Consider the following 59,241-nt stretch of genomic DNA (forward strand, 5'->3'; position numbering starts at 1 on the left):
GGATTGGATCATTGGTTTCCAACTTTGAAACCTGATGCACAAGGAGAGAGCTCAGGATGGCGTTGGTTGTATGTTTTTTTTTCATAGTAGGGGTCTCAACTTGGTAATCTCTCACATAGATTCAGCTAATTGCTTCTAGCTCTCATCTTTTGAATCCCTTTGCTGAACATCTTGCTAATGTTAGTTCGTTGTCCACCCACCGACACCGATGGAAACATTATGTCAAAATATTTTATATACATATTTTTTAATTTAAAATGCTATAAATTATAGGATATATCTGTAATAGAATGTGACTATGACAATTTAGCTTATTACACCATGCCATCTCTAGAGAAGAAATAGTACCTCATAGAAATTAAGGGCCTCTAGAAGTTATTGGTCTCGTTCTATATATAGACCAAATTTACTCGTGGCATGTATAGAGTTACCACAACAGTTGTTATCATGCAAAAAAAAACATCATGGTTTCTAACAATTTAGATACACGTAACAGTGCCGCTACAATTGCCTAAGAAAACCCCTTTAAACGCTGTGATATTGCCACAGGGCCACGTGTCTTCCTCGTAGATTTAACACGTCATTAAACTATGATGTGGCAGCCCTCCATGTTGGAATCCCTTTTATCTTCTAAAGTAACCTACCTTCTGTCTCCATTGCAGGGCCCATGTTGTTCTCTTCTCTCTCTCTCCTATCGGTTTTTAACTTTGCTTCCATGCATGGATTTCTCCTCCCCCCAAAGGCCCCAACCGCACCCGTCGCCCCAACAAAACCTCCGAGCAGATCACGACCTCCGCCATCCCGCTTAACCACACCACCCTACCTTTCCTCCCCTCTTACTCCTTCAGCACTCTGCTAGCCTCAAGCTTGCTCTCGCCCTCTTTCTCCCAGATCTCCGACGCTCGACGCGCCGCGGATCCTCCTCCCGATCGCGTCCTGATGGCCTCCAGGTCGGTTTCTTGATCCCTCGATCCCGAATCAATCCCACAGCTTCTTGCTTCGTGATGGATGTCGTGGAGCTTGCTGCGGCGGCGAGGCATGGATGCAAGGTCTGCGAGAAAAGCTTCCTGTGCGGCCGGTCGCTCGGAGGACACATGAGATCGCGCATCTCGCTCGGCGAGGCGGCGTTGGAGGTTCACGCCGACGACGAGCTGAGGCGTGCTTCGCCGAACGGTGGCCGGAGCTGCAATGGAGTGGTCGGGTACGGGCTGAGGGAGAATCCCAGGAAGACTCGGCGGCTATCCGATTTCGCCAACGAGGAGGATGGCGAACATGGCGTTGGCGATGGCGATGGAGAGCAGCACAAGGCGTGCCGGGAGTGCGGGAAGCTGTTCTCGTCGTGGAGGTCTCTGTTCGGGCACATGCGGAGCCATGCGTCCGGCGGCAGGTATCGCGACGACGAGCATGATGTGGACGTGGAAGAGGAGGAATTCGTCCCAGTCCCAGAGGAGGCGGAAGCAGAGGAAACAGAGATGGTGACGCCGATAGAGGCGCCTGTGGCGGCGGCGCCGGCGGCTCTGACGGTGCTGTCCGCGCCCCCTAGGCGGAGGCGCCGAACGATGCGCGTGGCGGCTCCTGCCCCCGTGCCGCCGTCGCCGCCGATGCTGAGCGGGTTCGAGAAGGAGCCGGAAGACGTCGCGCTCTGCCTGCTGATGCTCTCGCGCGACACCGGCATGTGGAGCTCGCCGGCCAAAGAGGAGCCTTTCGAGAGCGCGGAGAAGCAGGCGGGACTCCCAAGAAGCGGCTACGCTTACAATTCCGACGACGACTCAGCTCTGCTCCAGTCCGCCGACGCCAAGATCAAGGGCCGCGTCGCCAAGAGGAGGAAGCGAGGCTCCCCGAAGCAGCGACGCGATCTCGTGGCGCCGAAGCGGACCCGGTACGAGTGCCCGGGGTGCGGCAAAGTGTTCAGCTCGTACCAGGCGCTCGGCGGCCACCGCGCGAGCCACAAGCGGATCAACGCCAGCTGCAGCTCCCCCAAGGTCACCCCCGCCGCCGCGTCCTCCACGCCGGAGCCAAGCACCGAGACGTACGCGTCGTTCAACACACTGTCCCCCTCCGTGTCGCCGGACTCGGTGGCCATCGGCTTTGGCAAGCCCAAGGACGAAGCGGTGGGCGACGCGAAGTTCGAGTGCGCGGTCTGCTTCAGGGTGTTCGCGTCGGGGCAGGCTCTCGGCTGGCACAAGCGATCGCATCTGATGCCCTCCGAGTCCGACGACGTCGAGCTGTACTACGTTAACGGCGCCGGCGCGGACCACCAGGAGCAGCATTCAGCAGCCGCGGACGGGTTCCTTGATCTCAACTTCCCACCGGCTGCACCGGAGGAGGCTTGAAGCTCGGCTGCGATGGCTGTACTGAACCAAGCTTGATCCGCAAGCGATCAATGGGGGCTCTGTACAGATTGATTCAATTCAATTCATTTTTTCCAAGCTTAAGGGAATCTTGGAGGAGGAGGAAGATTAAGAAGAAGAGTTCGAGTTTTCTCCCAGGTTACTTAATTTTTTTTTCCTTTAGCATTTCTGTTCTTCAGGGCACTAGATCAATAAGCCTGCCTTTGATGATATTCTGAGCTCGAGTAGCCGAGTTGGTTCAGTTTAGCGGATGCTAAGATTAGCTCGAAAGCTATCCATCTTCTTACTCGGTCAGTTTGTTATTTTTAACTTTACCATCTGCTTGCTCAAGTCCATTAGCAATTCCCCGTGAATTTCTGAGTCAATGCTAGCCTTTGCTCTGCTCCTACTTTTGCTCACCAACCTGAGGTAATTGTTGCCTCAAAGTAACCAATTGCTTCAGCCGCTGCATGCTCAGTGTACTAAGGTACTGTCATGCTACTGGTTGGTGGCTTTGCATGCTAGTGCTACGGTTCACTTCATACCAGAGAGAGAAGCAAGCAACAAGAGTACAGTACTGCACCTCTCTCTGACAGACAGCAAAGCAACGCAAATTGTGCATAAAGATTAGAAGGCATTGTGTTGTGCAAGCTAGATCAATGGAGGTATCGAGTATGTGAGCCAAGCGAAACAGCAGGGGAGCAGCAACTTCAAGCAAGGGATGGGCCGACGAGTACAGTGATAGAAGCTCAGGAGCTGCAAACTAAGTCTTAGTGACAAAATGATTGGTTAGGACAGTGGAACAGCAAATCTTTATGCAACAATAGGTACTGCTGAAGAAAGAGATTTGGCATGCATGTGTATGATGGTATGTGGGATCAGTCAGTGCAGTGTGCAGAGGGGTTGTTCACTTGTCCACCAGAACACTGGACAAATCTTCTCACTCACCGTTCCTTTCTCTCTCTGTTTCATCCCCACTCTTGCTTTAGCAAGCCTGCTCCGAGATAGTTTATAAGCCGGCTTATAACACTGGACAAGCCTCTAAAGAGTACTGCTGAAGACAGCTCACGCGATTGTTGTGTTGCTCATGTCTCTTTCTTGCCGGCTTCGTTGAACTAGTTTTGCTTTAGGAGGCACACAGGACACTTGCTCATTGCTGCAACTCCTGCCGGCTGCCGAAATTCTATAGTCCACAATTCCAGAGCACAGAGTTCGCATGCATCCAGCAGGAGTTTAATCCTTCTCTTGTTTGGACCGGAGGTGTTACCAGCTGTGCTCATCGCGCGCGTTTGTTCAGGTCACATCTGTGTAGTAGGCTAGTAGCACATTCCTTGCTTCAGTTCAGTAAACTAGCACATCAGAGATTCAGAGAACAATGTTCCATAGGTACATTGTGCAGAAGCGCGCGTGTGTATATATACTGTATGAATACCATGCATGTTTATAATTGCTATACGATTGCCAAGATGCAAGCAGTTCTTGTGACGCTTGATGGTTACGGTTTTTTTGAGAAGCAGATGCGATGGCGATCTCCAAGCACCTCTTTTTATGGGTGCCAATAGGATGGGACCACGCACGGCCATATGCCGGTCTTCTTCCCCATCCTATCCTATTCGGTGGAGCTCTCGATGCTGCTAACCCACAAGTCGAGCAAGGCTTCTCTTTTCTTTATGGCGCGAAAGATTAGGAGATGGCCTCATTTTGACCACAGTTACTATATAGCAGAGCCAATCGGTGTGCAGTCTGTGATTGTTGGCTTTGATTCTGCATAGTGCAGACCCAAGCTGATGTGCTTCAAGCAAGAGTCTGCATTGTACTTTCTAGCAGTGGTCCATGCATGGTCATGACTGTCTTCCTGGTGCTTGCAGAAAATATATTTCAGAATACCATTGTGGATCAAAAGAGCATAAGGGCATAATTAGTCGATTTGCCAGTTAGCTTCCATTTGTCTTACAATTAGTTGTAAGAGGAGATGTTGTATATAGTTCTTGACCGAGCAATTTCTTAGTCTCCATTAGCATTGACATGAATTGGTCGCCTCCAATCAACAGGGCATTTTATATTGCACTACTTTTTACTTCCAATTTCACTCCGAAACAAACTGTAAGATCTTTGATCAGCTAATGATGTCCCTAGACATCCTTGGAATAGCAGGTGCCACAACCCACAAGCCAAAGCCTAGAAGGAAATGAGCTGTCACAAGCTCTTCTTGCATCTAGGACAAAGGCCCAGGGTCACACTCCAACTCGCGACGAGAAGGATATGCATGTATATATATACACTTGCAGAGGAATATTGATCATCTCTGGGTAATGACTTGCTTGCAGAGACAATGGGAGGAGATATATACATAATATACTCATCCATAAACAAAGCCATGAGAGGGCATTGGTGTCATAGGTGTGCAGGCAACTTCTGTTAGTGGTTCCCACAAATGTGTGCCCAACCAAACCAGACACCTCTCACCACTGCACACGGAGCCATTGCTCTGTTGCCTTGTAACCACTTAAACCAACCTTTCTTTAGCAGCCAGGACAGATCCAGATCTGCCTGCTTCAGCGGTCATTACAATGCTACTAAAATTAGACAGGCGAGAGGGGTCTCAAAGATAGGAGCTCTAATTGGGTGCTTGTGACCGGATTAGTCGGCAACCACTAGCTGCGAAGATGCCATAAATTGTGGTTAGCCATTTTGACTTTGTGGCTATGCTCTTTATTTGTTTCTTCTTCTTTTTCTTTAGGAAAAAAGTTCATATTACTCCCTCCAAGTTCAGGCTAATGTTCAAATAACCCCCCAAACTAACATTTGGTTCAATTTACTTCCCTCCAACTATTTAAGTTGGTCCAACTAACACCTTAAAGAGATTTTTCTTTTTTGTTATCCTATGTACAAATTATATTTTAGTTTCAAATTTTGTGAGGTGACAGAGGACATTGCATTTTGTGTTATGAATTTTTCATCATTATGTTTTATACGATATTGTATCTCTAGTGTTAATTTATTATTAAATTTCCTAAGCTATCAAAATAGTGGCAAAAAGTTAAGATATATTTTTCTAACATAACTTACGATGTTCTCTATCATATCACAAAAGTTGATATTAAGACTCAACTAATACGTCGAAAAACAAAAATAACAAATCATGTTAAGGGGTAAACTAGACCAACTGAAATAGTTGGAGGGAGTAAATTGAACCAAATGTAAGTTTATGGGGTAATCTGGATATATGCCAACTTGAGGGGAGTAATTTAGGACCTTTTCCTTTTCTTTAACTGCCATCAGAGGTGCTGAAGGTCGCTAATACTAACTCGTTAACTCGGCATATTATTACTAGATGATGATACTGGACTGCTGGCAGATGCAAAGTTAGTGTTCACTATATGTATGAGTGAATTCAAGACTGCAATAATTGCCCGGGTTGATTGGATAGTGAGCAAAAGATCACACCAGCCAAGCTTTGGTTGCACTCTTCAAGGAAAGGCTACTGCTTTTTTACATGCCCCGAAATGTGTGTACAAATCATGCCTCTGTGTCTCTACTCTAATACTGTAGTAGCAAATGTTGCTCTCAACGAGTATATGCTACTTGCTTTTCAGTGCACTGTCGTCAGGGTGGTTAAAGAAATATAAAGGCCCTTAAATTGGTTGGGGTTAGCATATCCAGAAGCTTGGTTACCTAATAAGAAGATAAGAGTATGTGATGAGACATACAAAAAATAATCAGTGAATATAGCTGACCAAGGTAATTAGGTACTGGTAGGGTATCCTCATTGAAAGAGGCGAAATCAGAGCCTTCAGCTTGTAGAAAAGCAACGTTTCTCCTTTCAAAAAATGTACTGGCAGGAGAAGTTGTGAAAGGCAGCTGAAATGCTCCTTTGAACAATAGCTGTTTGCTTGCAACCATCAACACAGCCACCTGATTGCATTGCATGATAGGAGCAAACAAACCGACTGAATCTCCTCATCGAACCAGTACTGCAAAAGAAGAGGGCACAAAAAACGCGATAAGATTTGACACGCAACGCCTGTTAACCAACACACTCCGTTCTAAAACTATTCAGAAAAGAAAACCTCGTTGCTTCAGCTATTCAGTAACAGAAGAAGATGGTCACTAATAAAGTGATAGAAGAGCAAAATTTGAGTGCAGGAGCCGCCTAAATACATGCTCAATCAAGCGTTAGCATTTTCATTGGGCAAAACTATTGAAAGTGGGAAAAATACAGAAATGTGAAGGAAAACATGGCTTAGCCCAAGGATTTCTCGAGTGATTTCGGCTGTAGCTTCTTGAGTAATGCTCAACTCCCTCCATCCAACAAAAGGTATCATTCTCATTTTTCGAGAAGCCAAACAATTTTAACTTTAAATAAATAAATATAATAGATTATTAATATTCTCATTGTTGTTGTTGTTGTATTAATATTATTATAATATGTACTAAGTATTATTAGATTTAATTATTGAATATATTTTATGATAAGCTTATGTAGAGTTGCTAATATTTTTTAAACAAATTTAAATTTAGGAAAGTTTGATCTCTACAGAACTTACACGACTTTTATTGAGACGAAGGGAGTCCTATGGCTCCCACGGAAGCTCGCTTGAAACATAATAATGCCATGGTGACCATCACCTAACAAAAAAAATGCATCACCTTTTGATAGGACTCGATGCCCTACCGGAGTTGCTGCGCAGGTTATAGGGGTGGAAGAGGGGAGGACGTGGTCTGTACTCTCGACGTCGGCGATGGGCCGTGGCGGCGAGAGTGCGGCGGCTGCTGCTTGCTGCCCTAGAGCTCACGTGAGGGAGAGAGGGCAGGGACGGTTGGCTCTCAAGGGAAGCCAGCAACTTAATTATTGCTTTCTGCTTAATTCCAATCATCCCAGATTACAAGTATTTATTCTTCCATATAGATGCTATAATTAAGAAACTATATCTATCTCTAAGAAAATACCAAATAAACGATAAATTGGGCCTCTAAACCCCTTAACAGACCGACCCCCTAGCCACTATTGGCCCTGCGCCTGGCATAGGGGATGTCGGTCATAACATCTCTCCCCGCCTGCGCAAACAGCTCGTCCTCGAGCTGAAGTCGGGGTAGACGTCGCAAAGATACTAGAGAGGCTCCCATGTTGCGTCCTCCGCTGGCAGGCCGCACCATTTGACAAGCACGTGCCACACGTCTCGCCGAAGTTATGCACGAAGGGCGCGCTCCGGAGCTGGCAACAGCCGGCCATCCGATGTCGGCGGCAGAGGAGCAGGAGCTGCTGAGGGATCACCTTTGTGGGGCTTCAGCAGCCCCACATGGAAGACATCATGCAGACGGTCGCCCTCCGGAAGCTGGAGGCGGTACGCCACCTAGCCGATGTGCTCCAGCACTTGGAACGAACCGGAGTAGCGAGGGCCAAGCTTTCCTTTGGCATGGGGCTCAAGGGACAGGGCAGCGCGGTGGAGCAGGCGCAACCATACCCAATCCCTTGATGGCAAACTCCCGGTCACGGTGGGATACGTCGTAGTATTTCTTAGACAACTGCTGTGCTTGGAGAAGTCCTTTCTCAGAATCTCCGCGAGCACCTCGTCGGCGCTCCTGAAGAAGGCCGTCCACCGTGTCCGTTCTGGCCGACCCGACCGTGTAGGACAAGATGGTCGGGGGTGGCCAGCCATAGACCACCTCAAAAGGTGTGGCGCGTAGTGCTGTGTGGAAGGAGGTATTGTAGCGGTACTCCACCCAGGGCAGCCAGTCCACCCATGCTCGCGGCCGGTCACCTATGACACACCGAAGATACATTGCGATGACCTTATTGATCACCTCAGACTGACCGTCTGTCTACGGGTGGAAGGTCCGTGCTCATGCGGAGCGTGACGCTGGCCATCTTGAAGAGGTCACGCCACACATGACCCGTGAAAACCGGGTCCCTGTCGCTGACGATGGAAGAAGGGAACCCATGCAAACGAACAATGCCGTTGAAGAATGCACATGCAACCGAAGTGACGGAGTATGGATGGCCGAGGGCGATGAAGTGCGCATACTTGGAGAATCTGTCGACCACCGTAAGAATGACGGATTTACCACCGACCTTGGGCAGGCCCTCGATAAAATCCATCGAGATGTCCACCCAAACCTGGGACGGGACATCGAGGGGCTGTAATAATCCGGCGGGCTATAGGGACTCCGTCTTGTTCCGCTGACACACGGTGCACGCCCGCACAAAGTCTTTGACAAGAGCACGGTCGTCGGGGATGTAGAAGTCCGAGCGCAGGCGATGGAGCATCTTTTGGACTCCCTCATGGCCCGTCGAGTGAGCCAGGAGGAGCACCTGATGACGCAGGTCATCATAAGCTGACACGAATATGCGAGCACCGTGGAGCAGGAGACCTGATTCAAATATTTCATATCTCTCCTTGTCGGGACAATTTGAGCAGAAAGCCCATATCTATTATCTATTTTTAGAATCGAATTAGTCTGTTTTTTGCTATTTCGTACTGTATAATTCCATTGTTTATGGGAGTCGTCGACGCGCCAAGGTGCGGCCAGCGCGCCTTCCTAGAGGCGCTGAAGGAGAAGCTGAGCGTCCCCGGCTGCTGTTGTAGCCACGCTTATGTCGTCAAGGATGGCGAATGTCGGCGTGGACAACAAGTGCACAACCACCCCTGAAGCAGCACCGTCCTCGACGTCGCGGCCGAACAGAGCATCCGCCACAGTGTTAAGCCGTCCGGGGCGATATTCCATGATGAAGTCGAACCCAAACAGCTTACTGGTCCATTGGTGCTGTGACACAGTGGAGAGTCGTTGGTCTAGCAGGAACTTGAGGCTATAATGATCTGTGCGGACCAAAAAGTGACGCCCCCATAGGTATGGCCGTCAGTGGTGGACAAGCCCGATCAGCTCATGTTCATAAGCAGCGAGCTTGAGATGACGTGCAGCGAACGGTCGGCTGAAGAAGACGAGCGGTCCGTCGTCCTGGTGGAGAATCGCATCGAACCAGACGCCGGACGCATCACAGTCCATGGTGAACTGCTTTGCGAAGTCGAGCATCTAGAGTACGGGGCCTATAGATAGAGCTCGCTTGAGCGCCTGGAACACCATGTCCGCCTCATCGGACCAAGCGAACGCATCCTCACGCAGGAGGCGAGTTAGTGGGGCTACGATGACGCCGAAGTCGTGGATGTACTTCTGATAGTAGCCGACAAGGCCCAGGAAGCCATGTAGGCCACGGGTGGACCGTGGGGTCGACCATGACACCACAGCGGCCACCTTGTCGGCGTCCATGGCGACACCGCCCACTGAGATCACATGGCCAAGGTACGCCACCGAGGAGGCCCCAAATGAGCATTTGGAGTGTTTGAGGTGGAGCCTGTGCACCCATAACACGTCAAGGACGATGCTGATGTGCTGCAAGTGCTCTGCCTATGAAGAGCTAAAAATGAGGATGTCGTCGAAGAACACCAGCACGAACCTACGGAGGAAGGGGCGAAGCACATCGTTCATCTAGGCCTGGAACGTTGCCGAAGCGTTGGAGAGGCCGAATGGCATCACCAGAAACTCGAAGTGCCCATGGTGTGTGCGAAACGCTGTTTTGGTGGCGTCGTCAGGATGCATCTGCACCAGATGGTAGCCCGAGCGCAAGTCGAGCTTGGTGAAAAACCTGGCGCCATGCAGTTCGTCGAGGAGCTCATCAACCACCAGGATCAGGAACTTGTCTTTAGATGTCTTGGTGTTGAGAGCGCGGTAGTCGATGCAGAAACGCCATGAGTTATCCGCCTTGCGCACCAACAGCACGGGGGCGGAGAACGGGGACATGCTCAGTCTGATGATGCCTTGGGTGAGCATGGCTGCACACTATCGTTCCAGCTCGTCCTTCTATAGATGGGGGTAGCGGTAGGGACGAACCGCGACCAGTGTTGTGCCTAGAAGCAGGTGGATGCGGTGATCATATGGTCGCGCCGATGGCAGCCCCTGTGGTTCGTTGAAGACTGGCCCAAACTAGTGGAGGAGGCGGTCCAGCAGGGGCTGTGATGGGGTAGCCATGACCGTCCCTCGTGGTTGCCTCCCAAATGTCGCCGCGGGGAGAGCCAATGCCCTTCCATAGAATACGTCGCCCGCCTGAAAGGTCCTAATGGCTAGAGGGGGGGGTGAATAGCCTAATAAAAATTTCTACAACAACACTTAACCAAATGGTTAGACAATTATGAGGCGAAGCGAGTGTTGCACTAGCCTACTTAAAATGCAAGCCACCTACCACAATTCTAGTTTAGATAGTGTCTATTCACACAATAGCAAAGACACTATCCTATGTTAGTGTGCTCTCAAAGACTAACTAAAGAGCCACACCAACCAAGCAAGCAAGCTCTCACAACTAGCTACACTAAAGAGCTTGTCAACTAGTTTGCGGTAAAGTAAAGAGAGTGGTTAGGATAGTTATACCGCCGTGTAGATGAAGAACCAATCAATCACAAAGATGAATAACAATGAAGACCAATCACCTCGGAATCAATGATGAAGACAATGATTTTTTACCGAGGTTCACTTGCTTGCCGGCAAGCTAGTCCTCGTTGTGGCGATTCACTCACTTGGAGGTTCACGCGCTAATTGGCTTCACACGCCAAACCCTCAATAGGGTGCCATACAACCAACACAAGATGAGGATCACACAAGCCACGAGCAATCCACTAGAGTACCTTTTGGCGCTCCACCGGGGAAAGGTCAAGAACCCCTCACAATCACCACGATCGGAGCCGGAGACAATCACCACCTCCACTCGACGATCCTCGCTGCTCCAAGCCGTCTAGGTGGCGGCAACCACCAAGAGTAACAAGCAAAATCCGCAGCGAAACACGATCACTAAGTGCCTCTAGATGCAATCACTCAAGCAATGCACTTGGATCACTCCCAATCTCACTATGATGATGAATCAATGATGTAGATGAGTGGGAGGGCTTTGGCTAGGCTCACAAGGTTGCTATGTCAATGAAAATGTGCAAGAGACTACCCTTGAGCCGGCCATGGGGCTATAAATAGAGCCCCCATCAAATAGAGCCGTTATACCCCTTCACTGGGCAAAACGCGCTCTGACCGGACGCTCCGGTCAAACTGACCGGACGCTGGCCCTCAGCGTCCGGTCGCCCGATGGATGCCACGTGTCATCTCCTTCAAACACTGTTCGTCAGATCCCAACGGTTATGACGCTGACCGGACGCTCCGGTCAAAACTGATCGGACGCTGAAGCCCCAGCGTCCGATCGTTTTCAGTAAGCTCCCCGAGGCATGTTTTTCCAACCGGACGCGTCCGGTCCACCTTGACCGGACGCAGACCAGCGTCCGGTGCTCAACCCTACCTACTGTGCCATCTGACAGCTCGACCGGACGCAGCCTTTCAGCGTCCGGTCGCTGAGTGACCCAGCGTCCGGTCAGTAGACCGACGCCAGCAACATTTCGACCAACTCCATTTCAACTCTAACTTCTTCACCCTTGCTCAAATGTACCAATCACCAAGAATTTTGCATCCGGCGCAATAGAAAATAAACATTTCATTTTCCCGAAAGCGCCGAATCCCGCCTCGCAAGCTCGGCAGGAGGGAGAGAGGGACCCAAACCCATCTCAACCCTACAACCACCTTGTGCACATGTGTTAGCATATTTTCACAAATATTATCAAGGGTGTTAGCACTCCACTAGATCCTAAATGCATATGCAATAAGTTAGAGCATCTAGTGGCACTTTGATAACCGCATTCCGATACGAGTTTCACCCCTCTTAATAGTATGGCTATCAAACCTAAATGTGATCACACTCTCTAAGTGTCTTGATCACCAAAACAAAATAGCTCCTATGGTTTATACCTTTGCCTTGAGCTTTTTGTTTTTCTCTTTCTTCATTTCAAGTTTAAGCCCTTGATCATCGCCATGCCATCACCATTGTCATGCTATGATCTTCATTAGCTTCTCTACTTGAAGTATGCTACCTATGTCATGATCACTTGATAAACTAGGTTAGCACTTAGGGTTTCATCAATTCACCAAAACCAAACTAGAGCTTTCAACGCCACGGGTGAATGCCATGCACAGATCCTCGAAGCCCTAGAGAATAGGACCCAAGGTGCGGAGGTACTCGACGCCGAGGATGAGATTGAACCCCTTCCCCCAAATTGATGCCGACGTAGCTGATGGTAAACTCCTCCCCACCAATAGTGAGGGCGACGTCATGGGCGACCCCTTCGTAGGGCACACGATCCCTGTTAGCCACCAGCACCTGCATGGAAGGATGGGGCACGGTGGAGAGGCGTAGGCGGCGCATGAGGTCGGCGTTGATGAAGCTGTGCGTCGAGCCCGAGTCGAGGAGCGCCACGAGACAATGGGCATGAACATGGACCGGGAGGAGCATGACATTCTCAGTCTGGATGCCAGCAATGGCATACAGGGAGACGGTGGGCTGGGCTGTGGGCTCCTGGATGGCGGCAGGAACAACCTCTTGGGGTGCGACATCCTCCTAGAAGGTTGCTACCATAGCCACCTCCGCAGGAACCTCGTCGTCAAGAAAATCCGTGGACTCCAGATAAAAGAGTCGTGGACACACATGGCCACGCACATACGACTCATTATAGTTATAGCAGAGACCCTGGCGGCGACGCTCCAATTGGTCGGCTGGAGATAGACGACGGAAAGGCCAAGCAGGGGCTGTCGACCCTGCTGTTGCTGGAACAGCAGCCGCGCTGGGAGCTACCAAAGGGGGCGCCAGGGGTCGAGGGGGCACTGGAAGACCTAGGCGCTGGGGTGGCCGGCGCCACGCTGTCATGTGGCCGACATAGTGGCGTTAGCCCGACGCTTGAACGCTCGGGCCAGATGCATGGCCGTCTGAAGGTCCTGGGGCTCCTGAAGCTCCACGTCGACTTTGATATGCTCAGGGAGGACACCCACAAACAGCTCAGCCTTCTACGGGGATGGGAGATTACGGGCATGGTAGAGCACGGCGTTGAAGCGAGCCAAGTAGTCCTGCACCGTGGAGGTGAACGGAAGGCGAGCGAGTTTGGACAGTCGGGTGTTACGAACCGCCGGCCCGAACTGCAGATTGCACAGCTCCTTGAAATGGTCCCAGGTGGGCATGCTCTCATCCTGCTCCAAGGCCTAATACCATATCTGTGTTGCACCAGTCAGATGATAGGACACGAGCCAGGTGCGATCTGAGGCGAGGGTACGCTGCCCTCGGGAAAATTGCTCATAGTGATTGAGCCAATTCAGGAGGTCCTCAGAGCTGTCGTAGGTCGTAAACTCGAGCTTGTAGAAATGCGGACGGTGAGCACCCTGAGGGGCCCCATGCGCTCCCTGGACGAAGGGCTCCAGAACACTGCCTATGGACGGGGCCGTCGGAACCCCCATAGAAAAAGCCATCGCCCTGGGGTCCCTCGTGGAAGACCACAGCGGTGGTAGTGGGCGATGGCACTACTAATGTCGTAGCCGGAGAGGTCGCCATGGTGTACACCGGGCTGGTCGAGGCTAAAGCCCATGATGGAATCGACGAAGGGGAAGGCGACATCCGGAGGAGATGGATGGGAACGCCCGTCGTGTTGGAGTAGGGCATCCCATACGGTAGCACCACTGGTAGGGTGGTTGCAGCCGGTTGCGGTGACGACGACGGCAGCGGCAGTGGCGCGCCAGCCAGGTAGGACTGGATGGTAGCCACCGAGCGAGTCAGCTCCCCGATGGCGACAACCACCTGATCCGGCGTCATCTATGCCGCATGCTTCATCTAGGCTGCGGGCGTGGAGGCAAGTGGCAGCGGCGAGGTGGTGACCTCCGCGACAGCGGAGGTGATCGGTGGCAGCGGCAGATTGTTGGTGGGATTAGGGCCTGACATCTCTGATACCAGGTTGATAGGACTCGATGCCCTATCGGAGTTGCTACGTAGGTTATAGGGGTGGAAGAGGGAAAGACGTGGTCTGTACTCTCGACGTCGGCGAGGGGCCATGGCGGCGAGAGTGCGGCGGCTGCTGCTGCAGCCCTAGAGCTCACGTGAGGGATAGAGGGTAGGGACGGCCGGCTCCCAAGGAAAGCCACCAACTTAATTGTTGCTTTCTGCTTAATTTCAATCATCCCAGATTACAAGTATTTATCCTTCCCTATAAATATTATAATTAAAGAACTATATCTATTTCAAAAAATACCAAATAAACAATAAATTAAGCCTCTAAGTCTCCTGACCGACCGATCCCTAGCCACTGTTGGGCTTGGGCCTGCGCGGGATGCCGGTAATACCTTTCTCTTCGCTAAAGTTGAAAAATGCCTCGATTTAGAATTTTATAGACGCACAAATAATCGGGCGCATGATATTTTCTCAGGAGACTTTTCCCTGTGTGCCCTTATAAAAGATCGTAATCCCCTCTGTGCCCTTGGAAAAATTCAGCGGTCTTCAGCGCCACTACTTCAACTTTTTCGGGTCCTCCATGCCACTTCCGTCAGTTCAGGCTCTAACGCCGTCAAACTACAGGTGTGAAAAGACGAAAATGCCCTTAAGTTCAAATATGTTATTAATTTTTTTTGAGCATCTTAACGACTTCAAATGAAAAAACTCAAAACTAGAAAGTTGTAGATCTCGTCGAGATCTATAATTTTCATATAAAAATTATTTTCATTTAATTCCGCAAAAAATATGATTTGATATGATTAATATATCTTAGAAAAATCATCATAGTTTTTTGCGAAATTAAATGAAAATAATTTTTATATAAAAATTATAGATCTCGACGAGATCTACAACTTTCTAGTTTTGAGTTTTTTCATTTGAAGTCGTTAAGATGCTCAAAAAAAATTGATAACATATTTGAACTTAAGGGCATTTTCGTCTTTTCACATCTACAGTTTGACGGCGTTAGAGCCTGAACTGACGGAAGTGGCCTAGAGGACCCGAAAAAGTTGTAGCAGTGGCGCTGAAGACCGCTGAATTTTTCCAGGGGCACACAGGGGATTGCGATCTTTTATAATGGCACACAGGGAAAAGTCTCTTTTCTCAGAGCCTTCGGATGCTGATCTGACGTAGCAGCTCTGGAGCTTTCCCTCGCTCCCGTCTCTCTGCGCTCTTCGCCGCCGCCATGGAGGACGACGATGACTGCCCTCCTCTCGCCGTCGAGCTCCCGCCGCGGGTGCCGTACCCTCCGGCGCAAGCTCCCTCAGACGCCTCGCCAGTTGGCGTCACCGTCATCACCGGCTACCTCGGGGCCGGCAAGTCGACGGTGAGATTTTGTTCCGTACCCTAACGGCGTAACCGCCGCCTCTCCCCCACTACTGTGTTTGGTGAAATAGGCGCGTCAGCATACATGAGCTGCATACAATCAGAGGCAAATTGTTGGGTACCCAATATTCGCTCTACGAAGTCTCGCTGATAAAGTGATACATACCTTTAATCTCACGAAACTGAATCCTGGTTTGATATATTTTGTGTCCTATCATGATTACAAACTATAGAATTACTAGTTCATCACAAAAAGCCCCCCTGAAAGTTGTCATCCTCGGTTCAGTGTTTTCTGCTACTTGATTCTTAGGTGTAGCTCACCTTATGTTTTCTCATGGTAGCACTTATGTAGTTATGTACTACCTATTAATGCAGTGTTATGTTAAGTTTCTTAGCCAGTTTTTCGATTAGCTGGTTAATGACTTGACTTGACAGTTTCTATTTGGACTTGGAACTTTCAGTTAGTTAACTACATCTTGAATGAGCAACATGGGAAGAGAATTGCTGTGATACTAAACGAGTTCGGGGAGGAAATTGGGGTCGAGAGGGCAATGATCAATGAGGGGCAAGGTGGTGCACTTGTCGAGGAATGGGTGGAGCTGGCCAATGGATGTGTCTGTTGCTCTGTAAAACACAGTCTGGTTCAAGCACTTGAGCAGCTTGTGCAGAGAAAGGATAGGTAAAATACAGTTATTCCTATCTACGCAAGGATACCTTGGATTCAAGTGTGGCCTAGGATTCCAGAATTTTGGGCCCTCCTTTCTGTATCCTTTTGGTTCTTTTATCTACCTGTTGATATGGCCAAATTATTTGGTGATATAATTTGATTTGATATTGACGTCCTGGCTGTAGCTCTAAATTGTTGACATCCTGTTTTTGGCTCACAACACCCTTCTTATTCGTGAACAGGAGACCGATTATCTTTTGCTAATGATGGCTGCTTGCCTTATCTAGTCTGCTTGAAGCTCTAGTGTTCAATTTTTTTTTTTCATTTTTTGATATATTATGTTGTGCTCTTGCATTGGTCCAATGTTATAAGTTGGAATGGTAGCACCCTTTTGAACTATGATGATGCAAATTGTCTTAACATGTTGGAGTGATTTGGTATCCTGCAGAATGGATCATATATTACTTGAGACAACAGGATTGGCCGATCCTGCTCCACTTGTTTCTGTTCTTTGGCTAGACGATCAATTGGAGTCGTCAATTAGACTGGATTCTATTATTACGGTTAGTTAAGCCTTGTGACATTTGTTTTTTTTCTTTTGTTTGATCAGTTGTCAACTACCGTTTTGTGAGATGTAGAAAACACTATTGCTGATCACATGCATGACCTTACTCTAAAAGTTCTGCAAAGTATCTGTTCTTGGCTTCCTTTAGTTGCTCTTAAGATCACAATTTAGAATATCATGTCACGTTGGACTTTTTTTTTAATATATTTTTTAGTTATCTATTGGCAGGTTATTGATGCAAAAAACTTCAGGGTTCAGATTGATGAGCACAAAAACTCTTCCTCATTCCCTGAAGCATTTCATCAAATTGCATTTGCGGTAACTTGTCCTTTGTGTCTCTCTTGTTTCTGTAATTTCATGGTTTATTTTTGGGATATTGACTTCTAGAATTTGGAGCTTCCTTTTTTTTTATCCTTGCATCTGCAGTTAGAGTTCATAAATCCAGTATCCAAATAACTACATGTTAAATTCGTGTAACACAGGATGTTGTGATATTGAACAAAATTGACCTAGTGGAGGACAACCTTGAGGATTTGGAAAAACATATTCATGATGTGAATGCTCTGGTTACAGTGGTGTGGTCTGTCCGTTGCCAGATTGACTTGAATGAAGTATTTAACCGGCAAGCATATGGTGCCAAGGTTAGTAAATTAGTTAAGAACTTAAATTCAGCTTTTCATCTTAATTATGCCAATGTTCTTTGACGTCTTAGGCAACTTGAATATTTATTGTCAAAGGTCATTTTAACTCTATAGTCTATAGCCGTAGGTTGCTTAAAAAGATGGACTATATCATAAGGACTATGAAGGATATATCAAACCAACAAGTCAGTGAACTTTGGGGCTAACTAGCAGTATCCTCTACAAGTTGAAGTCTTGAGCAACTATATGGCAATGCAATTTATCCTCAATACTTCATAAGCTAGATATTGAAAATATTACATGACTCATCAACACTATCCTTATATGTTCTGAGTTTTATCTAACTGAATGGAAACTTGAAAACCAACAGAACAACCTGAAAACAATTCTGCAAAGCTGATTCTTTGTCCACTGTAAGGCTTTATATATGCTAGAAATATGCATTTGTCTGATCTTGTAGGGATGCAACTCTGACTTCTTCCTTCTTTTTTGCTAGAATTCATCTCATCTGCAAGAACTGCTCGACTATAGTAAATCAGTGCCACCTAGTCGCCGTCATGATAACAGTATTTCCACCTTGTGCATCTATGAGCAGGATTCTGTTAACTTGGCTAAGGTACTTTCTCTCCTTAAATGAACCATTTCAAAAGAATCATGTAATGAAGTCAGACATCAAGACATTTGCATACAGAAAATGGGGGCTCAAAAGATATTTCTTATTCAAGGATACAAAGTTGACATAAAGTGCATAGTTTGCTATTCAAAGTATGTCTTGAATTGTTTCACATACTGTTCCACATCAAGTAGCATTCTTATTTCGTAGGATAAATTGTTCCTGTCTCTGATTTGCGATTTTGAATATAGATATTTCTTCATACATCAAAACAAGATATTCTGCACTTTCTCTGTCAGGCTGTAAGATGGACTAAATAAATTGACAAAATTCAGTACTTTAAATGGAAACGACTATTTAATATTTTCTAGTATCCATGCCTTAGCGACCCCTCCCCCCCCCCCCCCCCCCCCTGAACTTGAAACTCCAATTATCAGTCCCTTTTGCATATTTGTCTGATACCCTGTTGAGGTTTGTTTTTTTACAGGTGGAGTCTTGGCTTGAAGATCTTCTTTGGGAAAAAAAATCTAGTATGGACATATATCGCTGTAAAGGGATTTTATATATCCATGATTCAGACCAAGTTCATACATTACAGGTTGTTACATCATACAAAGAATCTGAAAGAACTGCATGATCAGCTAAAGCTATCATCCATTTTTTGTATTTCCCTTAAACCCAATAGCTAGGGCAGTTGATTGAGTATACTTAATTTTGTTGCAGGGATTGCCAGTACTGATTTCTGATTTTGCCCTTATGCAGGCAGTGAGGGAAGTTTATGAAGTTGTGCCGGCTCGAAAATGGTCTGAGACAGAGTCTCGCATGAACAAGATAGTCGTCATAGGTAAAACCTCAAAAGTTGACTCAGTAGTTCAGCATTTGCAAATTCTGAACTGGTTGTAATCTTTGCATGCCCATTTTGCTGCAGGCCGCAATTTGGATATCAATGTTCTTCAAGATTCTTTTAGTGGTTGCAAGAGCTGATAATGAGTATCTGTTTGCCTTGCACAATGTTAGTTGCCCATTTTTCTGTGAGGTAATTTTTTTTGAACGTTTCTGTGAGGTAAATTGCCCTTTGTATTAGAGGTTGCCATTCACATTTTCCATTTTGGGGGCATCACATGCCATTATGGATAGCTTTGCTGTTTGTGGCATTGAGCTGCCATTATCATGAGTTGCTATGTTAACAATGCTTGTATACTGTTTAAAACGATTCAACTCTTAACTTTTGTGTGTTTGTATATCAGTTTAATTTTCTTACCTGTATGCTCACAGGTACCTCTGTGCAAGTGAATACTGAACTGGAGGAGAATCTTCAGTAGGGGAATCTTTAGTAGGGCTAGCAACTCACAATGCGAAGAGTTTAGCCTACAGGTCAACTGGATTCATGGCTGTATTATCATGTCAAGTGCTTTCCCGAAGCACCATGGTACAAATTTTCTGCAGAGCTTGTTCTTCGGTTTTGTCGGAGAGGCATCTATCCAATTAGGGGACGTACTCTGGGGAAGGATTTCAGTTTTGTTTGTATGATATAAAGCAAATACAGGTGGAGGAAAATTGAATTTTGCATGCAGTAGAAACTGCGATGCGTTAGGCAAATTTCGCTCGGTGCATTGGTGGCTTCTTTTGTGTCATGTGGTCCGTGTTCTGTATCCTTCATCATCCATTCTGGACCCCGTAGCTCAGCTCCACACTGCTGCGGTTTATGGTTTACAGAATGATTTCCTATTGCCCGACAGTAGAGCACGGCAGCTCACATTAGAATTTGGCCGAGTAGGATGATGGAGAGTGAAGACTGGAGCGTGTCGTTCTCGTTCAAAGGGCAATGACGCACCATTTTATATTTTTGTCTACATTACCAGGTACTCCTAGTCCTAGATTTGAGGAACTATTTGGTTAAAGATCAAGCCGCAGGTGCAAGTTGAACCGTGCAACATTTCACGGCGTAACAACCACAAGCTGATCCCACTATAATAAAGAACGAATCTGTTCTTGGATGAACAACTAGTCTAGAAGAGCCCACTAGTTCGGTTATTTTCGAGATGTTTTCAGTACGGATATTTTCGAGATGTTTAGTGTATAAACCCTAGAAGGCGTACTACTGGAGCAATTTCAAGAGATTCTCTATATCCTTCCTAAATACTAGGAATATAGATTTTGGTGAAAAAAATACCCTCCACTAGTTTTTTCTAAATTGTTATTAAAATATAGCTATCTTCTATTCTGAATTTTTCGTTAGCAAAAAATAGAAGACAAGAATATCTCTCTAGAGTGCCCACGAGGTATAGAAAAACTGTTGAAGAGTGAAAATATATATAAACGGTTTTTATGCAAATGACTCTCTAAATGATGATTTAGAGAATGAGATTTAGAAAGTCTCTTGGAGATGCTCTAAGGCTCCTTTGCTACGCATGAATTTTATAACATTTCACCACAAAGCTGATCCCACTATAATAAAGAATGAATCAGTTCTTGGATGAACAACTCATTTAGAAGAGCCCACTAATTCGGTTATTTTCGAGAAGTTTTGAGTAGGATGCTTTCGAGACGTTTTTAGTATAAAAACCTAGAAGGTGTACTATTATATAAGGGCCCTTTACGTAGGAATTTTATAGAAATTATATAAGAATTTCACAAGAATCAGTTTATGCCCTTTTTCACACACAAAAAAAAACACAGAAATAAGAAAAAACTCTGCATTTTAAAGGGGGTCTAAATGTGAAAGTTCTGATTTTGACACTAGGATCCTCAACACCGGAAATTTTCGTGCTTCCTAAAAAAAATAAGCTGAGTTTTTAACTTTTTATAAAGTATTTTTGCATTTCAAAGAGGCCTAGATTTTCACGTTGAGCATGGTCACTGACAGTATCCAAATTATGGAAGCACCCTCCAACGCTGCACTCCGCCCCTCCATTCCTGACCCCATCACGCTTGGATACCTCACGGATGACACTCCGTCGTTTGCCAGTTTTATACGTGCTCCTACACAATTGCTATCGCAAACAGTGAGCATTATACGTTTTTGCCATTTTTACTAACATGGCACGCCAGGTGGGCACGTGCAGCATGACAGTGAGACTGAGAAGGCCTACAGAGCATGCGAAATGACATATTTATCTCTGTTGCCTCTCTCCCTCTACTCGCTGACGCGTGGGCCCCACATGTCAGCTTTGTCTTCAACATCCAGCCATCACCTAGAGAGGGAAGGTGAGGAGCTCGTGCAGTCCCGGCCGCGCTGCTGCCCCTCCTGGACATCCGGCATGACTTGCCGGACCGCTCGCTGTGCCGCGCACCCGTCCATTTAATTTGACCGCGAGGCGCGAGTATGAATCGAGCTACACCAGCACCATGCACGCGATGCGCTGCGATGTCATCCTTCAATGAAGCCGGTCATCCGGAGCACGAAGTCATGGAGATGGCGTAGGTCGCTCGAAGGCGGGTCAACGGACGCCCGCAACGTCCACGTCGCCGACTCTGCCTCCTCCGACCGCCGCCAGCCGACTGATAGCAGCGAATGCACAGGAGCGGTCAGCCTTGGGGCCGAGCATGTCCACGGCCCGAGAGTGCGCTGCGAGCGTGTCGGGTGGCTGCGCCGCCTGCATTGGCATAGGTGACGAGCTAAGCGGCGGCGACTCGTGCGTGTAGCATGTCTCCGCCCACGGCACCTCGAACTCGTCGAGCTCTTCTATCGCCATGGCAGAGATGGTGAATGGGCAGAGCCCAAGAGCACCGAGCGAGTGTGGCAGGAGCCGTACGTATCACGACGGATTTCGATGAGAGCGACCGCGACGTACGCTGGCAGGGCGAACTCCGCACGCCTCGCGAAAGGGACGACGGCGAGTGGGTACGGATCCTGTTGCCGAACAAGCGCGCGGCAGAGCACACGTTTCAGCAAGGCGTGCCGGATGTCGAGGAGGGGCAGCAGCGCGAGTGGGACTGCACGAGTCCCCCCTTCCCTCTCTGCATGGTGATGGCGTGAGGTTGAAGATAAAGTTGACGTGTGGGGTCCACGCATCAACGAGTGGAGAGAGAAGTTGCAGAGGTAAATAGGTCATTTCGCATGCTCGGTAAGCCTTTCCAGGCAGGCTGACCTACCGTATCAGCAAAAAATGATAAAAATATACGCTATTTGCGATGGGCGCAAAACGAAAGAGTGTCATACGTAACGACGACAAAAGGTTAAAAATGAGGCTTTTCCCTGTGTGTCATTATAAAAGATCGTAATCCCCTGTGTGTCCCCTGAAAAAATTCAGCGGTCTTCAGCGTCACTACTCTAACTTTTTTCGTGTCCTCCATGCCACTTCCGTCAGTTTGGACTCTAATGCCGTCAACTGCAGGTGTGAAAAGACGGAAAATGCCCTTAAGTTCAAATATGTTATTAATTTTTTTGAGCATCTTAGCGACTTCAAATGAAAAAACTCAAAATTAGAAATTTATAGATCTCGTCGAGATCTATAATTTTCATATAAAAATTATTTTCATTTAATTCCGCAAAAAAATGATTTGATACGATTAATATATCTTAGAAAAATCATATTTTTTTTGTGGAATTAAATAAAAAAAATTATATGAAAATTATAGATCTCGACGAGATCTACAACTTTCTAGTTTTGAGTTTTTTCATCTGAAGTCATTAAGATGCTAAAAAAAATTAATAACATATTTGAATTTAAGGGCATTTTTATCTTTTCACACCTACAGTTTGACAGCGTTAGAGTCTAAATTGACGGAAGTGGCATGGAGGAAAAAAAAAAAAAAAAAGTAGTGAGGCTGAAGATCTCTGAATTTTTTCAGAGCGACATGGGGTATAACGGCGCACAGCAAAAAGTCTCGTTAAAAATCCCCCGTCACGCCCGCCCATCTCAAGATCTCAGCCGCCGTCATCTCCCTCGCTCCGCCACTCCCCCACCACCCCACTAAAACCCTAATCCCTCGCCGCCATGGCTGCTGCTGCGGCGGCGGCCACCTCGCTCCTCCTACGCCACCACCGCAACCCCCACCTCCTCCTCCTCCGCGCCATGATCTCCTCCTCACGCGCGCTGCCCCAGCAGCCGGAGCTGTCCCCTGACCCGACCGCCGGCGCCCCCGACCCCGCCCCACTCCCCCCAAACCCCAGCACGGGGAGCCCCTATTACAGCCAGAACTGGCGCAACCCCGCCGCCGCCAACCCGCCCTCCTCGCTTCTGCCCACCGTCGGCAGCCCCTTCGGGGCGCGGCACCGCATGGCTGCCTTCTACGATACGCCCGACGCCGCGGGGCTCAAGGAGACGTTCGCCAAGTATATGGCGGAGCAGCGGTGGGAGGACATGAAGCATCTGTTCGACCACTGGGTGCGCTCCCTCGACGCCACCACGGGGAAGCCCAACCACCCCGACGTCGACCTCTTCAATCACTACCTCCGTGCCAACCTCATGTCGGGGGCCCTGCCGCACGAGATGCTCGATCTCGCTGACCACATGCGCGAGTTCGAGCTCGAGCCCAACACTGCATCGTACAACCTCGTGCTCAAGAGCATGGTAGCTGGGCAGGAGTCCGAGGGCGCCGAGAAGCTCATTGAACGGTTAGTGCGCTATTCTTGTATTGGCGGCATTGTCGTTGCCAAGTGCACTGGATGAGGTATTCTGATTTCTGTTCCGGCACCTAGTTTATTTACTATACTTTTATTAGGTGCGGACCTATAAAACTATATAATGGTATAACCATACAAGTATCTGCTGGGAACCTATGGATTACAGTGTTGATTTATCTTTTGTGATACCAGGATGTGGTTGATTCTGATAACTGTTGCCAAGTCTGATATGATTACTTGTATAGTTACCTGTTTTACTTTGGATATTGGTATGTTATTATAGGCTAATAGATTGATAGCTTGACCTAAGGTACACGGCATGGTCCGCATATAATTTGGATTGACACACATAATGATGGGAAATGGAAATATCGTGATCTCTCATGCTTGATGTCGGCTGGTTTTGCATTTTGTTTTTATGGATGTATGGAGGTTGTTGATCATGAGGTTCTATGAAAACTTGGCTTGCTCAGACTACCTCTATATTATGGATTTGTGATGTGTGGTCGATAGGAACTCTGTATCCTTTACATTACATAGTGTATCCTTACTTATTAAAGCGCCTTTTAGGTTAGGTTTTTAATTCCAGAAACTGGTCTTATCTACACTGCTGTAGTTTACTTCTTAAAGAAATATGTGCAGCATTGATATAACAAAGGTAATATTGGAAAAGTTTTTTATGCACATTAAATTTCTTGTATTCGAAGGGCGGGCCTGGTGCAAGCGGTAGAGTCTTACCGCCTGTGACCGGTAAGGTCCGGGGTTCGAGTCAGCGGTCTCCTCGCATTGCACAGGCGAGGGTAAGGCTTGCCACTAACACCCTTCCCCAGACCCCGCACAGAGCAGGGAGCTCTCTGCACTGGGTACGCCCCTTTAAATTTCTTGTATTCCTAACAACCTATACTATAATTTGTACCAAAACTTGTTGTTTCAAGGTCACTTTGTGACTCTACTACATTACATTTGACTATGAAATGATTCTCTATTTGTTGAAATCAGGATGCTGCAAACAGGAACATTTCCAGATGATGAATCCTACAATTTGGTTGTAGGCCTGCTTATTAGACAGAACCTTGTTGACTCATCTCTGAAGTATTTGGATCTGATTCTTAAATCAGGCTACACGCTATCACTAACTGTTTACACTGATTATATCCGAGCATGTATGAGATCCGGGAGGTTGGACACGTTGGCATCAATTATAGAGAAATGCAAGGTACATATTCTTGGAATGCTTAATCTAGTGGACCTGAGTTATTTGGGATTGTTAATTGCAGCTGGTCTCAGTTCTCAGTGTTATTTTTTTGGTTATGCACCTTTGAACCTTTGGCATTCTCATTTTTGGAATATAACCTTTTGCATGTTTATGTCAACTTGAAAAGTATCTGTCTGCCTTGTTTATGATGCTGTCTTTTTTTTTGTTCCAGACAACTGATAAGAACAAAGTTTTGTGTCCACAATGGGCCTGGTGCATTGACATAGCAGAAGCTGCATTTGAAGCTAACAATAGCAAATTATCTCTTTTTGCTTTGGAATTTCTTGCAAGATGGATTGCTCGTGGTGAGAATGTTCAACCTCCTGTTCAGCTGTCAGTTAATGAAGGTCTTGTAATATCAGCTCTGAGTGCTGCTGGCAGAACTTTTAGTACTGACCTCTTGAATGCTGCTTGGTCGCTATTACGGAAGTCCCTGCGCCAGAAAAGGGCACCCACCCCAGAGACATATCTTGCCAAGATCTATGCTCATTCATCAATTGGCCAGCTTCAAAGGGCTTTTGGTACATTGCGTGAATTTGAAAATGCCTATGGGAACTCTGAGGACATTGATTTAGAGCTCTTCTCACCATTTACTTCCTTGCATCCTCTTGTTGTTGCTTGCTGCAAAGATGGCTTTAGCACACTGGATTCGGTATATTCATGCCACTTGTTATACATGATTCATTAAGATGGCCATTTGTACTTTTATTTTGCAAAGTACTCCATCTGTTCCAAATTTTAAGTCGTTCTAGCATTTCTAGATACATAGCTTTTGCTACGCTCCTAGATATACATTATGTCTAGATACGTAATAAAAGCTACGTATATAGAAAAACCAGAACGACTTACAATTGGAATGGAGGGAGTAGGACGGAACCCTAATCGCATAAATTCCTCTCCGCAGGTTTATGTTCAGTTGGAGAATCTGAGTCGTGCAGATCCACCATACAAATCTGTTGCTGCTCTCAACTGTGTTATATTAGGGTGTGCAAACATTTGGGACATTAATCGAGCTTATGAAACTTTTGTGGCTATTAAGGAAAAATTTGAACTCACGCCTGACATTCATTCATACAATGCCCTTCTGTGTGCATTTGGAAAGTTGAAACAGGTATCGTTATTTGTATGATAAAATTTATGGCCTCTTTTTAACTTGTTCCGCAACAATTCCTTCAAATCCATTTGCCCTTTTGTATTGCAGACAGGAGAAGCATGTAATGTGTTCCAGCATGTATTAACTCTTGGTGTTAAGCCAAATGCAACAACATACTCCCTGCTTGTCGATGCCCATCTTGCCAACAAAGATCCAAAAGCTGCTCTTGCCATAATTGATGAGATGGTTAGTCCAAACTACAATTTAAGATGCATTTTCACATGGAAACTTTTTCTCTAATTATGTTCGGTTCAGGTTGATGCTGGCTTCACTCCTTCCAAGGATACCCTAAGGAAGGTTCGAAGACGGTGCTCTCGTGAATCAGACTTTGATAGTGACGAGAGAGTCCAATCCCTGGCTAAGCAGTTCAACTACCGAATGGGTGGTGAGAATCGAAGAGAGATGCTTTATAGCATAGAATACAATCCTGTGTACTGAAGCAGTAAGTACTGGTCCATCTACTGGATTTCGCCCCATGTAGTGGTTCTGTTTTCACCCTGACAATTAGTGTGGCATCTTGCTAGTTATGCTTTCCTGGCTGTTTCTCCTGACTTTATATGACGCTGGTGTTCTTTTCATTTTGATAGGCAGTTCGTGCTGAGTTTGCTGGCCGTTTGGAGAGCACGGACATTGTAGCTTGTAAATTACTTGGATGTACCAGGATTCTTAAGCAATTTTCAGTTTCTCAATCATCATTTTTGCTCGCAGGGTTGATTCTAGGACTTGCTAATAAGGCTGTCATACTATTTGTTTGTTTGAAAATCCGAAAATGTCAGTTGTTTTTTTATAAAAATTGTAGCATCTGCATGGCCCCACTTCTTACGTGACTTCTAGTTGTTTTTGGCTTTGTTTACACTTGAAACTAACGACGAAGTCCTGGGATGATTGGGTCGCAGCTTATTCTTTATGAAAATTTAATTATGTGATGACTACGGTGTGTGCACTAATTTTATGAAAACTGGCAATTTACAGTCACCTCTGATACTCTTTTTTTTTTCTACTTCTGTTTCATGCCAGAAATACACTTATTTTGGGACAGAAAATTAGTAATTTCAGACCGTTTCAGTTTTGTGATAATAATGGTAGCCGTTCTTGTTTTCGGCGTGCGGGTTCATGCTGAGGCCTAGTTGCAGTTGCTGCCCTTCCGTTTGCCTTGAAAGTATTCAGTACAAACTCTCACGGGAAGTATACTTTTAAGAAATAAAACGATGCATATTCATAGTGAACCTATAAATGTGCTTGCACACAAAAGTTGAGATGAAAGTTTGTATTGTAAAAAATATATACAAAAATAACAAATTCTAGGTTCAGATGGAATTTAACATTTTTGTATGATTTTTTAGGTTGAGTTTGCATCTTAACTTTTGTGACAAAGTCCATCTATAAATCTACTATGAATGTGCACCATATATATATATATATATATATATATATATATATATATATATATATATATATATATATATATATATATATATATATATATATATATTCCACCTAACAAATGGCCAACACGGAATATTTTTCTCAATTAGGATGGGGTCGAAAGTCTAATGGCTAATAGCCATTTCATATATTATAAGAGTACTAAGTTACTTAAACTATAAGACGTTTTGTTTCTTTCATATACATTAGTTTTGCTATATAGTTGGACGTATTTAAGAAAAACTAAAAACGTGAACTCGAAATCGCAAGTTTGCACATTCATATAGTGTACGAGAGCATCTCTCCTAAAAACATTAACTAAAACTAATATATGCACAAAACTTTTCTTATAGAAGAAACTACACGGAATGTATTTCAGTTTTTTACCAAAAAGTTATTACATGCGAATTTGTTGACCATACAAGTTTAGAAGTGCACATAGCATTTCATTTTGTTTTTATTTTGAGCATTTCAGAAACGATCTACTTGAAAATGTTCAACACTATTGCAGTTGGAGAACTTGGACATGTAACCGCTGTGAGGGAAAAAACATTCGGTTAGAATACCTAATAAAATACAATGTAACTCATGCTATACTTCTTTAATACTCCCTCCGTTCCAAATTATAAGTCTCTTTGACTTTTTTGGTTGATCCATTTTGCTATGTATTTAGACATATTATTTATCTAGATATATAGCAAAATGGATGTACAAAAAAATCAAAGTAACTTATAATTTAGAACGGAGGGAGTATGTAGTGTCGGGGGTATAAACCCGGGGTCCCCAATGGACCCACTTCCTTACAAAACTCGGCCCAGCAGGCGGCACAACGACAACACACGTCTGGACCAGCCCAGATACACAATAACAGGCCAAGACCATGATCCGGTCCCCGACCGGCACCTCCGACCAGGGCCTCCCCGAACAGGCCACGACCCGTCACAGGTAAGACGGATACGGAGCTAAAAACTCTCCTACGGCTCGTCTAGGCCTAGGAGTTCGAAAGTTGTCTCACCAACGGGTTCGATAACCGCTCCAGGCACCTTTAGAGTGAGGGGTGGAAAGGCCCAACCTCTGGGGGCGGGCCCACACTCGACCGACCTCTGGGTCGAGGGCCCCGCCTCGCGTGACCTCTAGGTCGGGGGCTCCGCACTCGCCCGATCTCTAGGTCGGGGGGCCTCACACTCGCTCGACTTCTGGGTCGGGGGCTCTGCCTCGCCCGACCTCTGGGGGTGGGCTCCATCTCGCCAGACCTCTAGGTGAGCCCTGACCGGAAGGCCTGGCCGTGGTGGAACCATAGTCCGAGTCTGACCCCTTTTCTCCGATCGAGGATATGCCGGACCTCTCCTCGCTGCTCTTTCCCTATCGACACGGTTGGGGCCAACCGGGAGCAACCGACCGGGGACGACCTCTTGGTGTGGGTCCAAGGAGCCGACGAAGCAGATAAGATAAGGCACTCAAGTCAACCGCAATATCGAGGACCGTACTTTGCCATGCCCTGTGCACCTGTAGGACGATGCCGTCGGGGCATGACTGGTGAATACGATAGAACCTACCAGACGCGTCAGAGCATAAACAGTGTTGTAGGCGCCGACGTTTGCCGTACTAGACGAACACGGTAGAGCCTGCCAGACGTGTCTGGGCATAAACAATGTTGTGGACACCGTCGTTTGCCGTACTAGGCGAACACGGTAGAGCCTGCCAGACGTGTCTAGACATAAACAGTGTTGTGGGCGTCGTCGTTTGCTGTACTAGGCGAACACGATAGAGCCTACCAGACATGTCTGAGCATAAACATTATTGTGGGCGCTAGCAGCCATCTCGTACCCGATGGAGTGAGCAACAAAACTAGGCAGCATACGTATACACTTTCTCTCTTTCTCTCTGACTTGTAAGGTCATCTCTTTTAACTATAAAAGGGGATGTGCTCTCTCTCGAAGACTTTCTCGACAACTCGAGAACACAATAGCTCAACAGCTCTAGAGACACACAGAGCATACACTCCAATACTCAGTATACGTTAGAGCCCCCGTCACTCTCGGCCACGGGGTTCGAAGCCCGACCGGGCCTTTAACACCCTCATTCTCATTCCTTACTCATTTGTAACCCCACAGCAAACTTCGAACACCTAGGCTCAGGAATAAAGTCATCGACCAACCTCAACTAGACGTAGGGCCCATTGCTTGAACCAGTATAAATCCTATGTCATTGAGTGCTATGCCACATCCGATCACAACGCACGACAAAACTATAAATATTTACTTGTTGGTAACTTTTCGCACCGACATGTAGTATCATACACTTCAATTAAATGCAACATAGGATCTTTCATTGATATGGAAAGTAACTAGATTAGAAATAGAAGAAAGATGTGTCTCATGCAAGATATAACTTTAGTACAATCTACAATGTATTGTGTTCTAACAACATAGCTATGTCATGTTTCCATTTTCATATAAACAATACAACATGAATTTATTATTTTGATTTTTGAGAGCCCACAATGAACAACAACATGGTATATGTATTAGAAATATCAATCCAAACATAAATTTATGGCACAAAAATAACTTCGGTTAGGTGGTCAATAGCTCGAAGGCTAGGCATCAGGTTGAGGTTTAGAGTCAAGGGAGGGTTCTTTAGGTGGCGACAAGTGTTGGGTGCAAGGATTTCACCTTGAAGCTCACCATAGATGAGGATGACCCAATTTTTTATAATTTGATCCTTTTTTGAAGAAAATTTACGTTTGGCCCCATAGGAGACGTAAACTCATCTTTGGATCCTAGGGGTCGGCGTCAGGACTCATGGCTCTGAGGTAACATGTCTCGGCGCCACAGATCTTGGCTCTGAGGTGCCTAGTTGTGCATAGCAGGGCATCCTACGTGGTGTTGATGTGGCCGGTACCTCGGAGCCACAGATCTTGGCTCCGAGCTCAGCACCAAGATCTATGGCTTCGACCTCAGAGCCATGGATCCTAGCGCCGAGCATGGATTCAAAACCCATGGCCAAACCACAATGTGTCGGTGTAGAAGGTGACCAACAAGTAAATATTTGTAGTTTTATCGTACGTTATGATCGGAGGTGGCCTAGCACTCAATGACACGGGGTTTATACTAGTTCAGGCAACGTGCCCTACGTCCAGTTTGAGTCGATCGATGATTTTATTCTTGAGCCCAGATGCTCGAAGTTTGCAGTGAGGTTACAAACGAGAAGGAGAAAGATGGGGGGTATAAGAGGTCTGGTCGGACTCTGGTTAGAGGGACCAAAATCGACAGGAACTTCTCTATGTGCTAAGTGTTCGAGGGGGTGCTCGTGGTTTAAACCTGGTGGCTCTGCTGTTGTGTACTAGTGAACTTGATCGGTCTGATGAATCTGACCAAGCTTCATGAACCTGAATGTTGGGAGAGGACACATCCCCTTTTATAGATGAAGGGGATGGCCTTACAAGTGTGTGTGAGAGAGAGTACGTATGCTTCTAAGCCTTGTTGCCTACGTTGGTGGGTACAGGATGATGGTAGGTGCCCACAACACTGTTGGATGTCAGATACACATGGGAGGTTGCATTGTCTTGTTTGGGTATGGCAGATGTTGGTACCTGCTATACTGTTGATGCCTAGAGGCATGTGAGGAGTTTCACCATATTCACTCGGAACGGTAAATGCCAGCGCCCATAACACCATCGATGCCCAGAGGCATGTGGGGGAGCCTTATCGTATGGGAGTTAACAGCGCCCATAATACTATAGGGAAAATGTCGATGCCTACAACATTGTTTGGACTCTGTTGTGCCAGGGTAGTTGTAGAGTACTGTTTCTATAGGTGTATAGGGTACGGTCCCTAGTATCGTGGTTTGACTTGTGCGCCCTGCCTTGCTTTCTCCATTTGTTCCCCTGTCCTTTCTAAGCGGGCGTCCCCGGTCGGTTGGTCCTAGTCGGCTCTGATCGTGCCAGTCGGAGAAGAGCCATGAGTAGGGGTTTGGCACATCCCCGATCGGAGATGCATGTTGGAGTCGAAAGTAGTGCCTTGGCCAGGCCTTCCGGTTAGAGAGGCCGTTCGAAGGTGGGCTGAAGACCGAAGTGAGCGCTATGGTCGGAGAGGTGGGCCGAAGTTAGAAAATGGGCGTTGCTCCTCCTTGGCCAGACCTTTCGGTCAGTGATTGGATCACCCTTCTGGCCTATTGTTTAGATACTTGGGCCAGCCCATGAGTTGTGCGTTGTCTGCTTGGGCTGAGCCTTTGTTGGGAAGCTAATTCGTGAGGGACCCCGGGTTTATAAACCCGACAGGAGCCCCCGAGCCCTTGGGTGATTCAGGTAGAATCGTCTAGGGGATTTTTGTCTTGACGACAGGTGCGCGCGAATGCACCCACGGGTGTAGCCCCTGAGCCCCAGGGCGATTCAGGTAGAATCGTTTGGGGGGGGGGGGTTTCGTGTTGCTAGCGGGGGAGGTTTTTGTTTTGTCAGTGGGTGCATGTGAGCGCACCCTCGGGTGTAGCCCTCGAGCCCCCAGGCGATTCGGCCAGAATCATCTAGGGGGTGTTTGTTAGCGGGCGTGTGTGTGTGCTTTTTAGTCGAGATGGAGTCATCAACCAAGGCGTTGTTGCGCCGCTGAGGCGGTTTTAGTTTTAGGGATCGGGTGATACGGAGCTCGTGGGTCCTGGCGTTGGTGCACGCCGTGGGATCATGAGAGGTAGAGCTCATGGATCCTAGCATCGGTGCACGCCGTGGGATCGAGTGAGATAGTAAGTTTAGGTATCAGATGAGATGGAGCTCGCGGGTCCTGGCGTCGGTGCGCGCTGTGGGATCAGGTGAGTCGGAGTCATGGATCCTGATGGGGTGAGTTTAGGGTCGTAGACCCAGACATTTGGTGTGTAGTCGAAGCATAGCCGAGTGGATGGGGCGAGTTTAGGGTCATAGACTCAGGAGTTTGGTGTGCAGTCGAAGCATAGTCAAGTGGATAGGGGCGAGTTTGGGGTCACAGACCTAGGTGTTTTGAGTGTCTTGAGCCCCCAAGCCTCGTTGGGCTTTGGTAGGGGTCGATTTGAGTTGTGTGCGTTACCCCATCCTCGGTTTCTCACAACCAGAGGGGCTGAGTTTTGTCCCTTGTCCTGACCGCTCGGGCTCGAGTGACACGCTTGGTGAGCTTGCTAACGGGTATGATCGAGTGGAATCCGGGTTCGTCATTCGTGACGGGGTCAGCATAGCCCTCTTGTGATATTCCACTGCTCCTTTACCTACAACCCGATAGATGCTTGGGTCATTTCGGAGACCGATCCAGGTGGCCTAACGGCCTCCCCTCGATGGAGATTCTGTGGCTTGGCAAGAGGTTTAGGATCGAACGAGAAGGTTGAGATGACCCTGTCTACTTTGGGGTAGACAGGGCGAGGGCCACATAGGGCTCCATCTGCATTTTCTCCCCTGGCTCTATTTGATGTGGGGTGGCCTCGAGCCCTTCGTGGGCTAGGCTTCAAACCTCGGTTGGTCATTGCTTATGTCGAATGAGGCAACTGCCGCTTCATGATGCAACATGGAGCGTTGTGATGCATTTCGCTGCATGTGTGATGCTTAGTTCCTGAGCCCCTAGGTGGTTCAGGGCCTGAATCGTCCAAGGGACATGAGCATATGGAATGAATGCGTGTATGGATGTATGAAATTATTATAAAGAAATAGCGGGGGTCGGTAGTGTTACCTTGATGGCTCGAGTGATGGGGTTTAAAGAGCTCCGATCAGAAATGTCCGACCAGGACCCATGCTCGTCATTTGTGACGGAGTCGGCATGGCCTACATAGGGTATCCCTTCGCTCCTTACCTGTCTCTCAGTGTTATTCTGAGTCGTTCGATCGATCGAGGAAGCCCGATGGTCTCTCCTAGCGGAGATCCTATTTTGGGTTTTTCCAAGTCTCGCCTGGGGATGTGTAGAGCTACTCGTGTGCGGTGGTGCTTTGGTTCTTGTGCCTAGCTTGTGGTAGTGGTTGGCAGCACGGTAGTGGTGGGCCATGCCTAGGCCACATCTCATCTGATCAGGCGCCATTCCATTGGGCAGGGCACGTCTCATCGGTCAGGGTGCGTCCTATTTGCATTAAATGGGAAAGAGAGAGGTTTTTTCACTCCACCTTTTCGACTTTCCTGATCGGCGTGCCTTCCCCAACTGTTGCACCCTTTTCCTTAAGTAGGAGAAGGGAGAAGGTTTTTGCCCCGTTCTTTTGCCTATTCCCCATCTGCCTCCTCCTCTCATTTTCCTTCTTGCCGAGAGCATCTTTGAGAGCCATGGTGGTTCCTAGAAAAGAAAAGGGTGAGAGCTAGAGAGAGAGGAAAAACTCACAAATCCTTTCATGAATCCAGAGCAAGATGTCGGACTGGAGGTCATCCACTATGAGGGAGTCGATGTTGAAGGCCTTCGCCGTGAAGGGGTTTCTGTCGCTGAAGGAGGTGGCACACTGGAGGACTCCTGAGAGGGAGGAGTTTCTGCAACCTCGGCCCAACGAGGTGGTTTTCTTTCTTGCCTTCCATGAGTATGGGTTAGGATACCCCACGCACTGGTTCCTACGTGGACTCCTCAATGAGTGGGGTCTAGAGCTGCAGCACCTCAATCCAACGGGGGTGTTGCACATCGCCAGCTTCGTAACTATCTATGAGGCCTTCCTCAGGATGGAGCCGCACATGGACTTCTTCTGGCAGCTATTCTCTAGGCGAGCTTTGCCAGTGGGGAATCCGCCCATGGTTGTGCCTATGGGGGGTTTTGCCCTACAGAGGAAACCAAGCGCAGGAGGCTCGTGTCCCACGTGCATCCCCTATGACTCTAACCGGGGGTGGCACGGGGAGTGGTTTTATATCAAGAATCCAGTGGAGGCGCCATTCCCGGCGTTCATCGGTGGGAGGCCAGAGAAGCAGGATAGTCATGGGGCTATTCCCGTCGGGAGAAGAAGAAGGTGGAGATCATCGAGGAGGAGCTCTGGAAGCTCATGCGGAGCGGCCTTGACAGGGTACGGGTGTTCCACACCCTCTACCGCTGTCGGGTTGCTCCATTGGTGGAGAGGTCACAACTGATGTGGAGGTACAATAGCCCATCGGATCCTGATCACGCATCACCAGAGGAGTTGCCGGATGAAGAGTTCTAGAGTCGCCTTGATTGGGTGCTGTAGCTGAAGCCCAAAGAGAAGGTCGATGGAAAGCCCATACCTCTCAATGCCTCAGTGGTGTCCAAACTGGTATGCTCCTCTTTCTTTACGTCGTGTTCTTTTCCCCTTTGCTCTCCTACCTTTTTTGATTTTTGAGTTGCCTATTTCGTAGGGACTTGATGCTTATAGGTCCTGGCCGCATGTTTCAAAGGGGCCGGAGGGTGTGGCTCAGTAGGCCGCCTAGAAAGTGGTGGTGGATGCTAGGAAGAAAAAGAAAGCTGAGGTGGCTCAGCGGAAGTATAAGAAGGAGAAGGAGATTGTCTGGCGCATGAAGGCCAGGGAAAATAAGAGTGACGTTGAGTCCAAGCTCAAGTCGGAGGATCCCATAGATGTGAATGACATGGTTTTCTCTAAGGAGGAGGAAAGTCCGGAGGTCATTTTGACCTCGGCGGAGCGTCATGACCCTACGACGATGTCCACTGGTGATGAGCAGGAGGTGGAGAGGCGCATCGAGGTTCTCGTGCTAAGGAAGCATGCGGCGAGCATAAACGCCGTTAGTGAATGGGAGGCGAAGCAGGCGCGGTCGCCGCGCCCCTCGATGGCGTCACCGGTCTTGTCCCTGCCTACAATGGGCACAATCGAGCAAGCTAGGCGGTCAGAGGAGCTGGCTTGCACCCATGCATCATTGGGACCGGTGCCAGTGCATGACTCACAGCGGGAGGATACCCCGTCTGCCACTCCGATCGGCGCATCCCGAGCCAAAGGTCATGGTGACCCATAGGCCGAGCAGGAGCCGGTCGGGATGACTCCACCCCTGGCTGAAGTGAGGGGGCATAGGTCATAGCCTAGGAGTGATCCTCGCCCTGTGGGCCCATCGATGCCAGGTCTTGGCTTCAAAGTCATGCCATTTACCTCCTAGTATGTTCTTCTTTGTTTCTTTTTGATCTTGTTGTTGAGTCTTTTTTGGAGTATGACGGACCCGTACTCTTTGTCAGTGGCCAGACGATGATAGGGTTGAGTATCGCCCCAACTCCTATGCAGGAGGTTTGGAGGCCCACCCTACAGTGAGTCGCGGTGAGCGGCGGGGGGAATAGGGTGGTGGCAGTGAACCCTTCCCTTCTAGGGGTGGTGCTCCCTAGGTCGGTTGCTGGTACGACGATAGTGGTGGTGGCGGTGCTAGCGGCGATCCTAGTGGTGACCATGGAGGCTTCGCCAGTGCTGTCCCTTATGGCTCACCCTCGTGGTCAGAGCTAAAAATGCCAGGGGGAGACACAACCAGGATAGAGTCAGAATGCCCATCGGCAGCCCGTGCAACTGATGTGGTGGAGATCCCATCCGATGACGAAGCAGATGACATGGTGGAGCTACTGGTGCCATCGCGGGAGTTGGTGGTGGTTCGACCGAAGGCTAGGCCCTCCAGCGGGCTACCGGAGGGTGATCTAGAGTGGCCCTGCCCCGAGGACCTGTCAAAGGTGTGGTTTGTCCTTCAGGATTCCCTAGAGTGTCAGCTCTAGGACATCTTTGGGGGGAAAGGACTTGCCATGGAGTCTGAACTTGCCAACCTATCGGTGAAGCTCGAGGACGCCTAGGAGTGGGTTAAGTCCACCCAATAGTTAGTCAAGGTCAGCATACAGCTCGCTGTGGAGGTGAGTTTCCCATATTTGTCCTTGACCCGGATGGATGAGCTTGATCATTAGCTAGAGTCCACCTACCGTGAGTCCTAGGACCAGGCAATCGAGGTGACTGCGGTGCGAGCGAAGGAGCAGCGTGTAGTGGAGCGGGCGACCGTCGCCGAGCGGGGGCTTGAGGGTGCGAAGGCCTACCAGGCAGAGACCAAGGCAAGGTTGTGGAAATCCCTAATGGACACCGAGGCGGCACTCCAAAAATCCCTGGAGACCCTTGAGTCAGAGCAGAGCGCCTTGGTGTCAGAGCAGAATGCCCTAGAGTTGGCGCAAAAGGCCCTGGAGTCAGAGCAAAAGGCCTGGTCAGAGGCAGACTAGGAAGTGCTCATGCTTTAGGGCCGGGTGATGGGGACAGAGGAGGTGAGCGCCCAGATGCACGAGTAGGTGGCCCAGCAGGCGGAGGAATTCTCCACCCTTGAGAACTTCCACCTTGGTACCTACCTTTTCTATTTTTTGTCGCATTGGTTTCTTCCTTCAGCCTATTTCTGTGCTTGTCGCCCTTCTTCCAGAGCTGGGTGGAAAGGTGAAGTCGTTGGAGCGGGACCTGGAGACGGTGAAGGTGACTTTTGGACGAAATGCAGAGGAGCTAACCAAGTCCCTTGAAGAGCGATGTGCTCTTGAGGGGAAACTTGACTAGATCCGTAATGTTGCCCAACTTGTCATCTCAGAGGTTTTCGGGTCGGCTCCAAGCACTAGCGTGCTCGCCGTCCAGCTGGAGGAGGTTCCGAATGAGGTCTGGGCCCTTATCACAAGCGGGCTGTTCTATAGAGCATCAGGGGTGTTTGACTTCAGTGGCGACATACCACCCAAACCTAGACTTGGCCACTATCTGTAGCGGGTATGCCGATGGCTTGAGCACGGAGGACATCCAATCGCTCGGGGAGAGCTTGTGGCCGCAAACAAGGTGGGTGGCAGAGCAAGTCTCTACATAGTGGGTGATGGATGTCCACCATGAAGACATGGCCGGAAGCGTGCGTCGGGAGGATGTCGCCCAGCCTACGGATGGCACGGAGCCTAGGTCGAAAGTGGACGTCGTCCCGCATTCAGTAGAGCCGAATGTGGTCCCACCAGGGAGTGAGCTTAGAGATACCTAGGTGGACTACTGGTGTTTATGTGAGATACACAGGTGATTAGTCCATAGGTACATGTGTGTCAGCAACGTATGCCATGAAGGTGAAAATGGCTTGGAGATGTTGCAAAGCTCACACATGTGATGATGAAGGAGCTCATTGCAAATGAGACATTACATTGAGTCATGTGATCAAGGTGGAGAAGATCAAGACATAACTTGGCTTGATGGACTGGTTGCAAGCGTGAAGGGCAAGTTGGAGGCTTTGGAGTGATAGACCGCATGGCAGTGAAGATTAAGCAAGACTTGACGCTGATGGACGAAGGCAATGGTGAAAAGTAAGTGAAGTCAAGATCGATGAACCAATATGATCACGTGATGATATGAAGTGGATCATACCATTGTTGATCATGTTGGTGCATGTGTTGCATCAACATTGGAGGAGATGGAATGGAATGTGCAAGGCAAAGGTATAACCCAGGGCATTTCATTTCACCAGTCATATGTGTAGAGAAGTTTATGTCCGGGTTTAGGATAGATGGCCGTACTATCAAGAGGGGCAAACTTGTTTGCATATCGGTCATCTAGTGCCACTCGAGTGATCTAACTTTACATCATCGCTAGGATCGAGTGGCATGGCAAGTTGAGTGACTAATCCTTTGGAAAATGATTGTGAAAATGTTAACACACATACACATGGTGGTGTACACTTGGTGGTGTTGGTACATTTATAAAGGTGATGAAGTTGGAGTTGATGTGGATCAACTTGGTGAAGGAACAGAGGCAAGGGTGCAAAACTCCATCGGCGGAGTGTTCGCTCGTATAGTGCGGACAGTCTGATGGTGCCACCGGTGCCCTATATAGAAAAGATAGGGTCTCACAGAGTGGACCAGACGCTGGTCACGTGGTGACCAGACACTGGGGTCCTACATCTGGTCAGTGGTAGCAGAGTGCGTGTAGGCATCGGTCTTCAACCAGACGTTGGCACTGAAAGTGACCAGACGCTGGTAGGGTGCATCTAGTCAGTTCTGATGTATGGTGACATAGGCGGCGCTGGTGTTAGGCGTGTAGGCACAAAATTGATTGGACGCTAGTTTGCGTCCAGTCATGGTGAACCAAACACGTCCGATCACAAAACAGAGGCTCGGGGAGCTCTCTAGAAACGACCAGACTCAGGCGCAGTAGCGTCTAGTCATTCACTGTGCAGCGTCTGGTGGCAACTTAACCGTTGAGATTGGGCACTCAGTATTTGAAGCCAGGGATGACGTGACATCCATCTGTTGACCAGACACTGGCAGGGTGTGTCCGGTCGATCTGACCAGAGCGTCCGGTCGTCCCGAAATTTGACCAGTGAAGGGATAATGGCTAGTTTAGCCCATGGGGCTATAAATAGAAGGTGGTCTCAGCCATTGCTGGTGTGGAGCACCTCTAGGGACTTTGTGTCCATGCTTGAGAGTGCTTGGGAGCCCTCAATCTCATATATGCTTGATAGTGATCATCCAATTGTGTGAGAGAGCGAATCTAGTGCGATTGCATTATGAGGTTGCATTAAGCGACACTAGGTGATTGAGTTGCAAGCCGGTGGTGCTTGTTACTCTTGGAGGTTGCCACCTCCTAGATGGCTTGGTGGTGGTCTCCATTGAAGCCCGCAAGATGCTTATGCGGTGCTTCAGAGAAGAGCTTTGTGAGGGGCATTATGCTCGCCCCGTGGGAGCCACGAAGAGCAACTTTAGTTGAGCGTGTCATTGAGCTACCCTTACTTTTGGGGTAGGTTCTTGTGGTGCCCGACGTGCGGGTTTGGCAAGTGATGCCAATTAGCCACCAAACCATCAAGTAAGTGGTCGACACAATAGGGATGTAGCGTGTTAGCAAGCACGTGAACCTCGGGAGAAAATCACCGTGTCAACCTTGTTCTTCCCATTGGTTTACAATCCCTTTACACAAGCTTGTGATTACTTTTATATACATTATGCTTGTGTAGTTGCTCTTGTAATTAGTTAGCTTGTGTAGCTCACTAGTTACCTTCTTGCTTGTGTAGCATAGAAGTAGCTCCCTTGCATGGCTAATTTGGTTTGTGTAACCTTGTTAGTCACATTGCTTAGTTTGTGTAGCTAAGTATTTGTGCCTCTCTAATTTAGCATTGGTTGCCTTGTTATTGAGCATTGCTTGTGAGCTTAGGTAGCTTTGTGCTTTTGCTTACTAGCATGTATAGGAGCTCCCTTGTTGCTTAAAGTACTAGTGGCATAGGTTTGTGTGACCTTGCTTCTAGAATTGGTTAGGTGAGCTCTAGCTAGTCCGGCATCTTTGTTGCTTAATTAGTATCTTTGGAAGGTGCTAGAGAACATAAATAGAGAGGTGTAGTCTTGTCTAGACCGATAATTTTAATTCCGCACTTATTTCGGTTAGCCGACACGATTAATTTTAGAAAGGACTATTCACCTCCTCTAGTCCGCCATCTCGACCCTACAAGTGGTATCGGAGCTAGATCTCTCATTTATGGTCTTTACCAACCCGAGAGGATGTCGGCTTATGGGATAGATGTTGATTGTCCATATATTTTTTATGGCACACACTTTACACGATGGAAAAATGGATGATATGTAATTTTAAATTTATTTGCCCTCAAATGTGGTGGATGGTAGATATAGGCTTTTCTCATGTGTTGGATGAAGATAATCTAACTCAAGCACAAGAGAAATGTCGAGATCTCGACATCCAAGCTACTAACATCATGTATAGATCCTTGCATGATAACATCTTTGGAGAGATCATTGACATGAAGACCGCTCATGAGATTTGGAGTTATCTCAATGAGAAGTATGGGATGGTCTCTGATGATGATAATGAGCCCAAGAAAAAGGCGCATGAGTGTGTCAAGCATGATCACAATGTGGTGATTGAGAAACATTGCTCCACCTCATGGTCAAGTGATGATGATAATGATCATACCATAAGATCACTTGACAAGATTGATGATGATGCCACAAGTCATGCCAATGATGATGCTACTCCATGCACACTTGATGGTGATAATGATGGATCATGCTCGGGGTATGAGAGTGATGTTTCTTCAAGCTCTCCAACTACATCACATTGCTTCATGTCACAAGGTGACACTAAGGTATCTAATACAAATGTGATTGATCTTGATTCATATGAGGAGCTTCTAGATAGATATGATTGCATGATCGAAGCTTTAGAAAAAGAAATGGCTAAAACCAAGAAATTGAAAAATGAAAACTCTTTTCTAAAGAACACATGTGAACAACAAAAGCATCTCTTTATGTTACTACTTGTTCACATGAAGAGCTAAAATTGGCTCATGAGGAACTTAGTGTTGCTCATGATAACTTGGTACAAGACCATGCTTTTCTCACTATGGAGATTTCTAATGGAAAAACTAAAACTAGTGAGAGCTCATCACATGGGTCAATTGATCAATCACATATTGTTGCTAACCCTTGTGATGTAGGCAAGAAGCATGTATCCACCTCTTGTGATGATTTATTAGAAATGCCATGTTCTTCACAAATAGATGCTTGTCCTACTTCTATGTCTTATGAGACTAACCTTTTGAAGAAGAACAATGAGCTCAAAAATGAAGTGAAGAAATTGAGCAACAAGTTAGAGAGGTGCTACAACTCAAAAGTCACCTTTGAGCACATGTTGAAGACTCAAAGAAACTATGGTGATAAGTGTGGCCTTGGCTTCGAGAAAAGATGACAAAGGGCGAAACAAAGAGAGAGAGAAAGATGAAGAAGCTACAACAAAGAAAGCTCTCTCATACCATGTGCTATCGATGTCATGAAGCGAGACACCTTGCAAATGGTTGTCCTAACGTTGAGAAGCTCAAGAAGATAAAGAAGAAGAGAGGCTCAACCATGTGAAGTGCTTCAAGTGCCACACTTGGGGTCACCTTACCTCAATGTGTCCAACCAAGCAACTGGTGAAGCAACTAGAAGAGCCTCAACCAAAGCCACAAGTTGAGCAAAAGAAGACACCCCAAGAGCAAATCAAGATCAACCATGAAGAGGGTGGTAAATTGATGATAAAGAAGAAGAAAACTAAAAGGGGTGGAAAAGCAAGAGAAAGAGCAATGCGTCCAAGAATGAATCAAGATGCAAAGCAAATGAGCAAGAACAAAGAAGAGAAAATAGAGAAGATTGCTCACATGAGGTGCTATAGTTGTGACACATTGGGCCACCTAGCTTCAGGTTGTCCAAACAAGCTTGAGAGGAAAGCTCAAGCAAACAAGGAGAAGCAAGGCAATGAGAAACACAACATGAGCAAGGAAGAAAAGGCTCAAGCAAAGAGAAAGTGGTACTCATGTCGGGAAAGAGGACACATGGCATATTCATGTCCCCTAGGTGACATTTCTAAGCATATTTCAATTGTTGATAATAATGTGCTTAGAAAGGATGGTAATGGTACCTCTATGGTTGCTATTGTAAAACATCCCGCTACTCATACTAAGACGTTGCCTAAGTATGTTGCTCCTAACTTGAGAGGACCCAAACTTGTTTGGGTACCATCAAAAAGTGGATGATTGATTGTAGGTACCATCGGCATTGAAGATTTGAATCAATTGATTTCATATTGATCATCATATGTTGAGTTAAGATATGAAGCCTTAGTGCATATCCAAACCCAATGCCATGATAATTGAGTGAATCCAAATGTGCTACATCATACAAGTGCTATAATTCAAGTTGTTGGTGATTCATTGGATATATTTGATGACTTGCAAATAATTGAGTTGAAGCTTGCTAGTTAAATGATCATGATCTAACCAAGGTATATCTCTTGTTGATCATTTCATTTGGGTGCATATGAGTTGATTAAATTGGATAAATATGCAAAGTTTCTTGCTATAAGATGATTGAATGGATAATTGCTTAGTAATCAAGTCTAGATTGATTTTTATTGGATAAGTTCATAAGATGACATTTAGTAAGTGGATTGAATGGATATGTCTTATGGAAGTATTCAAACAAGCTAGTTTCAAGTTTGATTCATATTTGATGAAGTATAGCTCAATTGTTGAAATCTATCCTATATTGTAAAATCTGAGCTAGCTGTGATCTTAGCCATGTTTGAATGATCAAAACTTATTGGATTGGCATAAAAATTGATATAAATGCTCTAGAATTTTGGTATAAGATGTTGTACAAATTTCATGAAAAGTTGGATAAGAGATTCTTCAGTTTTGGAGTAGATCTTGTCAGCTATAGTGCAATAGTTTTTAGCTTGTAGCAGTGGTGAAAGAATTGAAATCTGGTAGCAATCTAGAAGTAAAAAAATCTCAAATTTTTACAGCTTCTAGATAACTTAGTGAAGCACATCTCCACCAAATTTGTGTCATTTGGATTTGTACTTTGGGAGATATGTATTTTTATTTGAATAGTACAAAATCTGCTAGAAAAGTGATAAATGTTGGATTGATCTAGAGTCACCTTGATTGAAAGGTCCTCAAGTTGGAAACATGTTTATAAGTAATTGAGGCACCTAAGTTTGGTTTTGAGATGATCTAGAAGCATGACAAGAAAAGAGTACAAGGTCATTTGATTATGGAGTGTACTTTACACACTTTTGGTACTCAAGATGAAGATCAAGATCAAACTCAAGTTGAAGATGAAGTTTAAGTTCTAGATATGATTGGAGATCATTTGGTAGAAAGAAAAGGACTTAAACAAGTAGAAAGAAAAGGACTTAAAGAAGGAATCAATGTTACTCATCAAGTTAAGTCCATCACTTGGATCAATCAATCAAGCTATTTCAAGTGAGTATCAAGAATTGTTCTTTGGAAAGAGGTCACTTCTCCCTAGTGTAGGGGCTTGCCGCCTATGTATATGTAAACCAAGTGTAGTACTTGGAAGGCTAACATGGAAGTGGTGATCCAAGGGACATTTGAGATGGTTAGTTGAAGCAATCAAAAGGATTGATCAAGAAAAGCAAGCAGCACCCAAAAGAGAGCTAGTCATGATATTTCAAGTGGTATTATCACACTGATGCTCTCATGCAAGCCTAATCGAAAGATGAAGCAAGCCATCCACAACAAGAAAGTGCACTTAATCATTAGTGGTATTAATTTCATATGGGTGAATTATGGAATTCAAAATGGTATCTATTGGTCTTCACCAAGCTTATAATTGGACTTCACATTGCTATTAGAGTAATGAATTAGAATCTATGTGACTATCCTCTACTCTAACATAACAAAGGTATCATTGTAATGTGCATGATCATTTCATCCCTTACTAGTATGCGGTTAGTGCATATAGTTCATACTTCATAGGATCATGCATAACAAATGAAATATTTTAATTCATAGCCTACCACTATTGCTTGAATAATTAGTTGATCTAGTGGTTAGTATATAAATTTGTTCAAGAGCTAGTGAACCCAAGTACTTGACCCAATTTGGATTGCTAACAAGTGACAAGTACAACATTGGCAAAATAACCCTTGCAAAAGGTGTAAAGAAGCTTGTCATTGGTTCAAACCGGACTTGGAAGCTTAGGTAAATCAATTTAGTTCAAGTCAACCATAGAAGCTCATGATAGTGATAAGAGTACAAGCACAAGACAACAATGCAAATGAATATCTAGTTTGTTTGTTTCAAATGGTATCTAGACTCAAGTATTTCATCAAGAATTCATAAGTGATATTTAGATCAACTCACAAGTGATATCCTATAAGTGGTGCTCATAAAGATATCAAAGGTTCAAGAAATGCTTTTTATTGATAAATCCAACAAGTGGTTCCATACTAGAAGATTCTTTCAAGTGGTATCGCATCTATACATGGTATCAATCATGCAAGATGATGGTTCCACAAGTGATCCTCAACTTTAAGTGATCATCAAATGAAGAATGCATCCCTCACCTATAAGAACTCAAGTGTATCAAGTAGATGACCCATGCTATCACATAGGGGGAGGTGTCACACAAATTAATATCAAGATCAAAGATCCTATGTGTGGTATCTCAAGAAATCCTACATAAGATACAAGTGGTACAAGTTACAAGTGGTATCTACAAGTGGTGTCATTCCAATAATCAAGTGATGTCCATAAAAAATGCAAGATTCAAATCTCAACCATCTACCCCAAATGCATACCTTTGCATCAATGAGAAGCACACCTTTTATGGAAATTGATAACAAAGGGGGAGAGATTGTACAAAGATATTAAAGTTTTAAGATTGAGATTGTACAAGGGGAAGAGATAAGATATGAAAGCTTTGGGAGAGATTGAAACAAAGAAGTAGAGGTAAGACATGGACATGGACAAAGAGAGAGCAACATTGAGGAAAAGAGATGGATCAAAATTCTTAGACAAGAGAAGCACACAAGTAGGGGGGAGTAAGCTCATGAACTTTGATTAATTGCATTTGATATGTGCATATTCATGTGCTTGCTTGCATTACATAAGTTCTTAAATTCAATATGCATGCTTGTGTGATGTATGCTAGTTGTAAAATTTGATTGATGAAATGAAAACTAGCATGCATAGGATGATAGCTAGACACTTGGTATATTTATCAAGTAATGCTAGTACCTTGCTTTTAATGTTGATCTCATGAGGTATCTAGTGCTTTTTTATTTTTCCAAGTGTTATCTAGCAAACCACTGGTGCTAAGGATGAACTTAAAGGTGCAACTCCAATTGGTATCACACTTCAAAGGTTTACTCTATACACCTTAGCATCATTTGGTAGTAATTACTCTCCCACAATTTCAATATATGCATATGTGCGAGCTTCAAACCAAACACTCTAGCACATATGTAGGGGGAGCTAATACTACCATTTTGGGTTTGTGGTACTTATCCAAAATCATTTACACATGGTAAAATTACTTGGGCAAGCAACATGAATTTAAAAGAGCTTAATTTTCATATCTTTGTAGAGTTATCATCAATTACCAAAAAGGGGGAGATTGAAAGGTTCTTGTGTGGTTTTGGTAATTGAGTGACAACCTAGGTGGACTAATGGTGTTTATGTGAGATACACAGGTGATTAGTCCATAGGTACATGTGTGTGAGCAACATATACCATAAAGGTGAAAATGGCTTAGAGATATTGCAAAGCTCACATATGTGATGATGAAGGAGCTCATTGCAAATGAGACATGACATTGAGTCATGTGATCAAGATGGAGAAGATCAAGACATAACTTGACTTGATGGACTGGTTGCAAGCAGTGAAGGGCAAGTTGGAGACTTTAGAGTGATGGACCGCATGATGGTGAAGCTTAAGCAAGACTTGGCACCGATGGACGAAGGCAACAATGAAAAGCAAGTGAAGTCAAGATCGATGAACCAATATGATCACGTGATGATATGAAGTGGATCATATCATTGTTGATCATGTTGGTGCATGTGTTGCATCAACATTGGAGGAGATGGAATGGAATGCGCAAGGCAAAGGTATAACCTAGGGCATTTCATTTCACCGGTCATACATGTGTAGAGAAGTTTATGATCGGGTTTAGGATAGATGGTCATACTATCAATAGGGGCAAACTTGTTTGCATATCGATCATCTAGTGCCACTCGAGTGATCTAACTTTACATCATCACTAGGATCGAGTGGCGTGGCAAGTTGAGTGACTAATCCTTTAGAAAATGATTGTGAAAATGCTAACATACATACACATGGTGCTGTACACATGGTGGTGTTGGCATATTTACAAAGGAGATGAAGTTGGAGTTGATGTGGATCAACTCGATGAAGGAACAGAGGCAAGGGTTCAAAACTCCACCGGCGGAGTGTCCGCTCGTAGAGTGCGGATAGTCCGACGGTGCCACCAGTGCCCTATACAGAAAAGATATGGTCTCACAGAGTAGACTGGACGCTGGTCACGTGGTGACCGGACACTGGGGTCCTAGATCCAGTCAGTGACAGTAGAGTACGCGCAGGCATCGGTCTTCGACCGGACGTTGGCAAGGTGCGTCCAGTCTGTGCTGACGTATGGTGACATAGGTGGCGCTAGAGTTAGGTGCGTAGGCACATAACTGATTGGACATTGGTCTACGTCCGGTCATGGTAGATCGGACGCGTCCGGTCACAAAACAGAGGCTCGGGGAGCTCTCTGGAAATGACCGGACTCATGCGCAACAGTGTCTGGTCATTCACTATGCAGCGTCCAGTCGCAACTTAACCATTGAGATCAGGCGCTCAATATTTGAAGCCAGGGATGACGTGATAGCCATCCGTTGATCGGACGCTGGTAGGCTGCGTCCGGTCGATCTGACCGGAGAGTCCGGTCATCCCGAAATTTGCCCAGTGAAGGGGTAATGGCTAGTTTAGCCCATGGGGCTATAAATAGAAGGTGGTCTCAGCCATGGCTAGTGTGGAGCACCTCTGGGGACTTTGTGTCCATGCTTGAGAGTGCTTGGGAGCCCTCCATCTCACGTATGCTTGATAGTGATCATCCGATTGTGTGAGAGAGCGATTCTAGTGTGATTGCATCAGTGAGGTTGCATCGAGTGGCACTAGGTGACCGAGTTACAAGATGGTGGTGCTTGTTACTCTTGGATGTTGCCACCTCCTAGATGGCTTAGGTGGTGGTCTCTGTCGAAGCCCTGCAAGAAGCTTGTGCGGATGCTCCGGAGAAGAGCTTTGTGAGGGGCATTGTGCTTGCCCCGTGGGAGCCAGCGAAGAGTAACTCTAGTTGAGCGTGTCATTGAGCTACCCTTACTTTTGGGGTAGGTTCTTGCAGTGCCTGATGTGCGGGCCTAGCAGGGTGATGCCAATTAGGCCGCCGAACCACCAAGTGAGCAGTCGACATAACGAGGACAGTAGCATGTTGGCAAGCATGTGAACCTTGGAAGAAAATCACCAGTGTCAACCTTGTTCTTCCCGTTGGTTTGCAATCCCTTTACACAAGCTTGTGATTACTTTTATATACATTATGCTTGTGTAGTTGCTCTTGTAATTAATTAGCTTGTGTAGCTCACTAGTTACCTTCTTGCTTGTGTAGCATAGAAGTAGCTCCCTTGCGTGGCTAATTTGGTTTGTGTAACCTTATTAGTCACATTGCTTAGTTTGTGTAGCTAAGTATTTGCGCTCTCTAATTTGACATTGGTTGCCTTGTTATTAAGCATTGCTAGTGAGCTTAGGTGGCTTTGTGCTTTTGATTACTAGCATGTGTAGGAGCTCCCTTGTTGCTTAAAGTACTAGTGGCATAGGCTTGTGTGACCTTGCTTCTAGAATTGGTTAGTTGAGCTCTAGCTAGGCCAACACCTTTGTTGCTTAATTAGTATGTTTGGAAGGTGCTAGACAACATAAATAGAGGGGTGTAGTCTTGGCTAGACCGATAGTTTTAATTCCGCACTTGTTTTGGTTAGCCGACGTGATTAATTTTAGAAAGGACTATTCACCCCCCTCTAGTCCGCTATCTCGACCCTACAGCCGGTCGGCGGCAATCTTTTCTGTTCCTTTTCCACTTCTACATGGAGGGGCCTTCATCCTGATCCTAGCGCTTGGCCTTGCCTTTGCCTCGGCCTCCGTTGGAGCGCAACGGGAGCGGCGCTCACCGAAGGTGTTGGACAAAGGTCCAGGGTCCTAGGTCATCTGGGCTAGGACTCCGGTCGCTGTTGCGTGCGTCTTGGTTCGGCCTAAGCCACTCGTGTATAGGCGGTCGGTGCGGAGCGGTCGTCAAGTCAAGACGAGGCACAGGTGCGGCCTCTTATGCCACGCTTGGTGGTTGTAGCGGTGAGCGGGTGGAGCGACTCGTCTGTTGTGTCCCCATTCTCCTGGTGGGGAGAGAGGCCTCTAGTTGGTTGAACGGCGGCGGTCTCCACTAGTGCCTAGAGGTTTTGGAGGATCGCCTGTTCTTGAGGGTTGTTTAGCTCGAAAAAGGCCACGTAGAAGCATTGCCACAGTGGCGATATTCTGATTGGCCTGAACGAACTATGGGGGATCATTCCCCCTATCCATGGTGTTGCGCTGGACTCAACGGGCATGACCCCGGGTGCCGCTCGCTGGTTTATGCGCATGGGGCATAGTGTGGTGCGTCGAGCATGCTGACGTAGTTGGTGGCTGGTGCAACCACTGTTGTCATAGTTCCTCGCCGTGCTCCCGTGTGAGCTCAGGGGTCTCTGCACGAGGGTCTGGAGGGGCATGAGTCTGCAAGGACACCATTACCACCGATGGCTGTCCCTAGAGCATCCACCATAGCACACTTCCAGGATGGACGGTGGCTAGGCACCACGTCGCCAATGCTGGAGCCGTCACTCTCAACATCGTCATCTATGAGGTTGAGGAAATAGGTGGGAGCATAGCTCGCCATCTCCACAAATTTGGACATGAGAGGGGGTGGCACCGGCATCCTTCAGAGCCCTCGGGCATACGTGTCTACAGGAGACACGAGGCCCTAGGGGAACCGGTCGTATGGCGGTCGCGATGGGGACAGCAGGGTCCCTTCGGGTAATTGGTGGAAAATAGAGAATAGTAAGTAGATAACAACATGTACATTACTTACAGTGGAATTTGAGCAGAGAGTTTGCTCAGAATGAAGCATAGATGCCTCATTGTTGAAATCATCGTGCGTCCCAGAGCCGATGGAGGATGCCCCTTCAACGAGCGCCAGAACAAGTGCCTCCTTGCGGAGGTGTAGTACGCTGAGCCGGTCGGTGATGAAGTCTAGGCTTCCGAAGAGGAAGGCCTAGGATGGCTTGGAGACGGGTGGAACCCACATCCCAACAGGTGGGAGTACGAGAGACTCCAGTGAACCAAAGCGAGTCATATCCCTGAGTCCGCCACGGCGAAGGTGGCAGAAAAGTGGGCCATCTGATGACCAAAAAGTGTTGAACGTACAACGTCTTCCCACAGACGGCGTCAACTGTCAGTGCAGAAAGTGACCAACAAGTAAATATTTATAGTTTTGTCGTACGTTGTGATCGGAGGTGGACTAGCACTCAATGACATAGGGTTTATACTGGTTCAGGCAACTGTGCCCTATGTCCAGTTTGAGTCGATCGGTGACTTTATTCCTAAGCCTAGGCGCTCGAAGTTTGTAGTGGGGTTACAAACAAGAAGGAGAAATATGGGGGGTACAAGAGGTCCGGTCGGACTCTGGTTAGAGGGACCGAAATCGACGGGAACTCCGCTATGTGCTAAGTGTTCGAGCGGGTGCTTGTGGTTTGAACCTGGTGGCTCTGCTATTGTGTACTAGTGAACTTGATCGGTTTGATGAATCTGACCAAGCTTCATGAACCTGAATGTTGGGAGAGGACGCATCCCCTTTTATAGATAAAGGGGATGCCCTTACAAGTGAGAGGGAGAGAGTACATATGCTTCTAAGCCTTGTTGCCCACTGCCGATGGGTATAGGATGATGGTAGGTGCCCACAACACTATTGGATGCCTAGATGCATGTGGAAGGTTGTGTCGTCTTGTTTGGGTATGGCAGATGTTGGTACCTGCTATATTGTTGATGCCCAAAGGCATGTGAGGAGTTTCACCATATTCACTCGGTATGGTAAATGCCAGCACCCACAACACTGTCGATGCCCAAAGGCATGTGGGGGGAGCCTTACCGTATAGGAGTTAATGGCGCCCACAATACTGTAGGGAAAATGTCGGCGCCTACAACACTATTAGGGCTCTGTTGTGTTAGGGTGGTTGCAGAGTACTATTTCTATAGGTGTATAGGATATAGTCCCTGGTATTGTAGTTTGACTTGTGCGCCCTACCTTACTTTATCCATTTGTTCTCTGGTCCTTTCCGAGAGGGTGTCCCTAGTCGATTGGTCCTAGTCGGCTCTGATCGTGCTAGTCGGAGAAGAGCCATGAGCTAGGGTTTGGCACATCCCCGGTCGGAGATGCGGGTTAGAGTCAAAAGTAGTGCCTTAGCCAGGTCTTCTAGACAGAGAGGTCGTCCAAAGGCAGGCTAGAGACCAAAGTGAGCGCTCCGATCGGAGAGGTGGGCCGAAGTCGGAAAACGGGCGCCGCTCCTCCTCGGCTAGACCTTCTAGGTCGATGATTGGATTGCACCCTTCTGGCCTGTTGTTTAGATACTTGGTGAAAGGTCCTAATGGATAGAGGGGGGTGAATAGCCTAATAAAAATTTCTACAACAACACTTAACAAAATGGTTAGACAATTATGAGGCTGAAAGCAAGTGCTTGCACTAGCCTACTCAAAATACAAGCCACCTACCACAATTCTAGTTTAGATAGTGTCTATTCACACAATAGCTATGACACTATCCTTTGTTAGTGTGCTCTCAAAGGCTAACTAAAGAGCCACACCAACCAAACAAGCAAGCTCTCATAACTAGATAACACTAAAGAGCTTGTTAACTAGTTTGTGGTAAAGTAAAGAGAGTGATCAAGAAGGTTATACCTGCCGTATAGATGAAGAAATCCTATCAATCACAAGGATGAATAACAATGAAGACCAATCACCTCAGAATCAATGATGAACACAATGATTTTTTTACCGAGGTTCACTTACTTGCCGGCAAGCTAGTCCTCATTGTGGTGATTCACTCACTTGGAGGTTCACGCGCTAATTGGCTTCACATGCCAAACCCTCAATAGGGTGCCGCACAACTAACACAAGATGAGGATCACACAAGCCATGGGTAATCCACTAGAGTACCTTTTGGCTGCTCCGCCAGGGGAAAGGTCAAGAACCCCTCACAATCACCATGATCGAAGCCAGAGACAATCACCACCCTCTGCTCAATGATCCTCGCTGCTCCAAGCCAGTCTAGGTGGCGGCAACCACCAAGAGTAATAAGCTGAAATCCGCAGCAAAACACTGAACACCAAGTGCCTCTAGATGCAAACACTCAAGCAATGCACTTGAATTCTCTCCCAATCTCACAAAGATGATGAATCAATGATGGAGATGAGTAGGAGGGCTTTGGCTAAGCTCACAAGGTTGCTATGTCAATAAAAATGGTCAAGAGTGTGAGCTTGAGCCGGCCATGGGGCTTTAAATAGAAGCCCCCATGAAATAGAGCCGTTGGCTCAAAAAATAGGCTGACTGCACGTCGACCGGACGCTCTGATCCAATCGACCGGAGACAGCACTAGACGCTCCAGTCGTGAATACCGAACGTGTCCGGTAGGTCGACCGGACGCGTCCGGTCTCTCCTAGACCACCACATGTCCTGTTTAAGACAAGGTAGCTGTTGCAGCCCATACTTGCATGCGATCAGACGCTCAGACCAGACACAGAACTATGAATGATCGGACGCGCAGCCACCGAGTCCGATTGAGTCTAGTAAGCCACCACGGCCAACTAGACGCGTCTGTTAGAAACTGACCGGACACTGAGCCTTAGTGTTCGGTGGAGTACAGTAAGCATCCTCGCTCGATTGAATGTGTCTGGTCATACCGGACCGGACGCTGCCAGCGTCCGATCGATTGCTCTACCGAACACTGCGTTTTTTTATTCACACCAGACGTGTCCAGGTGTAGAGACCGGACGCGTCTAGTCAGCTGAGTCAGTCGCCAAATACCAGACGTGTCCAGGTCACCATACCTGACGCGTCCTAGTCACTCTATAACCAGCATGACTAACTCCTTTTCAACTCTATCTTCTTCACCCTTGCTCAAATGTGCCAACCACCAAGTGTATCACCTATGTGCATATGTGTTAGCATATTTTCACAAATATTTTCAAGGGTGTTAGCACTCCACTAGATCCTAAATGCATATGCAATGAGTTAGAGCATCTAGTGGCACTTTGATAACCGTATTCTGATACGAGTTCCACCCCTCTTAATAGTATGGACTATCAATCCTAAATGTGATCACACTCTCTAAGTGTCTTGATCACCAAAACAAAATAGCTCCTATGGTTCATACCTTTGCCTTGAGCTTTTTGTTTTTCTCTTTCTTCTTTCCAAGTCCAAGCACTTGATCATCATCATGGTATCATCATCATCATGCTATGATCTTCATTTGCTTCATCACTTGGAGTGTGCTACCTATCTCATGATTACTTGATAAACTAGGTTAGCACTTAGGGTTTCATCAATTCACCAAAACCAAACTAGAGCTTTCAATCTCCCCTCTTTTAGTAATTGATGACAACCCTTTCATAAAGATATGAATTGAAATTCAACTTGAATCCATGTTGCTTGTCCTAAGCATATTTACCATTTGTAAAAGATATGGACAAGTTTCATGAACCCCTAAATGATAGCAATTGCTCCCCCTTACATATGTGCTAAGAGTTTGGATAGTAAGCTTGCACATATGCTTAGATAGGAAATATAGGAGACAATGTCTACCAAATGATGCTAAGGTATAAAAGATGGACCTTTGAAGCATGATACCAATCGAAGTGCACCAATATACCATCCTTAGCACCATGGTTAGTTTGATACCACTTGGAAACAACACTTGAAACGAAAGTTATCTAGTGATTTCATTTCATCATTCAATCTTACAACTAACATACATCACACAAGCATGGATGTTTAAATTTAATACTTGTGCCATGCAAGCAAACATATGAAATACATATTCAAATGCATCATACAAGTTCATGAGCTTGCTCCCCCTACTTATGTGCTCAAAATTTTAATTGATCCCTTTCCTTTTTCACTTTTCTCTCCCTATGTCATATATCAAGTATATCTTTATGCTTTATGTTTCTCTCCCTTTATGATATTTTCCCCCTTTTTCACTATTTTTACTACTATCTTTGTTTCTTCTGCCCTTTGTCATCAATGACCACTAAAGGTTCTAATTATAGATAGTATTACTTAGTAGGGTCGAGACTATCAATGTCAATCAATGGGGTGAGGATCATTTTCCCAAATTTGATCTAGTCTAGATCATTCATCAAAGATATTTAACTCAGGTTTGATCTAAAAACAAGCTTCTTCACACCTTCAAATAAGGGTTATCTTGTACCATGTTGAGTTAAATACTTAGAGCTCATTTTCTAGATTAAACACTAGGTTTACAAGCCCACAAACATGTCATATGCTATCACTAGATTAAGTCAAGCATAGAAGCAATAGTGATATCATATAAACATCAAATTCATTTGATTTCTATGAATGAGCCTAATAAACTAGAACCACTTGAAAGGTCCTAATGAGATTGAAAATGTGACTAGATGCACTAAACATGTCCTTAGCAAGGATGTATGTCATGCCAATCAACTTTTACCTTGAATAGCTCGAAGGAGAGGCATGTCATATTAGTGGGGGGTGCATCAACACATATTTGAGAAATCCTAATATGTTCAACTCATTCCTTAGCTTGCAAAACCTTTTCTCATCCAATGGCTTGGTGAATATGTCGGCAAGTTGATCTTCGGTGCCTACACTCTCAATACAAATGTCCCCTTTTTATTAGGTGATCTCTTATGAAATGGTGGCGGACATCATTATGCTTTGTTCTTGCATGTTGAACCTGGATTGTTGGTCAACTTGATTGCACTCTCATTGTCACATAGCAATGGCACTTTCTTGAACTTGATTCCAAAGTCACTCAAAGTGGCCTTCATCCAAAGTACTTGTGCATAACAACTACCGGCGGATATGTATTTGGCTTCGGCGGTTGATAATGCAACACTATTTTGCTTATTTGATGACCATGAAACAAGTGATCTTCCCAATAATTGACATGTGCCCGAGGTGCTCTTCCTTTTCAACCTTGCATCCCGCATAATCTGAGTCAGAGTAACCAACTAGCTCAAACTTTGCTCCTTTGGGATACCACAAACCAACATTTGGTGTATGCTTCAAGTACCTCAATATTCTCTTTATAGCCTTCAAATGACTTTCTCTTGGTGAGGACTTGAAATCTTGCACACATGCATACACTAAACATAACATCTGGCCTTGATGCGGTCACATAGAGTAGGCTTCCAATCATAGACCCGATACAACTTTTGATCCACCATATTTCCACTTGCATCACTATCTAAGTTGCCATTGGTTCCCATTGGTGTGCTAATGACTTTGCTATCAATCATGCCAAACTTCTTGATCATGTCCTTGATATACTTGCCTTGACTCACAAATGTACCATTCTTTAATTGCTTAATTTGAATGACCAAGGAAGTAACTCAACTCTCCAATCATGGACATCTCAAACATCATTAGCCATCATCTTTCCAAATTCATCACAAAAGTCTTGATTGGTTGATCCAAATATGATGTCATCAACATATATTTGCAATACAAATAGATCTTTTCCAATCTTCTTGATGAAAAGAGTAGTGTCAACCTTGCCCATTGTGAACCCTTTAGAGAGTAGGAAATCCCTCAATCTCTCATATCATGCTCTAGGTGCTTGCTTCAAGCCATACAATGCCTTCTTCAACTTGTACACATGGTTAGGGCATTCTTGTCATCTTCAAAACTAGGAGGTTGCTTAACATATACTTCTTCATTGATGTAGCCATTGAGAAATGCACTCTTAACATCCATTTGATAGAGCTTGATGTTGTGGGAACTAAGCATAGGCTAGCAAGATTCTAATTGCTTCCAATCTAGCAACCGGGGCATATGTTTCTCCAAAGTCAAGACCTTCAACTTATGTATATCCTTGTGCTACCAATCTTGCTTTGTTCCTTACTACTATCCCATCTTGATCTTGCTTGTTTCTAAAGACCCATTTGGATTCCAATCACATTGTGTCCCTTTGGTCTCTCTACTAATTCCCATACTTGATTTCTTATGAAGTTATTCAATTCTTCATGCATAGCATTCACCCAATCAACATCCTTCAATGCTTCATCTATCTTCTTTGGTTCAATGGATGACACAAATGAGAATTGTTCACAAAATGATGCCAATCTTGATCTTATTTGTACACCTCTAGAAATATCACCTAATGATAGTGTCCAAAGGATGATCTCTTGCAACATTGGTTGGTTGGAGGATTGGAACTTGATTGCTTGCACTTGCTTGATCATTTGGTTGAGATGATGTACTAGCCACTTGATCTTGTTCATTATCATGAGAGCCACTTGCACTAACTTGATTTGTATCATCTTGCACATTTGAGTTGGAGAGCACTTGCACTTGATCATCTTCATCATCATTCACTTGCCTAGGCCTCAATTCATCCAACATCCATGTTCTTCATGGCATTTGAAAGTTGAATGCCTCTAACATCTTCCTAAGTTCTCATTATCTACTTGTGAACCCTTGGTTTCATCAAATTCAACATCATGAACTTCCTCAAGAGTACCACTATCCAAATTCTAAACTCTATATGCTTTGCTTGTAGTGGAATAACCAAGTAGGAATCCTTCATCACATTTCTTATCAAACTTACCCAATCTTGTGCCTTTCTTCAAGATATAGCATTTGCAACCAAAGACCCAAAAATATGCAATGTTGGGCTTTCTACCATTCAAGAGCTCATATAGTGTCTTCTCTTTCAATCGGTGACAATAGAGGCTGGTTGCAACAATAGCAAGCCTGTGTTGATAGCTTCAGGCCCAAAAAGATTGACTCACATTGTACTCACTAAGCATAGACCTTGCCATATCAATGAGTGTTCTATTCTTCCTCTCAACAAGGCCATTTGATTGAGGAGTGTACTTGGCCTGAGAATTGATGTCTAATTCCAAATTCATCACATAACTCATCAATTTTAGTGTTCTTGAACTCACTACCATTGTCACTTCTAACTCTCTTGATGGTTGTTTCAAACTCATTAGTGAATGCCCTTGACAAATGATTTGAATATGGCAAATACATCACTTTTGTCCACTAGAAAGAATACCCATGTGTATCTAGTGTAGTCATCCACTATCACAAAACCATATTTATTACCACCGATGCTAGTGTATTGTGTTGGCCCAAATAAATCCATAGTGCAATAACTCAAATGATTTACTAGTGCTCATCATGCTTTTCTTAGGATGGGTGTTTCCAACTTGTTTGCCAGCTTGACAAGAGCTATAAAGCTTATCCTTTTCAAACACAACATCTTTCAAGCCTTTAACTAAGTCATGCTTAACCAATTTGTTCAATTATTTCATTCCAACATGACCAAGCCTTCTATGCCATAACCAACCTATGCTAGACTTAGTGAACAAGCATGTAGATAATCTAGCTTCACTAGCATTGAAATCAACCAAGTATAGATTCTCATATCTAAAACCTTTGAAGATCAAGTTAGAGCCATCTACACTTATGATCTCTACATCATCTACTCCAAATATGCATTTGAATCCAAGATCACACAATTGAGCCATGGATAGCAAATTGAAGTTCAAGCTCTCTACTAGCAACATATTGGATATGCTCATGTCATTGGATATTGCAATCTTACCAAGCCCTTTGACCTTGCCTTTGCCATTGTCACCAAATGTGATACTATCATAACCATCATTGCCATTGGTGTTGATTGAGTTGAACTATTCTTGCATCACCGGTCATGTGTTGAGTGCACCCACTATCAAGAACCCAATGCCTTCCTCTGGCTTTATAATTGACCTACAAAAGAAGATCAATTCTTTTTAGGTACCTAAACTTGCTTGGGTCCTTGAAGGTTAGTCACTAGGCTCTTTGGTACCCAAATGACTTTCTTCTTTGAGCCCATCCATGGTTTACCAATGAACTTAGCCTTCACACCATTTGTACCCTTAGTAAGCATATAGCATGAATCAAGCTTAATGGAGGATACATTAGCATTTTTGCTCTTGCTTTTGCATTCTTGCTCTTTGTGACCCACTTGCTTGCAACTAGTGCAAAACCTGACCATTGTTCTTTACAAAACTAGTCTTGTGAGGAGCAAAGGCCATCTTGTCCTTTCTTGGGGGTATAGCCCAATCCCTCTTTGTAGAGAGAAGCTCTTTGGCTACCCAAGCATATAAGCAAGCGGTCCTCACCACCATAAGCCTTAGCCAAGGTGTGAGTGAGCTTATTGACCTCCTTCTTGAGGTTCTCATTCTCAACCACTAGTGAGGCATCACAAGTGAGACCATCACTACTAGATGAGGTAGAAGTAGAAGTACTACAAGAAGGGTTAGTGGGAGGAACAATGATAGGCATAGATAATGATTCATCAATTATATTATAAGTTAAACCTACATTGCAAGTTTTAACATGCTTCTTTTTATTTTGCTCATCAAGCAAAGATGAATGAGCCTTTTCAAGCTTTTTGTGAGCTTTACCAAGCTTCTCATTGGCTTCCTCTAGCCTCTCATGAGATGCATTGAGCTCATCAAAGGCTTGCTTAAGGTCTTTTAGTTCCTTTCGCAAGCTTTTGCATTCCCTTCTTTTTATGTCAAAGTGTTCTCTAGCATCTTCTAGCATGTCAAATAATTCATCTTTAGTGGGTTCATCATTATCACTATTACTATCATTTTTATTTTCATGTTCTTCATCACTTTCATCATCACAAGATTATACCTTAATGGCCTTAGCCATGAAGCATGATGAAGATTCGAAGAGATAAGGCTTCTCATTGATGGCAATGCTTACAAGAACCTTCTTCTTGGTGGTCTTGTGATCATCACTATCATCATCATCATCACTTGAGGAAGCATCACTATCCCAAGTGACTACATATGAACCACCCTTCTTCTTGAAGGCCATCTTGTCCTTCTTCTCTTTTTTTCTTCTTATCCTTCTTCTTGTTCTTCTTGTTGTCATCATCATTGTCGCTATTGTATGGGCATTGAGCAACAAGATGATCTTTGCTTCCACACTTGAAGCACCTTCTTGACTCTTCTTTGTTCTTGGATGAAGACTTCTTCCTTCTAGCACGGTAGCCCTTCTTCACCATGAACTTGCCAAATCTCTTAACAAAGAGAGCCATCTTCTCATCATCATCATCATCCCAAGATTCATCTTCTTTACTTGATGTCTCTTGCTTAGCTTTGCCCTTTGATGATGTGGCTTTGAATGCCACGCTCTTCTTCTTGTCATCCTTCTTGTCATCTTTCTTCTCATCATTATCTCTATAAGTATCATCGGTCATTATATCTCTCAATACTTGGTTTGGTGTCATGGTGTCCAAACCGCTTCTTACTAGAATGGTGACTAATGTACCAAATCTTGAAGGTAAGCATCTCAAGAACTTGTGGGAGAAGTCCTTATCCTTCACTTCTTCTCCAAGTGCCTTGAGATCATTGATAAGCACTTGAAGCCTATGGAACATCTCCGGCACACTCTCATCATCCTTCATCTTGAAGCTTGCAAACTTCTCTTTAAGGATATATGCCTTAGCACCCTTTATGGCTTGAGTGTCCCTCAAATGATTCTTCCAACTTCTTCTATGCCTCATGAGCCATCTCAATATTTTTGACTTGCTCAAATGTTCTTTCATCAATTGCATCATGAATAGCACTTAGAGCAATGTCATTGTTTTGGAGAAGTACTTCTTCGGCCATGGTGGGATTCTCTGGATCTTTAATCTCAATTTTTGTTTCTACCACCTTCCAAACCTTCCTATTGATTGACTTGATATAAGTTGTCATCTTGGCCTTCCAATAGGGATAGTTGGAGCCATCAAATTAGGGGTGGCTTCTTGGTGTTGTTGATTTGAGCCATTTTAACACCGAAGGTTGTTAAGCCTCAAATAACGGTGACCTCGGCTCTGATACCACTTGAAAGGTCCTAATGGCTAGAGGGGGGTGAATAGCCTAATAAAAATTTCTACAACAACACTTAACAAAATGGTTAGACAATTATGAGACGAAGCAAGTGTTGCGCTAGCTTACTCAAAATGCAAGCCACCTACCATAATTCTAGTTTAGATAGTGTCTATTCACACAATAGCTATGACACTATTCTTTGTTAGTGAGCTCTCAAAGGCTAACTAAAGAGCCACACCAACCAACCAAGCAAGCTCTCACAACTAGCTACACTAAAGAGCTTGTTAACTAGTTTGCGGTAAAGTAAAGAGAGTGATCAAGAAGGTTATACCGCCGTATAGATGAAGAAACCTATCAATCACAAGGAATGAATAACAATGAAGACCAATCACCTCAGAATCAATGATGA

General features: G+C 45.8%; 3 protein-coding genes across 3 annotated transcripts; all 3 read left to right on the plus strand.

Moving 5' to 3' along the window:
- Nucleotides 1-931: 931 nt before the first annotated feature.
- Nucleotides 932-2,695, plus strand: LOC136547130 (zinc finger protein ZAT9-like). Its single transcript, XM_066539100.1, has one exon. It carries the CDS (start codon nucleotides 1,005-1,007, stop codon nucleotides 2,331-2,333), a length of 1,329 nt encoding a protein of 442 aa, XP_066395197.1. The 5' UTR covers nucleotides 932-1,004; the 3' UTR covers nucleotides 2,334-2,695.
- A 12,642-nt stretch (nucleotides 2,696-15,337) lies between these two features.
- LOC136547131 (uncharacterized) lies at nucleotides 15,338-19,631 on the plus strand. Its single transcript, XM_066539101.1, has 10 exons — nucleotides 15,338-15,547; nucleotides 16,008-16,225; nucleotides 16,662-16,776; nucleotides 17,007-17,096; nucleotides 17,261-17,419; nucleotides 17,916-18,035; nucleotides 18,520-18,630; nucleotides 18,795-18,876; nucleotides 18,961-19,068; nucleotides 19,308-19,631. Exons 1-9 carry the CDS (start codon nucleotides 15,407-15,409, stop codon nucleotides 19,014-19,016), a joined length of 1,092 nt encoding a protein of 363 aa, XP_066395198.1. The 5' UTR covers nucleotides 15,338-15,406; the 3' UTR covers nucleotides 19,017-19,068; nucleotides 19,308-19,631.
- A 3,257-nt stretch (nucleotides 19,632-22,888) lies between these two features.
- Nucleotides 22,889-26,836, plus strand: LOC136547132 (pentatricopeptide repeat-containing protein At1g26460, mitochondrial). Its single transcript, XM_066539102.1, has 7 exons — nucleotides 22,889-23,592; nucleotides 24,601-24,817; nucleotides 25,029-25,508; nucleotides 25,761-25,967; nucleotides 26,058-26,195; nucleotides 26,265-26,451; nucleotides 26,597-26,836. Exons 1-6 carry the CDS (start codon nucleotides 22,973-22,975, stop codon nucleotides 26,445-26,447), a joined length of 1,845 nt encoding a protein of 614 aa, XP_066395199.1. The 5' UTR covers nucleotides 22,889-22,972; the 3' UTR covers nucleotides 26,448-26,451; nucleotides 26,597-26,836.
- Nucleotides 26,837-59,241: the final 32,405 nt, after the last annotated feature.

Source organism: Miscanthus floridulus, chromosome 3 (assembly GCF_019320115.1).
Source record: "Miscanthus floridulus cultivar M001 chromosome 3, ASM1932011v1, whole genome shotgun sequence".
NCBI classification, from domain to species: domain Eukaryota; kingdom Viridiplantae; phylum Streptophyta; class Magnoliopsida; order Poales; family Poaceae; genus Miscanthus; species Miscanthus floridulus.

What these genes read in the sequence shown, in the direction of transcription:
- LOC136547131 (XM_066539101.1), top strand. Translation starts at nt 15,407, where the DNA reads ATGGAGGACGACGATGACTGCCCTCCTCTCGCCGTCGAGCTCCCGCCG. An exon ending in GACTGGATTCTATTATTACG is followed by an intron (nt 16,777 to 17,006) that starts GTTAGTTAAGCC and finishes ATCTATTGGCAG; the next exon opens with GTTATTGATGCAAAAAACTT. An exon ending in ATTCTGTTAACTTGGCTAAG is followed by an intron (nt 18,036 to 18,519) that starts GTACTTTCTCTC and finishes GTTTTTTTACAG; the next exon opens with GTGGAGTCTTGGCTTGAAGA.
- LOC136547132 (XM_066539102.1), top strand. Translation starts at nt 22,973, where the DNA reads ATGGCTGCTGCTGCGGCGGCGGCCACCTCGCTCCTCCTACGCCACCAC. An exon ending in GCCGAGAAGCTCATTGAACG is followed by an intron (nt 23,593 to 24,600) that starts GTTAGTGCGCTA and finishes TGTTGAAATCAG; the next exon opens with GATGCTGCAAACAGGAACAT. An exon ending in CATTTGGAAAGTTGAAACAG is followed by an intron (nt 25,968 to 26,057) that starts GTATCGTTATTT and finishes TTTGTATTGCAG; the next exon opens with ACAGGAGAAGCATGTAATGT.
- LOC136547130 (XM_066539100.1), top strand. Translation starts at nt 1,005, where the DNA reads ATGGATGTCGTGGAGCTTGCTGCGGCGGCGAGGCATGGATGCAAGGTC.